This window comes from Vanellus vanellus, assembly GCF_965231255.1.
Source record: "Vanellus vanellus genome assembly, chromosome: 6".
NCBI lineage: Eukaryota > Metazoa > Chordata > Aves > Charadriiformes > Charadriidae > Vanellus > Vanellus vanellus.
This window is the reverse complement of record NC_138911.1, coordinates 39,419,489-39,491,577: the sequence shown is the minus strand read 5'-3', so window position 1 is coordinate 39,491,577 and position 72,089 is coordinate 39,419,489.

Genomic DNA, 72,089 nt, shown 5'->3' with positions numbered 1-72,089 from the left:
ACTGTTGATTCATATTCAACTTGTCAGAAACCCAAACCCCTAGATCACTTCCTGTGGGGCCTTTCATCCCCCAGTTTGCATGTATAACCAGGATTAGCCCATCCTAGGTACAGAATTTGGCACTTGCTCTTGTTAAATTTCATATGGTTGATGATATCCAAATCTCTCTGTAAGACCTCTGCTCTCAAGGAGTCCACAGCTCATCCTATTTTAGTATCATCGGCAAATTTCCATAATGTATATTCAAGTTGTTTCAACAGGAAAAAACACCCTTTTCATGATTAAGTAACAAAAACATAGTAGCGGTCAATAAATGGAAATTAACTCTGCTTAAATACATATGATACCTGTTATTATTAATTATGTTGATTATTGTTATGACTAGGGAGTAAATAAGAGCAAACTCTAGCTTTGCCAGGCCAAATGTGATGTAGTGGTGCCCCGAAGAATCCGCAGTCTAAACAGATGAGGTGGATGTAAGCAAGGAGACAAACAAGGCAACTGAACTGTCTGCTGGCAGGAAATGCCTTTTCAGGTATTTGGTGGAGGGTAGCAGTCCAGGTATGAGGCAAATAGAATAATTAACTAGAAATGAAGGAAAGTTCTCTGTCAGCAACAGAAAAGAGAAAGGGGGAGCAAGCAGTTAAAGTGAGAGAAAGAAGAAAGAAAGAAAGAATGAAAGAAAAAGAAAGAAACAAAGAAACAAAGAAACAAAGAATGAAAGAAAGAAAGTTAGAAAGAAAGAAAGAGAGAAGTGCTCGAAGACCTAGGCTGAAATACAACTGTGTCCGCTTTTCCATTTTTACTGATTGTCTGCCATTTTTCTTTAGCCAAGTGGCTAAGAGAGAGAAGGCACTCGAGGTAAGCTCTAGGGTTTTCCTTTCACTAGGTCAGAAGATTGTCTGTGATGGAGATTCCACAGATCATAATTAATTTATGACACAATTGAAACTGTCTTGCTGGCTTAAGTTTAGGATTTAGATCGGTGGAGCTACCCACCACTTAAAAACCACATGATAGAGTAAATACTACTTAATTGCTTCTGCAATGAATCCACTTACCCTTCAGCCAATGATGATAGTTTTCAATCCCCATCAAAAAAGAATAAAGAAGCCCTCAAACAATCAAAACCTGACTAGTTGTTACATACATGTGTTACTCACTTCCCAATTTGGACGGTATACTGCACCAGATTGCCAGAAACCAGTATTACTTAACACATGGTATATGTTGGCATTCTTGTCTGAAATAGTCCTAAAGCTCTCCAGTCACAAGCACCTCTTTTACCACATGAAGGTATTGGTAATTGAAAATGTTAATTAATGAATATTTTTACACTTAAAAATTATATTTGCTTCTCCCTAGCTCTCGTGGCACGATGTATTATTTTTGATATTCCTAATATATCCTCTATTTTCAGTGGTTCTACTCCAGTTGAGCTCTTGGGTTTGGTTTGTTTTTTTTTTGTATTTTTTTTTTTTGTCTCTTGTCCCAAATATCTATATAGTTCTCTGTAAAATTCAACTATGTACTATCTACGTTCAAATCAAATATGAAATACAAAGATTTTTTCTGCTGGTCTAAAGGCAAGCAGAATTGTAAGAGTATTCTCTCTGGTGTAAAGGCCAGACACAGACTGAAATAAGTCGTAAGAGAAACAACTGTTATTAATATATGCATCAATAATACCAGATGAGAAGTGATCAAAATGCAGTCACATAGAGGGAGCTACTTTAAGTGAATGTTAGACAAATTCCTAGTTCTTTTGCATGCCATAATGAAAACAGAACTGCAGGGGTCATATAAGGGACTTCGTTCTGAAAATAAACCACTTTAGTTGTGGAAGTTTCAGGAGTATTTTAAAATAAACTTCACCCATCTGAAATCAGATTTAACCTCTTTTTTAAAGGAAGTTGTCAGACTAAATATAAGACTAGTAACTATTGTATATATTTTACTTCTTTAGTAAATCCATTCATTTTATTTAGTTGGAGGGATAAATTTTACTACTAGGAGCTACATTACAGGTACCTAAAGAATGACATATACCTTTTTTTTTTTTTTTTTTTTTTGGTGGGTTTACTTTGAAAAGCAGCACATAAAGTAAGAGGCATCAGACTGGAAACTAGTGTTTTTGCTCGCTGCCTAATGCCATTCCCAGGGTACCATCCCTCTCACGCTCGTGGCAGTGGATATATTTCACTCCTTGTTGCTTTTCAGTGCTAACAGTAAATAAATGAAAATGCCTTTTCCCTGGTCATTCCCTTAAATGTGCTCACTGCCTTCGCTTATCTAGCATGTATAGGCAAGTTGGCACTCTTCCCAGCGTAGAGATCATACAAACGTTGGCAGCTGTAGGGCTGCGGCACAGACAGCCAAGCTCATTTTCACAAATGGACACACAAGTGCTTAGGTCTCCGTTAGAGATTCTAAATCCCAGAAAGGACGCCAAACAGCTGGTCTGCTATGGTCCCAACTTTGCCTTCACTGGGAGATAAAACGAGCATTATTTGCCTTTTGCACTCACGATGTTTATTTCTGCTTTGCAGTTGACACAAACACTGAAAATAGCTGGTCACAATAGGCTTCATGATCCAGCTGCCAAATGACCACATGGATGCATCTGAGGCACCTTGCAGATTAAGGAAGCAGGCACAATAAAGCCACATATGGTTCATAAGAACAGGACCTGGACTGTACGTGACAGCTCGTTGAATGAAGATGGCAAAGCTGGGCTTGGGATAACATCCAAAATGTACAGAAATAGCCAATTATCAAACTCAGTGAAATCCCCATAGCTGACGGTGACCGAATGTTTTCTAAGCACTGGCACTGAAAAAAAGGTTCAAAACTAGGAAAATTTATAAAAAATCATTATCCCTTCTATCTCTTCCTGCTGGCTCTGGGAAGCACACTGCAAAGTTATGCTGACTTTACATGTTTACCTTTTTCAGGTCTCTCTCTCTTGTTTATTAGGAGAGGTACTTGCTGAGCCTGGGTGAAGGGTAAGAAAGTTCTAACTAGGTTATTTACTGTAATGTTACTATAGCTGTTTTTTGGGGTTTTTTTTGGCAGTGTGGACTTGCACAAGTATATTATGGGCTTTGTAACCATATTTTCCCTGCTAAACATTTCCATGTTCAACTCTTAAACACTCTTCTGGTAATTTTTCAGATTTTGCTCTTTTGGGGTAATTCAAGTAATCTACTGTTTCAGAGATGTGTCTTGACAAGGTTTTACACAACATAATTGTGCTTTTTATTTTAACATCCCTTCTCTCTACTCTGGTTATTATTTTCCAGATCTGTGTGATTTGTGGTCTTTCACTTTCTCTTTGATCGCATACATATATTATTTCACAATGTCCTTTTTATTGTTCTCTCAGGCTATTGCCAAAATATTTCTTATCTAACAGTTAACAAAAATCTATATAATGCAAAGCAGGTAAAGAATCACAAGTAAAAGCATGTTAGATTCTAATTGAGATTTTGGAAAGATAGATTCCATTAACTCTTGGTTGTATACTTGTTGTATGACCTTATCTGGGCACCTCCATTACTAAGATGGTCCTGACATCTTCAAACACAGTCAAGTGATGCCTGAGTCTGCTGGCTGCGCAAGCTTGCCTGGGTATCAGTGTTCTGAGCTTCAGACTGGCTGTGAGACCTCCCACGTGCTGAAGTAAGATCCTCAGAAGTGGTGTTCTTGGAGCTGCTACACCAGAACAACCTGATCCTGATCCTGAAGGGAACGCTCTGAGATAGGGGCCAAATACACGGCAGAGGAGAAGCCAAGGTGTAAGCTTCACTACAGCCTGTCAATTTTACTCTCAGTGATGTCAGAAATTTGCTTTTAAATCCCTGGTCAGCCTGAGTTGGATCAACTGGAGCAATTTTCCTATATCTCTCCTATTTTTCTTATGTTCACTGTATCTAATGTCATATAAAACTTGACGTTTTCTGCCCTATTTCTCAGTTCTGCAAGAACTGCAAAAATTCCACCTTCCTAGAAACAGAGGCTTTAGGGGATTTTTCATAATTAAAGACATTTCATCTGTGAAGTTTTTCATCAGCCTTAAATAAAACAAGTATAATACAGGCAGTAGTGGACAGAGTTTTTTTCCCAAAGGAAATTAATTATTTCAACCCTTATTTTCATCCCAAATTAGAATGGAATGGCAAAATATCAACATTTCTCACTGCACTGGAGAGCTTACAAAATTTTCCTCTCAGCAACATGCTAATTTTAGTTTTTATAGTCATACCTGCTACCGTATTCCAATTAAATAACTTATGGGCGAACTGTCTGGGATATCCTGGACAGAAGAATGAGCATGCAATGCAAACTGAGGTACACAAAAGTAACAGATATTTCCCTGGGATTTCCAGCTGTCCAGCACCTCAGTCTTAGTTGCTGTCACAGTTCCATCAGGGATATGATTGGTGAAAAACAAAAATCCCAGAGAGAGAAAAACAATCACAGAATCATAGAATCATAGAATGGTTTAGGTTGGAAAGCACCCTGAAGATCATCAACCCCCCTGCCATGGGCAGGGACACCTCCCACTAGACCACGTTGCCCAAGGCCACGGCCAGCCTGGCCTTGAACACCTCCAGGGATGGGGCCTCAACAACCTCTCTGGGCAACCTGTTCCAGTGCCTTACCACCCTCAAAGTGAAAAACTTCTTCCTAATGTTTACTCTGAACCTGCCCTCTTCCAGTTTAAAGCCATTCCCCCTCATCGTATCTCTACATGCCCTAGTAAAAAGTCCTTCCCCAGCTCTCCTGTAGGCCCCCTTTAGGTACTGGATGGCTGCAATGAGATCTCCCCGGAGCCTTCTCTTCTCCAGGCTGAACAGCCCCAACTCTTTCAGCCTCTCCTCATAGGGGAGGTGCCCCAGCTCTCGGATCATCCTCGTGGCTCTCCTCTGGACATGCTCCAACAGGTCCATGTCCTTCTTATGTTGGGGACTCCAGAGCTGCATGCAGTACTCCAGGTGGGGTCTCCCGAGAGTGGAATAGAGGGGCAGAATTACCTCCTTTGACCTGCAATAACCCAGTCTCAAAGTAGGAGTAATCATGGATATGACTATTGCAATTACAATGTTTTCTTTTTATTCATCAAGCTACTTTGGGATGCCTGCTTCCTTCTCGGTTTGATGCAAACCTGAATACCACAGGGATTTATTATAATTCCATATGCATTATGAACTCCAAATGCTGGGTAAGCTAAGTCTCTCATAGTGTAGTCTGCTCTAGAAGCTTTAGTCATGCATTCAACCAGAGGGGAAAAGGAAGTACTTTACGAGATATATAATTCAATCAGTGATTCCTCCCTGGAGGAAAAGGCTATGAGCCATCCTAACTAAAACTATTACACACTTCTGTAGTGACTAACACAGGGGCAAACAAATATTGAGAACATCTGAAACAAGTTTTAATTTCATTTTTACAAATCAAAATGTCAAAAATCAGATCCACATGTTCCAAGATAAGATACTGTATTCAGAATTCCTAAAATAAATTAGAATTTTTGTGGTAAAACTGAAATTTTAACATGGAAAATTTTTCATTATAAAAAGTTTGAGCAGAAATTTTGCAAAAGTTCAACAAGGTCTTTTTTTGACAACCTTTCAAATCACTGTCAGCTATCAATGCCTTTAGTGAACTACTCTGATAGTAGCAATGTTAAAAAGAAAGTATTTACAGATTAACTACTCTTAGATCTCATTCTGTCCCTTCTAACATTCTTCATTCATCATGAAGTTAATGAAGTGTTATTAATTATTTTCTCCAGTCTTTACAATTAACACTGTACCTCAAATTGTCTCAGCTTAGAGAAAGTGAGACATTTCTCATCTTGTATCTCCCTGGTGATGTAAACTGGCAGAAGAGATAGCAGAATATCTGAAATGTGTTACTGCTAAATACCCAAATCTTTGGATACAAATTAGTCAGAGTTGACATGAGCGTCACTAAATCACTTATCTTTAGAATTCCACTGTATTATGTTGTGGTGAGCTATTAGCATGTGGATACTGTGAGTGAGAAACCATTCCTATTATTGCTCTGAAATTACATCCGTACTGTCTATTAAAATTGCTATACTGCAACTGCCATATTACAGTATTATAGTATAAAGATAGTAATTTTTGAAAAGTAAGGTGGATTGTTCTTAAAATTTAAGAAGAGGCACCAGTTTATGCTTATCAATGGAAAAGGACTATGGATGAAGGTGGTGGTATATAAAGGTTAATGGAGACGGTGAAAGTGGAATCTATGTTTATGCAACAACATACAAGTCTCTTCCAGCAAGTCTCCCAGCAGCTCCATACATTCAGAATCAGGATACACAGGAGGAAGAAGGGAATTGAGTTAGAAAGTAAGGAAGAGGGAAGTATGACAGTTGAATTAGGTGAGACCTATGGTAAAAGGAGGTAAGCAGTAGGCTAGGCATTGAGGAAGAATTAGTTAATGAAGAGGAGACAGCTGTAGAGGCCAGAATCATTGAACTCCTGACAGTTCCAGACTATTCAATGTTCCAATCTTGCCTTCCTGATTTTTCAAAACCTATCTCTGCTTTCAATTCCTTTCACATTGCTACTGATATTCTAAATAACAAGGCTTTTTTATCCTTTAAAAAAGCAGCAGACTCTACTTTTTGTTGCATAGTACATAAGTTATCATTATGTCAGGATTATGATAAGAGGCTGACTTGATTTATGTAAAAATAATATGGTTTTTTGTACCCCAAAGACAGCTAGAGAACACTAAAGGAAGCATATAGATGAGGACCCAGAGTCAGCAGGATAATGAAGTGCTTTCCATGCATCTTTGGCAATTTGAGGTACACACTACAGAAACAATTTATATGCATAATTCTTTCAAACTCTTGTACATTGCACCATCTGGCCTAGAGTTTTTTTCCAGATCACTTCTTGATCTGTACAAAACATCACGTAGTATCACTGTCTATTTGCAAATAATAGTTATATTTTAGGTCATCCTTTTGCAACAAAGAGAGGTGTTTACACGAATGTGTATACTTACATGCATAGCTATTTCCTGTTAGTGGCCTCAATACTATAGGTTAATTGATACTATAAAAAAAGGTATTTTTTCTCAACTTTAACAGTTGTAGCAGGCTTTTTCAGAAGTAGACTCAGTGGAAAACACATTCTGGAAGTTTTTAAAGCCCTCTTTCTAAAAAGACAGGAGGAACCTTCGGTAGGAGAGTGATCCCGAGTATTCAGTTCTCTCTTTTGTTTTTAAAGTCAGGAACTCAATAAATAAAGTCAGGAGTTCTTCAGTTTTGGAACTTGATTTTTCATTTTCGCTTGTAAGAAAGAGCTTGGCTGTATGACACACTTAAAACACACGCACAGAGATGTGCACGGATATCTCTCTCCTTAACTTTCCTTCCCAAGTAATCAAAACCAAAATCAACAAAGTTGAACTGTAGAACATGATAGTTCTTTAATTTCTAACTTGTAGACTGGATGACCCTCAAGATTTTTATAAGTTTCTCAACAAAATAAGCAAAGAAGAAGTATTTAGTTCTTCCCTGCATTACTCGGTGACAGAACAGCTCTTTGATCTTTAGCCAGATATTGGAGCTGCATAGGATTACTCAGTATTTCTCACTGAGCAAGAGCTAAGGGCATTGGGTAAAATGACCAGGAACCAGCCCAGGAAAAATAAAAGGTATGTTTCACATAATGCTTAGCTAAACTGTAGAAATCATTAATACAGAATGTTGTGAATGACAACAGTTCATAAGGATTCAAAAGTGATCAGATGTTCCAGTAGAAGTTGGTTTACACAAAGTCCTGGGTATACTACAGAAACAATCTTGCCCTTGATAATCCTCCTCTGCCAAATGTCTACTATTGGCCATTTTGGCATCAGGAGACAGGGCTAACAGCATTTTTCACATCAAAATGGTCGTCCCTATAATATGTTCCATGCTCACCAACTGGTGCGCAGAGTAAGTTCTTCCAGTTTCTGACACATGTGATCTCTTGATGATCATGCCAAATAGAATGTTGTTTGGTGCAGTTTATAAAACATTTGAGTAACCTTAGCATTCTTGGGGATTAAAAGCACTATCGGCTCCTTCACTCCTAATATTAAAATACTCATTCTACTAAAGTTTCAAGGATAGTTATTTTTCACATGGAGCACTTTGCCTTTTGTCTTTTCAAAAGACAGTTGTTCTCTCAGTTTCAGATGACCCCTTTGAGCATAACGAGAACATTATATGACTTTGAAAGCTTGAAAGCACTGCTTGTTGCTATGCTGTAATAAATGATCATATCAGTACATTGTCACAGCATTCTTTTACCGTGCATAATTTTGCACTTATCACTTACATCATTTAATCTTAACATTCATTCAAATACATAATTTAATACAAGTGTTTTTCACATGTAGTCTTTCTATTTGACTCGAAGAAGTTTAAGACTTCAGAAGCAAAGTGCACATAATTTAACTCTTTGGTGATTCAGACCCAGGGAAACCAGATGCAGTCCTTTCATTTCAATTAAATTGTACATTCTTGTGTCAGGTGTATCATTGATCTGTACATGCTCTTAAAAAAGAAAGAAAAAAAGGGTGCCATATTCCCTGTGTTCACAGAATCACAGAATGTTTCAGGTTGGAAGGGACCTCTGGAGGTCATCTTGTCCATCCCCCTAATCAAGCAGGGCCACCTAGACCCAGTTTCCCAGGACCATGTCCAGACAGCATTTGAATATTTATTTCCAAGGATGGAAGCTCCACAGACTCACTAGGCAGCATACACCCACGCTCGGTCACTCTCACTGTAAAATAGTGTTTCCTGATGTTCAGGCAGAACTTCCTGTGTTGCAGTTTGTGCCCATTACCTCTCATCCTGTCACTGGGCACCACTGAAAAGCACCTGGTTCTGTTTTCTTTACACCCTCCTTTCAGGTATTTATGACATTGATGAGACGCCCCCCCTCCAAGCCTCCTTTTCTCCAGGTTAAACAGCCGCAACTCCCTCAGTCTGTCTTCATATGAAATGTGCTCCTGTCCCTTAATCACCTTAGTAACGCTTCACTGGACTCTCTCCAATAGCTCCAGTGCTGAGTAGAGGGGAAGGATCACCTCCCTTGACCTCTTGGCAATGATCCTCTCAATGCAGCCCAGGCTACCACTGGCCTTTTTTTCTGTGAGTGCACATCGTTGGCTCATGTTCTACTTGTCCACCAGGATCCCCCAGGTCTTTTTCTGCAAAGCTGCTTTCCAGCCATGTGCCCCCACCATACACTGGTGCATGGGTTTTTTTCTGTCTATGTCCAGGACTTTGCTCTTGCCCCTCATTGAACTTCATGAGGCTCCTCTCAGCCCACTTCTCCAGACTGTGGAGGTCCTTCTGGATGGCAGCACAACCCTCTGGCAACTCAGCCACTCCTCCTAGTTTTGTGTCTTCACCAAACTTGCTCAGGGTACACATTGTCCCATTATTTAGAACAATAATAAAGATGTTAAACAGGATTGGACTCAGTATTGACCCCTGAGGTAAAACGTATGTGACTGGCCTCCAGTGACACTTCAAGTCGCCGATCATGACCTTCTGGGCCTGGCTGTTCAACCAGTTTTCAGCTAACCTCACAGTCTGCTCATCCAGCCTGAACTTCACTAGCTTCTCTATGATGATCTTAGGGGCGACAGTGTTAAAAGCCTTACCAAAGGCAAGGTAGAAAATATCTACTGCTCTCTCGTCACCTACCAAGCCAGTCATTCCGTCACAGGTTATCAAATTGGTCAAGCATGACTTTCCCTTGGTGAATCCATGCTGATGACTCCTGATTATTTTCTTGTCATTCATGTGCCTGGAAATGTTTTCCAGGATTAGCTGCTCTATCACCTTCGCAGGGATCGAGGTGAGGCTGACCAGCCTGTCCTTCGTGACTTTCTTGAACATAGGAGTGGCATTTCCTTTCCTCCAGTCTTCAGGCACTTCTCCCACTTGCCATGATCTATCAAAGATTTTCAAGAGTGTCCTTATAATGAAATCTGCCAGTGACCTCAGGCTGTATATCATTAGGGCCCATAGACTTACATACGCCCAGCTTGCTTAAGTATTTCCTGACCTGGGAGCAGTGCAGCCATCAACGGCTTCCGCCAATGTTATATCTTCCTTGCTTCTGCCTTTCCTTCTGGTCTCCAGGACCTGGGATTCTTGAAGGCTGGTCTTGCTAGTAAAGGCTGGTGCAAAGAAGGCACTCAGTATCTCAGCCGCCTTTTCCATGCCATGTGTAACTGGGTCCCCTGACTCGTTCAGCAGCAGTCATACCTTCCTCACCTTCTTCTTGTGACTTATGGACTTATAGAAGCCCTTGTTGTTCTTTGACATCCCTGACCAGATTAAATTCCAGTTGGGATTTGGCTTTCCTAACTTCATCCCTGGATACTCAGACAATGTCTCTGTATTGCTCCAAAGTTATCTGTCCTTGCTTCCACAATCTGTAGGCTTCCTTTCTGTGTTCGAGTTTGGAGTTTGTTCATCCGTGGAGGCTTCCTGGCATTTTTGCCTGACTTCTTATTCCTTGGGATGGAACTCTTTTGAGCTTGGAGGAAGTGATCCTTGAATATTAACCAACTTTCTTGGCCCCTTCTTCCTTCCAGGGCCTTATCCTATGGCATTCTACCAAGCAAATCTTTGAAAACACTGAAGTCTGCTCTCCTGAAGTCCAGGGTTGTGAGATTACTTTTCTCCCTCCTCTCTCCCCTCATTATCCTGAACCCCATTGTCTCATGGTCACTGCAACCAAGGCTGCATTTGACTTTCATATCCCCAATGACTGCTTCATTGTTGGTGAGTTTGAGATCCAGCAGAACACCTCTCGTTGTTGGATCCTTTATTACCTGGGTGAGGAAGTTGTTGACACACTCCAGGAACCTCCTGGATTGCTTACGCCCTTCTGTGTTGTCCCTCTAACAGATATCAGGTTGGTTGAAGTCCCCCATCAGGACAAGGACCTGAAAATGTGAGAATGCACCTATCTGCTGTGTACAGGGCCTCATCCACTTGTTCTTCCTGGTCAGGCAGCCTGTAGTAGACACCCACTACAATGTCACCCTTACATGTCTTCTCTTTAATCCTTACCCATAAGGTCTCAGCTGGCTCATCATCCTTTCCCAGGCTCTGTACATTCCAGCTGTTCTCTCACATGAAGAACTACCCCACCGCCTCGTCTTTCCTAAAAAGCCTGTATCTCTCCATTGCAACACTCCAGTCAAGGGAGACATGCCACCATGTCTTTGTGATTCCCAACAGGCTTGTAGCCTTGCAGCTGCATACAGATGTCTAATTCGTGTTCATTCCTAATCTTGCCAGAATTGCAGTGTACACGCACATCAGAGTGTTACAAGACAACAGCAACATTCAATGTACCATCTTCTCCAACTTAGAAAACTCCAGCTACCTTCACAGTAATCAGATAAGTCTCATACTTGATTTTTACTGGTGTTACTGAAGAATTATTTTTTGTCCCAGAATTGTTTTATATTTGTATTGTATTTTATCTTCACCCATAAACCTCTTTGGTTCTAAACCTTTGTTAACCTGTTTTCGCATTCCTTTCCCATGCAAAGGTGCTTAAGTTTAAGTAGAGTACAGCAAAGAAGAACCCATTCTAGTGCCAAGACTACTTGGAAAGGTAAGATATAACCAAGAACTTGGAGGTTTTAAAAAGGTTTGCTACCATGTTAAAAAATCCTTAAACTTTTCCTTTACAAAAATAAAATAAAGGGATTGTCTCCATCTTCTACCTCTGAAAACTGTCAGTCACATGTCAAATGGAAACAAGCAGAAAGTTCTTAGGCCTCTAATGTTATAACAATATAAAGCAGTGGATAATCATGTTCGTATCAAATGCTTTTTTTTAGTAATTTTGCTCCTTAATATGTTTCAGCTGGCTCCACGTTACTCATATATTAATCAGAATTTACTGGTATAAAGTGATACAAATAAGAACATAGTTTTATTTATTGTTATTTTCATTCCTGTGTGGTCCTTTAAAAAGACTGAACCTTCTGGGAAGGATGTTGAAGCATTTGCCTTCTTCGTAGCTGGACACTTTTCTTGAAAGTTTTGGCCCCCAAATCTCAGCATCAGGTTGCCTTGCAGTCCTTGTTGTTCTGGAGACCATGAGACATGGCCATACATGGGAATCTTGTCCACTATTTTTAGGTGAGAAGTCTGCACCCCTTTGGGTTTAGGTGTTGTGATAATGTGTTGCTCGTTAATTAGTTGTAAAGCAGCTTGCTATAGTTGTCTCTGTGTAGGCATGAAAGCGATGTTGGTAAAGCAATACAATTTGTTCCAAGCATAGCTTTCTGCCTTAGCAACCAAAGCCTGCCATCACATTTCTTCTCATTTTGAAGTCTCATTGCGAGATTTTTCAGGAATTAAAACTGCTCCTTCAGAGCTCTCCGTGGTCTGGCTTAAGCTGTCTTTGGGATTATCTCTTCTTGTGAAATCCTGACTGCTGACAACAGGTACATTCAAATGCAAAAGGAATATCATCTGCCTCAGGAGTAAATCCCATATGTATTCAAAAGACAGCTTTCTCTGAGCCTATCAATCAGCAAGTCATGTAGGAGACAATTCAGACATCGCTAAGTAAACATGATGACATGCTCTGTGCTGAAAATATTGATGTTGAATATTCAATATGTAATGAAATAACACAAAAATAGTTGTTTGGACTGATTTAAACACCTGTAACCAGAATCTTTCCCGGAAAGGAAAGTGAGCTACACGTTGTGTAGTTTTATAGCGGCAGATATAACATCTACCTATGTCTTTTGGAAGCATCTGGAAAAGCAGAGGAATTGTAGGAAAGTAAGAAACAAGCCATGCGTTGCTTTCTTCTCTTGTTAGACTCAATAGATACTAAAGCAAAGAGTTGCAGACTGTCAGTGCATCTTCATTTAAAGCAGTTTGTATAATTGTTTTTCCCTCCTTAGTTTTGCGAGGCTTCATGGGGGAGGAGACAGGTGGTTCTTCAAGGAGTTGAGAGGAAGAATGGGATCACCAAGAGTTCCTAGGAACTTTGGTTTCAGAAAAAATATCAGTCATTTAAAAAGCCTTTCTTGCATTATATGTTTTTTACTGATACTTCTATTTGCTTCATATTTTAGGAGAGCATTTTGTTTCTTACTGGCTTACAGACTGTTCTGGAAAAGAAGACAGAAGGCCAAAAGATCACCAGAATATTTCTGCTTTTAATGAAAAATTACATTTTGTTCTGGAGTATCAAACAAGTGCATAAGACAATGCAGATCACCAATTTTTTTTTTTTTTTCTCTGAAAGAGCCTGGCATTTCTATCTCAGAAACATAAAATGTGCATGTGTGCATGAGTGCAGTGATACTACATGTAATGGAATCATAGAGAGCAGAGTTGAAATGTTGGTGGATTAGACAGAATAGTTTCATTTTCCTTAGGTTTATCTATTAGAAAAGTAAAAACTTGACAAATTCTTATTTCTAAATAATAATTATTTTTAAATAATTTTAAATACTAAAATAAAACTTCTCATTCACAGCAACATTTTACCATTAAAATAGCTGGATTGCAGTTGTTGAACATACCCACGAACATATCCAGCAGAATGCAACCATGCTGACCCAGTATATCATACCATCCAAGAAGAAAAAGATACCTGAAGATAACACCTACTTGAATTAAATTTGAGTGAGGGCATCTGGGTTCCAACAATGGACAACTAGATTGACCATGGGTCTAAACTTTCCAAGGCATAATTTTAAGTCATAGCGGTCCACAGCTGGTGCCAAAAAGTAGTTCTGTACAATATATTTACTTGTTGTAGATAAAATCAACTCTTTCTTTGACTTGTTTCCTTTAACCACTGTGAGGAATAGAGGCATACTTATGCATCAATTAGCTCGTGTGGGAGATGTATGGGAAATATTAGGAAAAAATTTCTATCTAGATGTCAGTCCTTGAATTAGATTTGCTTAGAAAAAAAATGTGGCATTTCAATCACTGTTGTTGTTTGTTGTTTTTTTTTGTTTTTTTTTAAGAACATATTTGCTAGAATTAAAGTGATCCCCTGACTTTAGCTAAGCAGTATCGAATGCCATTCAAATGTCCCCTCACTCATTTAGAGCAGGGATGTGGTTAAGGAAGTTATTCCTTACTGCTTCTTAGTGGTAAACTGTGAGCATTTCGCTTAAACTCAGTGACTGTATGAGCATGATGAATTCCCAAGATTCAAACTTGTGAACAATCTCCTTTGTGTACAGGAAAATAGTTTATTTGCCCATAACATATTTCAGACAGAACATATAACAGAGTGACTGATGTGTGGATCATTAAGTCCCAATACTAAACTGACGAAACTGGTACACGCAAGAGATTCATAGACCTTGACTGCATAGTTGGCCAAGCAGTAAACTTCCAGTTGAGGCAACAAGAGAATTGAGCGAGAACCTGAGGTAAGACAGCAGCAGAGCATTGTGATATAATACACTACAAAGTACCTAAGTTCTCAAAATCAGCAGAGTTGAATCTTATATTAACCTGAATTCTAAGGTGCAATGCCAATTTTTTCTATTGAGAATACTTTCAAAATCATGTTACATATCTAGTATAAGGGCGTTCAGTTTCTTTGCTCCTTTTTTCTTACGGATAGGGTGCCAGGTTGTTACAGGTGTATGCAACTCTGGAAAGATACCAACAGTTCCAAGCATTTTTGGCTAGAATATTACTCACATTAGGAGAATAAATCCACAGATAAGTAACCCATGTTTCAACATCTATTCAGTCGTTTAGGAGTTTTGTTGTTGTTGTTGTTGTTGTTGTTGTTTTTTAAGTAATAATATGAAAACGGTAAGCCTTTTTGCTACTGAAACAACTTTGAGTGTACTGTGAACAAAATGTGTCTTTTTATACAAATACAACCTGGAATATTTATCAAATGTTTATGTTTTCCATACTAAAGCCTCAAAAAAGTACAGAATATATTTGTATTTGTTGATATATAAAAAAAAATTTCTTAATTGTCTAATATTTTCTCTGATATTTGATTAATATGTATCACATAATAATAATAATAATTCCTGTGTATATACCATATGTTTATGACTGTGCATCCTATATATGACTCTGAGAAAACATATATTCAGAAACATATTTGCTAGACTTTCCTTTCAGAGATCTTACAGAAATTGCAGATTTTGAACATACAGATGGGGTTGAATTTCCTGACTACTTTCTTAGAAGTTTGTTAAAAAAATGAAATCTCTCATTTCATGCCTAAAATAGTGTAATTTTTATTTTAATTTCATGTAGATACTATAGCAAAGAACTGTTACTGGATACATCAAAACTAAAACATAATATATAAATAATTCCACATTAATTTCTTACATTTTCATGAAGTCACAACTCTATTAGGTAGTTTAGCCATTAATGTCACATATTTGTAATGGGAAATTTGATCACAAAATTCAGACCAGAAGAATGTGGGCTGCATCATCTATTGCTATTACACAAGGCGTATTCTTAAATTAAAATAAATACTGTCAATTAAATCAATGTTTTCAAGATATCAATTTTATCAAAACAAAATCTCCTTATTGTAACCCAAAGATGTACTGCAATGTAACCCTTGTCATGTGTTTTTGTGTCTTACTGACAAGAAAATAAAAAAACCTTCTTTCCATATGTTCTTCATAGAATCTTCAGATAATGTTTACTATGAAAGGGCTTTTTTCTAAGAGGACATAATGCAGGAAGTCTGTGTGCCATTGGTGAAGTGGATTTAACCCCATAAAAGCTGGTATAAAGAGAGAGACATCAGTGAGGGAATAATCTCATAGGAGCTACTACATCCCTACTTTGAACATTTTTCAGCCCTAAAGCAGTCATGTCATATACTTAGAGGGAAAACTTCATTTCTGCAGTTTGCTTTGCTTTGATTATTTCCACAAGCACACTCAACCCATAGAAAGATCCCAATTTCAAAGGGAAAAGAGGAAATTGGTGGAAAGGGAAATTCCCTCATTTTCAAATATATATACTAACTTTTCGCAAAATGTTTCTGCACTTCTGAATGTTTTTTATTATATATGGATATATAGATAGCAGGGAGTTTGATAGGAGGAAAAGTGGATTTTTCAGGAGCTGCATTAGGAGAGTGCATACAGGTTGACTGTAATTTCAACTCTCATTGGTGGACTAAGATTTAAGTATCTGTGTAGAGAGATGGTCTGTCAGAAAATGTAGTGTAAATGGGGTGATTGCATTTGGACACAGCAATTTTATTCCTGAATAAGCCTTGATAAATGGTTTACACTGCAAGGTTAGAAGAGATGAAACCTATCCTTGGACACTTCTGACAAACTGGATTCACACAGAGTGGGTGATGCTTTAGGTTGCTTAAGAATTATAGAACAGAAATGTTTTGTGCTGGCTTATTACTCAGGATGGGGATAGGTTCCTCTAGAGCTGTACATCTTGTTTTCTTCTGCTTTTTTTTATGCTTATCATTTATGTTTCTTCCAAAAATAGTGCTTTGACCAGCACTCATATGATTAACGTGTAGGTCACTTCCTCACGACACACTGTATTTAGTTCAAAGGGTAAGCTTATTTTTGTAGAAAAGACTATATGTATATACAATGCTTTATATTGTTATTAAATTCAGAATAATGTAAACATAATGCTTAATGGAATTTCACATTAATTATCTATAAATAGAATGCTTAAAATGGCCATATTTTTATTCTTGATGTTAAACTGCAGGCAAATAATGTTCAAAACTATTTTAAATCCCACTGAATTGAATGATTGACACCAAAAAGATGGTGCTCACCAGTGAGATGGTAGTATTTAGATGTCAGACGCTATATGAAAACAAAAATTTAAAAAAAGAGCAAACCTTGGATTATTTTTTTCTTGTAAAATTTTACAATTTTCAATTTAAAATAAAATAGATATAGGTCATGGAGATTTCACTCCTCGACACTTCAAACTATTTTGTTTCTGTCTTTTCCCAGCTACACAAAATCTGATTGACTCTATACCCTGCTTTGAGATGCTGCCAATAATATTGCATTTGATAGCCTTCTCCATTAGATGAAAATAACGGTAATGTTAATGTATGAAAATAAATCACAGTCAGTGTAAGCTCTTTGTGGCAGTAGGAAAAAATCTTTAAATAATAATAGTGGAATTTTTTACCTTTATGACTGAAACAAATTAAGCTTGAGTGGAAGATCCTTTAAGAGCAGTCATCATGTTATTGCAAAGAATTGCAGTAAAAAGAACATGCATCAGCTTGTAGTGTCTCAAGGCGTCTGCACTGCTTAACCATTCGACTTACGTTTTCCTGGCACCCTTACTGTGGCATCCTCTGGCTTTTATTCATCAGACCTTTGTTAACATTTTCAGGAGTTTTCGTATTTAATTTGACTGTGAGTGGACGTGTTATTGAATTATTAACATGTTGCTCTTCTGAACAGCAAGTTCCTGTTCGCTCTAGGTTAACATTACCACAAGAGTAATAGTGCAAAAGTAATTATTAGGTTATTAATTTAACAAAGTCTTCATTTTACATGTAATCTGGTTCCATGTCAAGAATAAAGCTATAGACTTGACACTTAATTTTAACATGGAAAAAAATACTGTCATAAATCACAGGAAGTGTAAATGCCAGGGGCTTTATAAGAGCTAACATTTTATTGTTATTAACATTTTTAGATAAAAGAAGTTTTCAGCTCAGTATGGCTTTATAATGAAGTTTATACAGTTTGATTTTTGATACATAGCCATACCTACAGGTATGACAGACTGCAGTTTAGGCACACTGGATATTTGCAGTAAGGATGGGGAGAAGGATCTGGGGATGAATTTGTTCAGGGCTCCATGCTGTGACTTATACATTAATCATGAAGCATCATGCTTATGCAAACGTGTAGCAGCCCAATTAGGCATACAGCATAGAACATTGGGAATATCATTATGAGCTACTGGGCCTCTGAAATATGATCCTCAGCCAAATATTCAAAAGCAAAGTAGATCTGAGACGCCTTTTTACTTTTGAAAACAGGTGTACAATTGTCTTCTAAGTGCTTATTTCATGCCTTCAACTTTAAAATAAAGCTTTATCCCCGTTGGCATGTGTTTTTTTTCCTAGTCACTGAAGAGTAGCTGTGGATATTCTGAATCACTGACAAGAAAATAAAATGTTCATTCAGAGCACAGACGTGCTGAGAATGTTGAGAATCCTTTAATATTTGGAGAATTTTCGCTGTGTGTTTTGAACATTCTGCCTTCTCAAAATATTGAGGCTGGATTTGGCACTTTGTTTCTTCTTGCTGCGGCATGTGATTAATCAAAATATTCTGATTTGAATTCTGAAAATTCAATGGCTTAAATGCAAATATCCAGAATATTAAGCATTCCACAAGGTTTTGTTACACAGACTAATTCATACTCTTGTCCAAAAATTTCTCTTTAGCAAAATTACCAGCATATGTTTCCTTCTTCCATGGAAGTTTGTCAGGTTTTCTTCAAATTTATTAGTAGGATTGGGCAAAAATTAAACAGTAATTTACTTAACTTTTTGAAGCTGTTATATAGAAAAAGAAATTAGTACTTACAATCAAAATCACTAGTGGCATGGTAAACACAGCATAAGCTCTTTCATGGATAAACAGTCCTGAAACACCGGTACCTTTCATTAAATAGACTCATCTTGTTTGCTGGAGTTTTGCCATTTGGTCCATGCATTCTTCACTTGCTCATAGATTAGTATGTAGATCAAATTGCTTCTGTACATAGTAGTGAAACACGTGGTGCTGTTTACGTATACAAGAATAATAATCCCTGACAACAAAACCAAATGTCTGGACACTGTCATAGAAAAAGAGAATGATGACCTTTTAACAAAGGTGCCTATATGCTCAGAAGTATCCGAAGATGCCCCCTGCTGTGGTGACTCATGATGCACTGAGATTCTAGTGGAAATTGGTGTTCCAGCTGCAGCAGAGCATCAAATGGGAGCCAAACTGTGCACATTTTATGTGGTAGGCAAAGGAGTTGTCCCTCTTAAAAGATATGAGAGAAAGTATGGGAGCGAGACATTTTGTGACTTTTAAGTTGCAGAGGACACATCACAAGCACAAATATAGGCCGGGTGGAGAATGGATTGAGAGCAGCCCTGAGGAGAAAGACTTGTGGGTGTTGGTTGATGAGAAGCTCAACGTAAGCTAGCGATATGCACTTGCAGCACAGAAAGCCAACCACATCCTTCAAAAGAAGCATGGCCAGCAGGTCGAAGGAAGTGCTTCTGCCCCTCTACTCTACTCTCTTGAGACGTCACCTGGAGTACTGAGTCCAGCTCTGGAGCTCCCAACATAAGAAGGACATGGACCTGTTGGAGTGAGTCCAGAGGAAGGCCATGGAGATGATCAGAGGGTTGGAGTTCCCCTCCTGTATGGACAGTCTGAGAGAGTTGGGGGTGTTCAGCTTGGAGAAGAGAAGGCTCTAGGGAGACCTTATAGTGGCCTTCTGATATCTAAAGGGGGTCTACAGGAAAGCTGGAGATGAACTCTTTATCAGGCAGTGTAATGATAGGACGAGGGTAATGGTTTTAAACTGGAAGACAGTAGATTTAGATTAGCTATTAGGGAGAAACTCTTTGTTGTGAGGGGTGGTGAGGCATTGGAACAGGCTGCCCGGAGAGGTTGTGGATGTCCCATCCCTGGATGTGTTCAAGGCCAGGCTGGATGGGGCTTTGAGTAACTTGGTCTAGTGGAAGTTGTCCCTGTCTATGGCAGTGGGGTTTGAACTAAATGATTTTTAAGGTAATGTCCTGGTTTGAGGTAAAACAGAACCAATTTTGTTCAGTAACTTTGCTTCTTAGCTGGGCCTCTTCTAACAACTGAAATTAACTGCATATTGTGCAGACAGTGTTCACTCTCTCAGAGTGATAAGCCCAATTGTTTATAGCCGATGCCCAGGCATGGCATGCAGAGAGGCTCTTGCTTATGCTTACTGCTATAACCCCCAAGGCCAACCAACTTTGTTATTTTCCCCGTTAGAGGGCCGGAAGCAGAAAAGCATAGTGGGGTCCCACCTGCGGGGAGGAACGGACAGGACAGGTGACCCAAAACTGACCAACAGGGTATTCCATCCCATCTGCCTCATGCTCAGTATAAAAGCTGAGGGATCAAAGGGTCAGCCCTCTTTCTTCAATGGCTGACGTCTGAGGAGGACTCTCTCTGTTCATCTGCCTGTGATCCCGATCCTGAATCCAGATCTAGAATCCAGTTCCCATCCGTCACTGAGTCCAGCCTGGGACTGCCCCAGTGCCCGCCGGTAACGTGATTGTCATCTCAGGAGCTTGATACGGTTTTGTATATATTTCATTATTTTTTTTTTATTTTATTATTAATATTTCATTAAAGTAGTTTAGTTCCTTCTAAACTCATAAGTCTCTTTTTCCTCCTCTGCCTCTCTCTTTGAAGAGGGGTAGAGGGAAGCATCTGTCGGTCCCATCTGGGGTCCCTCAGGTCCCCAGTAGTGGTTTTTGGCCTAAACCACGACAGGTCCCTTCCATCTCTACCTATTTTATGATTCTATGATCTGAATATCATACTACAGGACGATGAGGAGGCTGACAGTCTTTTTCTTGTCCAGCGTGGGATTGTTGGAGCCCCTTACAAGGAAAAGTATTTTTGCTGTATTTTATGATCATATGAGTACTTTTCCTGAATAATCCTTTGTTCTGGGAACATATCAAGAAAATGATAGGAAAATATATTTAACATTATTAATGATTAGTATAGGGACTTTATAGAAGGCCATAGGTCCATAGCCCAAGTAACTTTGGGATAGCAAGTTGAGAGAATGCAGACCTCTGCCAGTTAAGTAGTCTTCCCATATGCCACCAAAATAAATAGAACAGCAACAGTGAATAATAATTCAGAATAATTTCTATCAACTCCACACTTTACCTCATATGCTTAACGATCTAAAATTATTAAAGTTGATTTTTTTTTGGCTAAGGTCAGTATTTGATGTGTAAAAATACTTGCTATAATTAGGAAAGGTAATTAAAAGTGAATTCTGAGGTGAAGTGACCACCTTTGCTCATACATGAACACCGAGTTTTTCGAACATGATTGTTGTAGGCAGGTCTAAACAGATAAAAGCTAAAACAGCAAAAATCCAACTCCTATACTAATCTTTTAATTGTAAAATATTTGTAAGGATTTCCCAAGTTTTGATAGTTACCTAAACAAACATGTCAAACATCCAAATTTCTGTTTGTTTCTTCTGTATACCAAACACTCCTCCTGTCTGGAAAATTGAAATTAAGAAATTTAGGAAATTGAAATTTAAGAAATGTTGAAATCAGAGCATCTGCAAGTGCACAAGCTCTTTATACACACACACACACACACACACACACACATATATATATATATTCACTTACGTATTGCATGTTTGATTTTGGAAAAAAATAATAAAGGAAAAATGTGAAAAAAAAAAAAATGTTGCTGAACCTCAATGCACTGTACTAGACACGTCAAATATTTGAGGAGACAGATGTATTTTTCCAGAACATTCTTTAAATAAGAGAAAAAATAGTGCCGGTAGGGTTGCTCACTCGAGAGAAATTGCAGTTGAAGAGGGAATGTACACAGTGCCAGCAGAGAGTAAAACAGAGATGTAACTTTTAAAAGGCCTTGTACAAGCATCTATGAGTCCCTTCAGGAAATGTTAAAAAAGCTATTCATGAAAAGAATTCTTATCTTCGCCTTTTCGCAGTTTTTAGTCACAGTTTTATAAAAATAGTATCTTTGTCAGTCAGGTGGTTGCTGCCTATGACAAACAGTACTACTTCTTTTGGAAGAAAATCCTACTCATTCATTATTGAAAACATGTGACATCATTAAGCATCAATGACTATACACACAGTGGTCAATAGCATCAAGACTGGAACCCCTTTAATGCTTATAGTGTTTTATAAACATTCTGAAATCTTTTGTTTACTTATTTACATTTAGTTCAATCATTATCTTCTGCTCTAACAATTACTGCAGTGCCCAAAATCTGTTTCTTCACTTCCCATCTTCCCATTTAAGCTTTTGGTGAAGAAAATCACTCCCTGTTTTCCTCTAGGATCTGAAGGCAGTCAGTGAGTGCTTATAGCAGGCAGGAACTCTGGCTTTTGGTGCAGGTCTGGATGTGATGAAGGAAGAACCTCCTATACAGCCTGAGGGAACAATTTATGAAGACCTCTCTTAAGTTTCAGCTCTGGCCTGCCTGGAGCAGGGTGAGCTTTTCATGTGGAGAGTAAAGAGGTAAACAGGTAAGTTCCACAAAATGACTATCTGTAAATTAGCAGAGTGAAATCTTGAATTTCCACTGTGCCAAGAAAATCATACTTTCCTCTTGATTTTGCAGGAGGAGCAAGGAATATTGTGTATTGAAATTCACTTGAATTAGTCTTAGCAGCTCTAGAGAAAGAAATCAGTTTTAATTGACAAGGGTAATATTAAAATAGCGCAGTAATAAGGAACAATTACCATGTTAAAAAAAAAACCTTGATATTATTACAAATCTTATACTTTCAGAACATAGAATAAGGAAACTTTTTGACTTCACAGGCCCGACAGTTACCTAATAAAGTTAAAATTGAGATTGAAATCCTCTAACCTAAATAATAAAATAAAAATACTTATGGAATATCTTGGCTTTCTTGGGCAACATTTTGATCTTCACTATTGGAATCAATAAATACTCAAAATCTAGGATAAATATGGCTGGTAGAATATTTAATGATGAAAACATTTTTTTCAGCCTTTGATTATGAAAGGACCTTCAGCCTTTGATTCTAAATGGAGAACCAAAGGAACATTAAAAATAATTCTTAAATAATTTCAATGAAAAAATGTTTTATCTTTTTCTAATAAAAATGAAGAGAAAATATGATAAAAACATCTTTTTGCTGCCCTAGAAACTCTCTCTGAGAAATACAGCAGTCTTTCTGCACAGACTTAATGATTACAGAATTTTAAAAATTTGGGTTTATGAACAAGGTAAGAATATTTGAAAAAAAACAACCCTCTTTTGAATCAATCTAAAGTACTTTACTGTTAAATGTAGAAAGCCTCCTTTCTTCCTTCTTATCTTAGAAAAACAAATTTCAAAGCATAAACCCTATTCCAACTGAAGAATACCAGCAGTAAGACTTTTGCTAGAAGCTTTAGCGTTACTATTTGGGCTGAGGCTATATTTTTTTTTTACCTTAAAAAGAGTTTTGCATGTTCCCTGATGTTTAGAACAGTTTCCCTGAGCTCATTTTCCCTGCCAGCCCTTGCATCTATGTTAGGATGATCTCCTTGGCTCCTCTGACTTGAAAGTGGACTACAAGACCTTCTAGCAAGCCGACTTGAATCTTGTCTGACACATGGGCTTCAATCTTCACAAGAAATATATGCATCCAGCAGTAATGGTATCTAAACTAAGCCTCTTGACAGCAAAGCAACACTTAGCTGACTGGAGACAGGATCCAAGTTCTTGAAACAGAACGATATTTTGAAAATGTTTTGTGAGTGTCAAAACAAGTTCTTTCCTGAAATGCACGGCTGACTCCTCTAGTTCTCCACGTCCTTTAAAAATGTGTGTTTGCTCAATTTTATTTATTTTCTTGAAGCCCACTTCAAAAAAGAGTACAAGGTTTAATGTTCATTATAATCCTATTATCTCTTTCAAAGTGCTGTTTTCTCAAGTGTATTAGCACCTTTGACTTTTGAAGCTCTACTACATTTTAAAAAATGAGGTTCAAATGCCTGCATAGCAAGGAGGGCTTTTCAGAAAGTTCAGGCATTATTTGACAGGTATCTCAGGTTTCTCTCTGTTTATCTCTGGAAAGGAGACATGTGAAATATATGGACAACAAAATCTTAGGATTTATAAGCTCACAAAATTTAGCTTTGCCCTGGGGATGGGTAGACTTCCTAAGTTTCTGAATGTAAATAAAGAGAGATAATTTTCTTTATATACCATCTAATTTCATTTGCATCTTCATCCCTTGCCATCTGCATCAGATAATACTTGAATCCAGTCCACAAAACTGCTATTGAGTTCTCCCATCGGTCAAAGTGTCCAGAGACCTCTGGCTTGCGTTTTACAAAGCCCTCTCTCACCTTCCTGTCCTCCTTATAACTTTATCTATCCTCAGGATCCTTTTCTTGTAAAATTCATTTTCTCATAACTGACAAGAAGCCCGGAACTTAATGTTTGTATAAATCCTCGTAGTCTTTCCTTCTGTACTTGTGCCATCAGTTGGATGATAAAACAAACACATCTGTTTACTGTTGTAGCTCCTAGGTATATCCCTTATCTTCTCAAAGACTGTGAAGAAATCAGCCCTCCTCGGGCCAGTGAAATTTAGAAAACTTGTAAAAGAAAGTACAAACACTATGAGCTGATCAAGTGACTTCACAGAGATCTGTTCATTGGCTTCAGAGAAGCAAGGTAGCTTTGTAAGCCAAAAATTTCATTAATAACGAACTGCAGGAAAAGATCATTCTTCATTTAATCAGTACAAATGTGCTCCCCAATCTTCTAAAAGCATCAGAAATGGTATCTCTTTTTTGGACTAAGCCCTCTGAAACAGTGAGAAAATTAATTTGCTCATGTCTACAAATTGTTTGCTAAGAATATATTCCCATGCAGTCCATTTTGTAAATATGTTCAAACTGTTTGTGTACTGGTGAACAGAACTGACATTTTAATTTGTTTAGAAAGTCATGTACAATGTTTGCTCATTTGTGACTAGTTTCTAAAGCCTTGGCATGAGTTTAAAACATATTAGTTCAACTATTACAGAGGTCTGCCTGAGTCACTTTTGCAGAATTATGTTACTCAAACTGCTTTTACTGCTCTCGTAGATTACTGTCCTTATGGATTAAGTTTCTCTGGGTTTGAATGTATGATTGCCAATTGTCATAAATGCTGGGAATTAAACTTGTGTATTGAGTGGAAAATAGCTTCCTTAATAGGTTAAAAGGTGAAGTAAGAGTAGGATAACAAGTGGACACACTAATTCTTCTTTTACTGACATGATATTACTGCCCATAATTTAGTGATTTATGTGTTTTACCTCATTACATGCTTCTAAAAAAAGGGATTTTAATCTACAGGTTCTTTTGACACAAGGTGTCTCCTGGAAGGTGTACACTGAACTGAACAGATGCAATGGCTTAGGTGTGAACTTGGAAGCCAAGTGGATTTCTTGAGGTGATATATGCCCTCAAATTTTTTGTTTCACATGGATAATTAATATAAACCTGTGCTGTGTAATTTATGTATTTTATTAAAAGGATAAGAAGGAAACATAAACCTATCTATATTCATGTAAATTTACTAAGATTTCACAAAACTAATTGATGATGGAAAAATGCAAATATCAAGTTAGAGCCATTGCATCTGCAAAGCAATCGGTGAAAAGATCAAAGCTCAAAATCATTACAATTGGTCAGCAATCAAATTATAAGATTAGAATTAAAAGGAATTGCTTTGTTTCAGTTTTTGGGAGAATTTAGAGAAGAAACTACATACTTCCATTTGGTTTGGGGGAGACCTAGCTAGGTCAGAAAAGTTGTATGTGATCTTACATATCTTATGCTTTTACCTTTTCCTGAAGGCTCGTGCATCTTCTTGAACTCTTCTCATGTCACATGGTAAAGCATGTTGGCTTCTCTGAAAATGTATATCAGCTATGTATTTTCTCCTTAAATATTACTATTTAATTTTATTGACATTATTTTTTATTATTCTTTCCATAAAAATAAAATAAATAAAAAAAAAAAGTCTTGCAGCCTTAATATTGAGCTACTGGCTTAATCACTCATAGTTGCAGTATTTGAATGTTACCATTTCATAAACAAAGAGAATTTACTGATCAGTATGTTCTGAGGTCAGTGGTTTCTTCCAATAAACCACTTACTATGGTTTCACAGAATCACAGAATCACGGAACAGTCAGGGTTGGAAGGGACCTCTGGAGATCATTTAGTCCAACCCCCATGAGAGAACGACAGGTGTCTTCTAAAGGCAACTCCTCTCATAAAAAAAAAAAAAATAGATTCCACGGACTGGCTCAGTTACTAACAGAAGACAGATACTAGTTTCCTTCTATTTGTTATAGAACGAAGCGAGACGACTTGCACTGAAGAGACAACTAACTTTTCAACAGCTAAAGGTCAGTGATATAAGTCTCATTCCTATTGTCAGATACAGCCAAGGACTAAGAAACTTCAGGGCTTAACTACATAGTTTAGCCAAAACCTGGGTACCAATAGGGTGCCACAGAACAGTTAGTCACTAAAGAATGAATAGATGAATAAACAGCTAACAAAATCTCTAATGCTGATAATGCTCCATATACAGTTTCCTAGAGTCAGTTAGTGATCATATAAAACCATCCTGATCCTGACAACCAGGCACTGTCTGTGTGAAGCTGAGAAGACATTGGCAATCTGATTAATCTATCCTGAACATTTTCTTTTAATTAATCCTTAGAATTTTGGTTTCCAAGAGATCAGCTCATTGTTTTGTTTTCCTGAAAACAAGTTTAAAGGTACAGATTATCACCCGTATCATATGTATAAAATGCTTACAGTTCTCTGGCTACAACAACCAGTCAGCAAAAAGAAGAGTGAGAGTTACCTCCTTTCTGTACCTTCTGCCACATGGTTATCCTCTTCTCATTTCAGAGAATACAACTCTTTTTTGCTGTTTCTTTTCCCTCCATAACTGGTGAACATTGATTTGTTTGATATGATTTTGCAAAATACCAAGATTTATCTATATTAGTAGAGAATATTGTAACCCAGGATACTGTTAACCATAACTGTTATCACCATAACTTCAGTAACTGATTATCTCATTGAAGATAAATTTGTTGTTGGTGCAGAGTCCAAGAGGAAAAGGACTAGGATGAGGACGCTGGCCAGGGTGCTAATTACCAGGATGCTAATCAGACAATCTCTGGAATGCTAGTGACAAGGTTTATAGATGCAAATAGTTTATTTCCCAAGAGGACTTCGAAAATAACTCTGCTCATCAGTAAAAGAGTGAGAGTTGTTGTTTCAGAACAGTCTGCCTTTCTTTCAAGGAATCCTGGCTCATTCCCTCTTCCATGCAGCTTCTCCTTACCAAATCCATGAGTACCCTTATTCCTGTGGGTATTTCTTAGCAGTAAAGAAAGTTACTGCAGAGGGACAGCCAGCTGTTTAGGATTACAAATTACAGCAGCATCCTTATTCTAAACAGAGGTCTCCTGCACTAGACAGCTACTCAACATAGGCCCTGACAGTGCTGTTTCTCGGAGGTCTTTCAGTTTCAGTGTAGTGTCAAATGCTTGTAACACACTATAGAAGAGTGGATGCATCCTTCTAAGTATGCCTCACTGCATTGACATTTCCATTTTGCATGTATTTTATTCTGTTATTTATGGTGTTCATTGTAAGACATGTCAGTCTCTTCTTCCTATCTGATAATACTAGTATCCAAAATTTACTTAAATAGGATCATTCACGCAACTATATTCATTTATTTTACTTTCTTAGACCCCAATCCTGAAGGTAAAATTTCCTAGTTTGAAGTCAAATCATTCTTATCTGGGGCCAGATTTTGCTATTTCTATTTAGGTTACCTTGCGTCTTATCATCTCACCATCGTCTATTGATGGAGGGAGAAAAACAAATCTATGAAGTCTTAACAAAGAGGTCTGTCATCAAAAGAATACGCTTCCTCATGAAGCCGACCATAATTAACAATTAAAATAGTGCAAGGATTGTTCTGTGTTTAAAACATGCTTGTCAGTAGTAAACATCAACTGACTCCATTTGTAAAAAGTATGTAAAATACAATTTGGTGTTTACCCTCTCTCTGCATGCATAATTCCAATCCTCTGGTTTTATGACAGTAATGATACCCAGAATGGTGTGAGGAAAGACCAACACATTCTTGTAATCAAGATATATTTAGAAGGTTTAGCAACATTCTTTTCTAAACATTTTTTTTTTTTTTTTGATAACTGGAACACTGTAAGATATTCCTGTGACCTTTCAGATGTGCAGCTTGCAAAGTCCCTGAAGTCATGCAGCAATAGCCATTGCACTGCTACAAGTAGACTTTGCAATTATAGTGCTATCTGTGTACACAATGCATTTGAACTGTTGTCAAATCTACCTCACAGTTTTCTAGAATGCCTGTAAAATCAGAAATGTTCCACAGTCCTGCAGTTGGTACTTAGATGTGGTTTTATTCTCACGGTGCTAAATTAGTTGATTCTTAAAACACTGATTTAGGCCCTTAGGGCTGGACATTGATCTAACCCACGCTTGTTGAAAACTGAATTATAGATAAGCTCTCCCCCATACTAGAAGAGAAGAGCTTAGATGTTCAAAGAAAAGTTGGTGATCTATCCATTTTGAAACTGAAAATTTTACTTCTTAGTACTCCTAGACTTGCATAATACTTAAGGCACTTTAAGTTGAACAAAGTTAGCAACAAAATTATTTGAGCAGGCTGTATTTTAAAGAATTCAGAATTACTATTTATTCGGTTTGTCATATTATTAGTAATAGTAGTCTTGGTTCAATTCAGAAAATCATACCTTGTATTCTATAAAACAAAGCTGCCAGTCATGATAAAGGAGTTTATTTGTCATTCTAAATTTTCAATAACTGCAGGTACTTTGAAAATCAGAAATAGGAAGATCTAAGAGAATACTGTAATGGAATATTACTAAACATTCTTTTAAAATGAAGTGCCTTGGCATATTTGCTCATTTACAATGTATTTAAATGTAGTTAATGTATTTATTAATATTTTACTAGCAATATTCAAAATCAAAAGATATAAAGTATGTTTAAGGTAGGTGGGAAAGTCAATTTCATTGCAAATTAATGTATAGGTAATTGGATAATATGAGCATAAAACATAAGTCATTATCACAATGAGATGTAACTGCCTTGTGTAAGAAAAAGAACTTACATACCGCACTTTTTGTGTATGTGTTTAAATAATGCAGTATTAAGAACACAGAACTAATCAAAACAATGCCAAGTGGAGAATTCTATCCTTTGATGACACAATAATGTTAAAGATAAGGAATATGGGAAAAGAAAGGCAAATTGTGTCTCAAGAGAGAAAGATCCTATATTTCCAAAAATAAATGGCCAGATACGTAAGTGAATGATGTCATATTGGTGTTTAATCTATGAATTACAAGTGGGTACAAGTCTGCGAATTTGGCAATTACCAGAATTTCAGTTTGTCTGGAATTGCCACAAACTTGTAAGAGCGGTTCCTCAGCTCACGTGATCTCCATGGCAGACTCTTAACATCATAATAATATATCTCACTTTCTGTAAAAGTTCTCAAATGTGTGATTCTTCGGAGACCTTTCAGTTCAAGGAAAAAACTGTGAGCATTAGATTGTACTGAGATAATCACCGCACAGGAGGAAATAGATAATTGGGATGAGTTTCTTTTTCATGTTCCCTTTTGGGCCAGATTTGCAGCATATCCTTCATGTCATTGTGCCATAGTTCTTCCAACAGTAGAAGAATTAGGATGGGTTTTTTTGCAAGAAAACAAGTATTGGAGAGGGTAGCTGGATTCTTGCCTTTTTTCTTCAATCTACAGTTTATGCTATGAATAGATCTACTGTAATATGGACAATCTCTGAAGGAGAAAGGAGACAGGGAAGGGGGCTGTTCTGTCACTGTTAGCTACTTCATGGCCGCAGGTTGATATTACCAATATGCTAATTTCTGCACAATTAATTGGTTATGTTGGGACTTTTAAGCAGAGTTGATGTGAAACAAAGACAATATCTTGGGTGACTGGGACTGGGCAGGCAAGTATAGTGTGCAAATGGAAAATAACATTGAATTTTTTTGGAAATAAATGCATGGAGCAATGATGCATGTCAGTTTTTCTCCCCACAAATAAAAAAATCATATTCAAAGTCATGAACTTATAGGTAGCTGGACAATAATGTGTTTATCCTATGGCTGTCATGATCAAGGACAACACTCCGAATTTGTGCATTCTTCCACTGATCTTTGATCACAGATTCATACTTCTACCCAAGGTTTTAGGTAGAGCAATGTCTAATAATAATTAGAAATTAACAACTAATTTGCTGTATCATGTTGTTGGGCCTCTAGTCTAGAAATTACTGAGTACTTCTCAAAGTGAAATGCTCACAGACAGATCTGCTAAGCTAATTTTTGAAACTATTTTAATAAATCAGAGAAAGGATCCGTAACTGTATATGTTTTATCTATACAAAAAAGCTCATAAACTTTTCCCACATATATTGGATTTATTATATTTCTCCAAAGCAATTTGAAAGGCACTGAATTATACTTCCTTTCAGGTTCTGAAAGAACTTTAGTAATAAAAGCAAAAAAGTTGCTGCTGAAATTCATTTTCTTATAGATTTATAGGAAAGCTGAAAACTGCTTTGATGTCTTTCGCATTCCCTTGCCAATAAAAAGAAAGAAAAAAAAGAAACGGAAAGGAAAAAGAAAAAAGAACTTCTATTAAATTTAACAACATTCTCCTCCTCTCCCCCCACTTCAAAACTCATTTATCTTTTATGAGGCCTAGGCATCTTGCCATAATAAAACTGTGCATAATACTAGAATCCTATAATCATTTAGCGGTTTCTTCTTTTTTTTTTTTTTTTTTTCCCTATCAAATCACTGTGCCATTGACTCTGCCATTTAAGAAGCTAGTTTGAAGGGATCAACACTTTAAACACTACAGCATGTAGTTCAACATTCAAAGCACTAAACTTGGACAATTAAGGTACCTAATTTTTAGACGGATTGCTAGCTCCACTTGCTACTAATACCATTTCTTGCAGCTTAGTTTTGCCTAAAAATAGCAACTGGGATTTACATCTTTTCAGGAGTTGTGGGAAGAAGAGGAAATATTAACATATATTAGAAAACATTTCAACATGTTATACATCCTTGAATTCAGTAGATTTTTTTTTTTTAATTGATTCCCATGGGATGGTTTTCCAGGATGAATTTCTAGTGAATGAAAGAACTTTTTATTATATCTCTAATATTTGGTAGGTGTTTCTCATAAGTGTGAATAATAACTCTACCAATGTCTTAATTTTTTTCAGATTTCTGAGAAGTCAGATCATGACTTTTTTACCATCTAATCCTACTTTCTCTTCATTTAAAGGCATTGCATTGCCCTGAGAATCTGATCCAATGAAGCCAAGGACAAAATTTGTTGATTTTATTTGGGTTGAACCAAAGGGAGTTTTTTGTTCCGGTTTTGTTTGGATTTTTTTTTTTTTTAATATAGGCATCTGTAATGAAAAGGCCTACATCAGAGTATTGTCCAGACTTCTTTTAAAAAGTCTGGAGAAAAAAAAGGCATTTGGGGTGAATTTAAATACATTTGGATCCTAATGTAAAGAAGCAAAATATTTCCAGTGAACATTTCCCTGCAATTGCATTTTTTTCCAGGGACTATACCATGACTTAGATACTTATGCCTGCACCATGGCGTTTAATGTTAGACAACACGAATTCCTCCCATATTGTCAGTTTCACTTTAACACAAACATGAGATTTTTGCCATTCATTTTAACTGAAGTACAGTATAATTAATTGAAAAGTTTGTAAGTAACATAAAAATCTGTATTCTAGACTGAAGTCTAAATGTAAATGCTGCCTGCATTCATACTGCTGAAATGCTATTCAAAGGAAGCAAGAGCTATATCTGAAGGACATACTGGATACTGCCTTGGGAATTTTAAGCTGTAAATGTTACCATTTACGGTGATGAACTCCTGTGCTCATCAACTGAAGCTATACAACAGAGTTAAAAAATATGAAGAAGAAAATAATTAATATAATACAGAAAGAAACTTCAGATATGCTTCTCTTGAAAATGCTGAGTGTATAGTTTTGAAGCCACAATCAAGGCAGTGGCTGACAGAGTTAATCTCCATTACCTGCTTCCTATTGCACAGGTGAATAGAGGGAAAATGATAAATTAGAGATTGCAAACAGAGTAATCTTTGCTACTTAACCTCACAGAGCAGGAGAGGAGGTAAGGGAACAAGACTTTGGCGGGGATTTGGGTCTTCTGTGCAGATTTCTTCTTAAAGACATCAGTCTCTGAAGAAAACACCTTCTATGCTCTAATCTTTGAGCCTCGGTTTCTGAGTCAGCCCAGCAGCATGCACAATGAATATGCTGACATTAATAGATGTTATGTAACTCAGTCCCAATACTGACAGAAAATATATGCAGAAATTCTAAGGCACTTTCTTTAATACAGGGTATTTTTTAAATTTCTGCAGTATCTTATTTACAAAGTTCATAAAGTCTCTGTTTTAAAACCGTGAAAGTGAAGACAATTAGTGACAGGCTGCACTGCAGCATGTATTGAAAGAGAAATTAGATCTTATACCAAACTTTTTTCTTTGTCAGAGATTTGAGCAGTGATGGTAAATTTTCTCACAGAAAGAAGTTAACAAAAGTTTAAAGAGGAAGTCTGGTCTGCAAATTAAGGTGCTAATCTGAGAAATATGATATCTAGGTTAAATTCCCTGATGTGCTGTAAACTTTTTCTGTGACCTTGAACAAATTACCTAGTGAAATTTTTCTTGCCTACCTATAGTGGTGTAAGTAACCAGGCAGGTAGACCAACCAAGATACCTGGAATAATCTAGATATATCTAATCACTGGAGGACGATGGAAGCAGGCAACATCTTCCATCTATTTTAGGATAAGATGAATCACCTTCAGAGTTAATCTCTCTCTCCTACAAGTAGTTTGGACTAGATAATTAAAGCGAGGTGAGACCTACCCCACTTTTAATCTTCCTATGCTTCAATTCTCCCCACACCTGTAAAATGAGCATCATGACATTTCCTTTCTCTTTTAGGCTATTACAGAGTGATGTGTGCAGCGTTAAAATGATGTAAAGAGGGGGTGATAAAAGAACCACAGACAGATATAAGACTGGCATGCCTGTCAGAATAAGAAAACCCAAATTCTTTATAACTTGAGTATTTTGCTAAACACAATTTTAATACTCTTAAAATCAACTTTAATCAGAATAGTATCCTGATTGTCATTTAGTTGGGTTCCTATTAGTCATTCAGAGACCAACACTTGGCACTAAATTTTTGAGGAGAAAATGAAAGACATGCTTTAAATAAATGCTAGTCAGCATTCAGGTGTTGGGAAGTCTGATTTGGTACAGCCATTCATGGTATTTATCTTTAGATATCATGCATGGTATCTAAACCTAGTTTTAGGTGCAACAGGTGCTTATCGCTGAAAATACGACTTCTTTATTATAAATTATAAAAGAGACATGTCAGTCATGAGTCTCTGCCCTTTGCTTGGAAGGAAATTAAATAATTCATTTTTCAGCAATAGACAACAAGGTTTCAGTTAACTGAAACCAAAAGGAATTTCAGGCCAAGTCCTCAGCCAAGTCTGTCAAAATGAAATGATGTGTTGGTGATTTCTAGCAAGAAGAAAACTTCAGTGCAGTATCCTATGAATTGAAACTTAAAAATACCTAGGGTTTTTTTACTTGAACAGGTGTCCCGTGAAATTTATTGATGGTCTTTTGAGTTTAGGGTGGCTTATATTCGCAGTGCAAAGCTGTCAAGTGAATTTTACTGCTTTTTCTTGCTGAGGGAATTCTCCTTTCTGTCAGAGGGACGCGTTTAAGACTGCTATGTCTCTTGTGTGGATAGAAAACCTCTTCTGGACAGCAAGTTCGTCAAGGTAGAATAGCTGTATTAGAGAAAGCTTCAAGGGTAAATGAAGGCTAGCACCCGTCTTTATCACTGAGAAGCATGTAAGTCTGATAGGTAGTGGTTAGCTTTACTGCAGGACAGGATGACTTAGGAAAATATCATTTTTTGGATGGTTAAAATATTTTTTATCCAAGACTTTCCACTGTAGTCTTTTCAGTGAAGATATGTCATCCAACGCTGAGGTGTTTATTCAGTGATGGCGTAAGTCTGTGACTTCAAGAGATCCCAGAGAGGGGGTAGGCTTTTCCAATGGAAACTGAAAAAAAATCAAGCCTGGGTTCTGAGTGGAAGCAAATTTACATGTTTTGTTTATTTATCTACTTTGTATGGGTAAAAAAAAGAATTATCTTTTTCCTTTCCGTTCGGATACATCTCCTCATATCCAGGACATATTTTAAAATAAACATCAGTTTCAGGTCTCTCCAGAGCACATTGAAAAGTGTTTTGATAAGTCATTATTTCAGTTGCTCTTGAGTTGTTCTAGTTTTCAGATAATATTCTTCATTTTATTCTCACTGTGATATGGATTCTTTCATCTTCAGGATTGATTCCAAAATACTCCTCTTTTCTATGGAAATTATATAATGGTCGTGAGGCTTCCTAATATGCATCTTCCAAATTATTTCCCTTATAACAATTAAAACATCCTAAATATTATAAATCTTGCGAATCATTTATAATTTGAAAGTTGCCATGACTTTTCTGTGACTAGGCAGTTGATTTCTCCAGCAAGTAGAAGACAATATGGGTTTGATTTTAATTCTTTGCAGTGGCGTTCAGATAGTTCAAAAGACTGGAACTGTATTCATGGTTAGCACATTTTGGTTTACAACAAGGAAGATTTTTCTTTAGAAAAGGAAAACCAGTGTTAGACGAGATGTATAAAATGACACCTTTACACTGAAGTATCTGTACACTGTAAATTGTACTTCCTGCTCTGCTCTGTAAGCCACTTATAACAGCTTGGATCCATTTAGGAATGTGCTCCTATACACCTTGTATCTGAAATTGTGCTTTAAATTATGGGAAGAACAACAGCCCTCAAAACACTGGTGTTGACTCATTAGGTGGATTATCCTTTTTCTATAAACAGGAATAAAGAGGATGTGAATAAGCTTTAAATAACCTGAGGCAGAAGCTGATATTTCCACATGCGTATATTCCCTCATAACAACTTTCTGCTTCATACTAACCTAGCAGCTGGAATAAAACTTATTATAATGAACTGTGGTCTCTCAGGAACCTTCAGCTTCTCAAATCAATGGATTAATGTTATATAAATAACTCAATATTATTATTTAGTCAATTTGTCCATATCAGTTTTCAGTACAGCATCATTTCTCGTCTAGTCTCCCTCCAGGCTGAGCCCACTAATATGTGCTGTATCTGGTTGTTGCTTGGATTCATTTTTGTGCTTTGTATCTTTGTGCCATATCAATGCAAAACAAATTAGGCAAGATACAGCATGTATATTCCCAAAAGGAATACAAGCAAAATGAACTAACATACGTTGCCAGCCTTACTGTAGTACTGCCAACATCAGCCATTCTGCTGGAGTAAGAATTTCCTGCTATATTAAGGTAATGTCATCCTGACGAATATGTTGGTACAGTAATCTTTATTGTTTATCATCTCCTTCATTCTTGGGCTGTGAATAGGTTTTGCAGCCAATACACTTTGCTGCTGCAAACAAGAAACACTTTCCAGTTCCTCACTCCATTACTAATCCTATTTTTCCTAACTTCTCTAAATTTATATTGGTTTCTAAAATGCCTTTAGTCCATTTAGTATCGATTACATTTGTTAGTTAGGAAGGATTACGGCGCAAGGTGGCACTTGCTATCACTTTCTGGCCCTCTTTTTGTATTATCTAGGCTGAGCCAGCCCACAGTCAATGACAGCCGTCAGGAGCTAAGATCTTTGACCATTATTTACATGGAAATAGCATAAATTAGAGCAGCAAAATCCAGCTCTGCTTCTCAGTTAAAACTCAGCCTGCTTTTACCAGCAGAGTGTTGACTTTCCGATGGCTCTAGCATATTGCTTTCCCCTTCCTTGATACAACATTTCCTGCCCCACCATATAGCACAAATGTGGGAGAACCAGAAAACACCACTTGTGTTCAAGGCCCCCCAAAGCTTGTTTGGTAAATATTTTGTAACCCTTTCTAGAAAACATGATAGATTTACTATGTATAGATTTATATAAGGAAGGTTATTTTAAGCAGGGTATCTTCTTTTGCATTACAAGACCTTCTGCCTGTGTTGTTACTCCCTCTGCCAGTCATATTAATGAGTAACATCACTGTATTTGTTAGCATATTAGTTAGAAATAATTAGTATTACTATGTGTGCTGTGTTTTTAACAGAATTCATACATAAGATGAAAAAATTGCAGCTAAGCAGAACAGTTAGCCTCCAAGCAGCCACTCTGCTAGTCTGCAAATCACAAGTGCTATGGAAGCCACCTACTGCCCATCAGCGAGCACTAAGGATCCAATCTTTTCTAAGGTTAGTTACATAGAATACAACCATTCAAGCTGCAATTCTCCCAAAATACCAACCTTGCTTTAACTATTTAATATGAATATTTTAGTGAAAATGCTACTGGGCTTGGTACTGTGTGCTCAGGAGCTCGTCTGCATGTCTCATACCAAATATGGAAAGACAGACAAACTTGTGCTTGTGATTGTTCTTTGCTGAATGTACTTGATCTCCAGAATCCCACCCAAAATGTCTTTGTTCTTGTCTCACTGCTTTTGCTGCAATTAACAGTACTTTAGTTTTATGCTAATGCAAGGATGCAGAGGTTTTTTAACTCAGGCATACATGGTCAAATTCCGCACGTGAAAGGACTTCTCTCCTACCAGTAACTTTTGAATCCATACACTAGCTTGACAAGGAGATTAAGGTCTCAAACACTGTAAAATTTCCTAAGACTTTTATGAAATTAGGCAGTCAGATATGGGAGACAGACTTTATTAATGCCTTTACTAAGGGAGAGTTCTCGCACTCCAGAAATGTTGAAAATCAAGATTCATTGGCTCATGGAACGATTCCTTTGAAAATCTGGCTCTGAATGTCCTCAGTATCTCCTTACTCTTTGACAGGTGTCCAATGTTCTGCATGAAGATGTATCCTAGTGAAAGGAAACAATAACAGTGTTTTCATCTCAGTTGTTTCAATTTTGATGCTTGTTTTTATTCTCATAAGCAAATGTTTTCCTCTTGTTCTTTCCTAAACTGCCATGGGATAAAATAAAATAAATCTCTAAGAACAAAAAGAAAACAATAAAGCTCTTAAGAGGCTGTTTGGTGTCTGTTCAGACTTCTAACAGCTGCTTCATTCTTCTTCACTGGTTCCAGATTTAATAACGCCATGTAAGTGTTTAAGAAAACAGCAATTAAAAAGTTCATACTTTTTTTTCCTTTTTTAATAAATTTGGTTTCGTATTTTAACATCAAATCATCTTCTCCATTTTTTCTTTGAGTATAATTCCTGAATTTCTTATTTATAATTCCTAAAATTATTTTTTAAAAAGAGAGAAAGTAACATGAGGCTATATTGTCCATGAATAACAACACACAGCTCTTGTCCGGCATACTGACTTGACCCAAAATAAATCAATAGAATAAATAAATCTTGATTCTAGTGAAAAAATCAGATTTTTGCAAAGCAACACTGATGAGACTCAGATCAAAATCTGGTTTATTCTGATCAAGTGCGTCTCTTTGTAAGTAGTAATGAAACATTTGAAGAAATTCACTATAAACCACAACAGTTGTCTATTTTCTGAGTAGAATTATATGATTCACTGATTTCTTACCTGAGAACTTTGCATTCATTGGTGGGCTTTCCTTGCCTTTTACCTTATTGTTTTAGTACTGTTACTGAGTATATCACCCTACTTGACTTCTTTCAACTTTGTATGCCCTCATCTACCTTAAGGATCACGTTGGTCTTAACAAAGTTGACTTTGGCATCTTGAGAGATCTGTCTGGTAATGTTCCATAGGATAAAGCACTGGAGGGGAGCGGGGCCCAGGGAAGCCAGTTAATATTCAAGTATCACCTCCTCCAAGCTCAGGAACAATGCATCCCATCAATGAAGGAATCAGGCAGAAAAAAGCCAGGAGACCTGCAGAGATGAACAGGAAAATCCTGGACACATTCAAAAGCAAAAAGGAGGCCTACAAAGGGTGGAAGCTAGGACAGGTAGCCTGGGAGGAATACTGAGAAACTGTCCAAGCAGTCAGGGATCGGGTTAGGAAAGCTAAAAGCTCAGATAGGATTAAACCTGGCCAGGGACATCAGGGGCAACAAGAAAAACTTCTATAAGTATGTCAATGATAAAAGGAAGACTAAGAAAGATGTGGGCCCTCTCCAGAAGGAAACAGGAGTCCTGGTCACCCAGGACATGGACAAGGCTGAGGTACTCAATGACTTTTTTGCCTCGGTCTTCACCAGCGGAGGCTCTAACCACACTGCCTAAGTCACATAAGGCATAGGCAGGGGCCGTGAGAATAAAGAACCATCCACTGTAGGTGAAGATCAAGTACAAACCCATCTAAGGAACCTGAAGGTACACAAGGTCAGGGGACCTGATGAAATCCATCTGGAGGTCCTGAGGGAAGTGGCAGATGAAGTTGCTAATCCATTTTGCACCATATTTGAAAAGTTGTGGCAGTCTGGTGAAGTTCTCACTGACTGGAAAAGAGGAAACATAAACCCCATTTTCATAAATGGTAAAAAAAGAGGACCTTGGGAACTACAGGCCGGTCAGTCTCACCTCTGTGCCCAGAAAGATCATGGAGTAGATCCTCCAGGAAACCCTGCTAAGGCACATGGAAAATAAGGAGGTGATTGGTAGCAGCCAGCATAGCTTCACCAGGGGCAGGTCATGCCTGACAAATTTGATGACCTTCTATGACAAGGTTAAAGCATTGGTGGATAAGGAGAGAGCAAGAGATGTCATCTACCTGGACTTATGCAAATAATTTGACACTGTCCCCCATGACATGCAGGTCTCTAAACTGGAGAGACATGGACTTGATGCAAGGACCACTCAGTGAATAAGGCACTGGCTAGATGGCTGCACTCAAAGGGTTGCGGTAAACAGCTTGATGTTCAAGTGGAAACTAGTGATGAGCAACGCTCTTCAGGGGTCAGTACTGAGACCAGTGCTGTTTAATATCTTTGTTGGTGACATGGCTGTTGGCACTGAGTGCACCCTCAGCAAGTTTACTTACACCACCACACTGTGTGACCTGGTCAACACAGTGGAGGGACTGTGACACGCGAGAACATAGCCTCCTACCTCAAGAGAAACAGGACACCTGAGGTGCATTCAAGTGGCTGGGAATGGAAGCCAGCAGTACTGTGGAAGCTTGCATAATGCAGTTCAAAATGTAATTACTGTCTTAATTTCCTGTGAAATATACACTGGTGTCGAAAAAGTAGTAAATCTGAAAGAAAGACTGGTAAGGTCTAAGTTTTTGAAATGTTAATGGACAGGCTTGAGCGGTGGGCTTGTGCAAACCTCATGAAGTTCAATCATGCCAAATGCAAGGTCCTGCACCTGGGTCACAACAATCTTATGTGCAAATACAGGCTGGGTGGAGGATGGATTGAGATTAGCCCTGAGGAGAAGGACTTGGGGGTGGTGGTGGATGAGAAGGTCAACATGACCTGGCAATGTACACTCACAGCCAAGAAAGCCAACTGTATCCCAGGCTGTATCAAAAGAAGTGTGGCCATCAGGTCGAGGGACATGATTCTGCCCCTCTACTCTGCTCTCGTGAAACCCTACATGGAGTACTGCGTCCAGCTCTGGAGTCCCCTGCACAAGAAGGACATGGACCTGTTGAAGCAGGTCCAGAGGAGGGCCACGAAGATGATCAGAGGGCTGGGACACCTCTTATGTGGACAGTCTGAGAGAGTTGGTGTTGTTCAGCCTGAAAAGAACGCTCGGGAGAGACCTTATAGAGCCTTTCTGAATGGGACCTACAAGAAAGCTGGGAGGGACTTTTTACAAGGGCATGTAGTGATAGGACGAGGGGGAATGGCTTCAAACTAGATGAGGGTAGATTCAGATTAGATAACAGGAAGAAATTTTTCACTCTGAGGGTGGTGAGGCACTGGAACAGGTTGCCCAGGGAAGTTGTGGATGCCCCATCCCTGGAGGTGTTCAAGGCCAGGCTAGATGAGGCTTTGGGGAGTTGGAACTCGATGATCTTCAAGGTCCCTTCCAACCTAAACCATTCTATGATTCTCTGACTCTGTGATTCTGGAATCACGCTTAATGAAGAGTACTCTTTTGTTATAGTTGAGTTCACATGATAAAGAGAAAGTACTCACAAATAAATAGAAAATAAATTGTCCAGGCTTACCCAAATAACTACTTGGAATTTTTGGTAGGAATGCTGAATTCTTCACAGAAAGGAAGAGTAGGATTGGCAGAGACTTTTAAAATTTATATTGTTGTTTACATTAACATTTCAAAAACTTAGACCTTACCAGTCTTTCTTTCAGATTTACTACTTTTTCGACACCAGTGTATATTTCACAGGAAATTAAGACAGTAATTACATTTTGAACTGCATTATGCAAGCTTTCACAGTGCTGCTGGCTTCCATTCCCAGCCACTTAAATGCACCTCAGGTGTCCTGTTTCTCTTGAGGTAGGCTATGTTCTCGCGTGTCACTGTTTCTTGTATAGTTGGATATTTCAGGCATGCACTTTAACAGGGAAATTAGGTGTATTTTATCTATGGACCTGGAAAGCTTTAAAGACTTGTTTGCTTCTCTAGCAGCCAATTCATTTCTGTCTTAATTACAACAATAGCAATGCCGCAGTATTTTATCTGGCAGCTAAAAAAGCTGTTGACAGTATTCCATCATCACCCTCCTACTACTGAATCTTTAATAACATTTATAATATCATCTGTCATCAGACAGAGTTCCAACAGTAATTTAACATTACTCCTCCCCTTTGCACTTTGCTAAAAACTAGTAGAAATGTGAGGTACACAGCTACTGAAGGAAACCTGTACTGCCCCAAAGATACCTTCTCAATAGGATAAATTATCCCCCAATTAATACACAACATTAAAATAAAATTAAACTTAAAATTGAATTTTGGACAGTTGTGATAAAATTGTAAAGAGGAAATTGATAATCAAAAATCCCTCTTTATATTTTGATGAAGTTTCACAGACTAGTCATTTTTCCAACCTCTGCAATGCTGATTTGAGATCTCCAGTAACTGTTTTGGTGTTATACTTTCTTTACAAAAAGAAAATGAGTCATTCTCCACTTACATGCCTTACAGCTAAAACAAAAGCAAGTGAGAAAGACATTTGTATTCTGTAAGAGACTACAGTACATAATCTTCTCAAAATGTTAGTCTGTTTAGAGAAGTGTTCACCCTGCACAGTCACAAAATGGAAGTGTATGCATGGATATGAAATAACTAGTGATGCCAAATTTTGTTAAGGCATCATTTGATTAATATAAAGTGTGTAAAATATTTTGAGTAAGAATGTGATTAATTTTGTAAACAAAAGCTGCAGAAAACCACTTTCTGTCTTCAAACTTTCAGTCAATTCTCATGGACTTTTAGGACTGGGTTGCTGGACTGTTGGGAGTAACATGAAAGAGTGAGATTTCAGGTTTGTCTTCACTCTTTCCTCTTCCCAGTTTTAAAGACAATAGGAAACTCAGGGAAAATGAATATATTCAGTCTGTTCAGCAAAATCAGTAAAATTAGGAAAGACAAAGGCCCAGAAGATCTTTTACCCTAAAACCATTTTTGCTTCTCCTCTCAGCTCCTAAATGTGGCAGTGTAGGCAACACTCTACACTTAGGCCTCTGTTGCGTTGAATTAATGACATGCTTAAAACACAAAAAGCTGTCTTGGACATTACTTTGGATGGCAAAATCTGAAAAATCAAGTCTATTTCTGAAAAATGATCTCTCTGCCCTTTTTAATAAAAATGAATGTCTTCATACCCTTTCATTGTTGGCAGAAACTAGTAAGATGTCATTGACCTTACATAGTCTTTACAGTAACATAGACTTTTCCAAAAGTCAAGCCTACAAGGGAGGTAAACAGCTATTTCGTATTCAAAGCCACCTGTGTCCTTTATCATTTTCATCAAAACCTAGAAATTCCTCATCTAGGAATTACTTCATCAATAAAAAATTTATATTACAGAATGACAGCTTGGCATTTCTGGCTGGCAGGTGCCCGGTGTAGGTGTCATGTTTCAATATATATATATCTTTAGGACAGTACTCTCCGACTCAGTGCAATACATAACCTGTTCATAGTGGCTAAATCCTGGCTTTTGGTTCCCCTTGTTTAAAAGGTGACTGTCATCTCTCAGGCATCTAAGTTTAAACTTAATTTCAATTTCACATTGTAATGGGAAATATTTCTCAAGGGGAAATTAGCCGTGAACATTTCTAGATATGACAATTTGACTCAGATAAGCATCCAAAATTTAGATACTTATCTGGGTTTCTCTGTGGTATTTAAATCTTGTTAGAGTTTCTTAAAATATTTCCATATTTTGTGGGACTATCGGGGTGGACATATCAGAATATTATTTTTTTGTGGTATTTTGGTATTAACTCCACATTTCAGTGACTGGGAGATTACAAGATTAAAAAAAAGGTTAGATAAGGGCAGTCATTCAATAAAGTTTTGTTCTGGAAGCCATATTTGTTTTAAGACTGGGACTGAATTCTATAAACTATTAAAGAAAGCCTTCTATTGAGAAAGAAATAATATTTGAGAATTCTACTGTATATCTAGTTTATGATGTTAGTCCTAGGGCAGACAGTAGAATCATAGAATCATAGAATGGTTTAGGTTGGAAAGGACCTTGAAGATCATCTAGTTCCAACCCCCTGCCATAGGCAGTGACACCTCCCACTAGACCAGGTTGCCCAAGGCCACATCCAGCCTGGCCTTGAACACCTCCAGGGATGGGGCCTCAACAACCTCTCTGGGCAACCTGTTCCAGTGCCTCACTGTCAGAGTGGGATTGTGTCCCAGAGTAACGACGTAGCCTCAATGTGAGTATGGTCGTTCTCGTTTATTAGGTGTTTTAGCAGAGTATATATATAGGCTTGCTAGTAGCAGAGTATATAAAGGCTTACAAAAGTAGCACACACAAACAACATGGTAATCATGGTAATTGGTTTAACCCTCTTGCTTACACGTAACACCCCCAACCTGATCAGCGATGTGCTAGGCCCATGGACATAGCACACGCTGATTGTTTTCCCTTCTGCAGTTTTGCTCCCAGACCGTTTGTTCCCACATTGTTCAGAATAGACTTCAAGGACAGCACGCGTAGGCCTCTCTGCCTGGCTAAAATCCTGGGTTGCTCATAGGAATCAGATCAGGACCTCTCTCCCTCAGGAATTCCTCCACACCTCACCACCCTTAAAGTGAAAAACTTCTTCTTAATGTTTACTCTGAACCTGCCGTCTTCCAGTTTAAAGCCATTCCCCCTTGTCCTATCACTGCGTGCCCTAGTAAAAAGTCCTTCCCCAGCTCTCCTGTAGGCCCCCTTTAGGTACTGGAAGGCCACAACAATTTCTCCTCGGAGCCTTCTCTTCTCCAGGCCAAACAGCCCCAACTCTTTCAGCCTGTCAAAAAAAATCGTTCTTGTCTTCCTGAAATGGTAGATATAAAAGAGAAAATTGATTTAGAAATTCTTCCAGCAAACATACTCAGTTGGTACGTTCAATGTTTCTAGCCCTGTTCAACTTATGAATATTTCAAAAATGCTTTTGAAATTTTCTACTTTCTGTCCCAGTCAAAACAGGAAGTGAAAAACATGCAGAGGAGAAAGGCAATGTTTACCCTCTTTGTCTTCCTTTATATTAAATACAGACCAGTTAGTCTCACCTCTGTCCCTGGGAAGGTAATGGAGCGACTCATTCTGGATGTCATCTCCAAACACGTTGAGGAACAGGAACTTATTGGAAGTGGTCAACATGGATTTACCAAGGGTAAATCATGCTTGACCAATCTGATAGCTTTCTATGATGTTATAACTGGTTGGCTGGATGAGGGGAGAGTCGTGGATGTCATCTACCTTGACTTTAGCAAGGCTTTTGACACTGTCTCCCATGACATCCTCATTAGGAAGCTGAGGAAGTATGGGCTAGATGAGGTGACAGTGAGGTGGATTGAGAGTTGGCTGCGGGACAGAACTCAGAGGGTTGTGATCAGCGGCACAGAGTCTAGTTGGAGGCCTGTAACCAGTCGTGTCCCCCAGGGGTCAATACTCGGTCCAATTTTGTTTAATATATTCATTAATGACCTGGATGAGGGGACAGAGTGTATCCTCAGCAAGTTAGCTGATGATACCAAACTGGGTGGAGTGGCTGACACCCCAGAGGGCCGTTGTGCCATCCAGCGTGACCTGGACAGGCTGGAGAGCTGGGCAGAGAAGAACCTAATGAGGTTCAACAAAAGCAAGTGCAAGGTCCTGCACCTGGGGAGGAAGAATGCTAGGCACCAGTACAGGTTAGGGGCGGACCTGCTGGGAAGCAGCTTGGAGGAGAAGGATCTGGGGGTTGTGGTAGACAGTAAATTATCCATGGCCCAGCAATGTGCCCTTGTTGTCAAAAAGGCCAATGGAATCCTGGGCTGCATAGGGAAGAGTGTGGCCAGTAGGTTGAGGGAGGTCATTCTCCCTCTCTACTCTGCACTGGTGAGGCCACAACTGGAATACTGTGTCCAGTTCTGGGCTCCCCAGTTCAAGAGGGACAGGGAACTGCTGGAGCGAGTCCAGCGAAGGGCAACTAAGATGATGAAGGGCTTGGAGCATCTCCCTTTTGAGGAAAGGCTGAGAGAGCTGGGACTCTTTAGCCTGGAGAAGAGAAGGCTGAGGGGAGACCTTATTATGGCGTACAAGTATCTAAAGGATGGGTTGAAGGAGGATGGAGCCAGGCTCTTCTCAATGGTTCGAGGGGCAATGGGCACAAGTTAGAACATAGGAAGTTCTGTTCAAATACACAGAAAAACTTCTTTACGGTGAGGGTGACAGAGCACTGGCACAGGCTGCCCAGGGAGGTTGTGGAGTCCCCTTCCCTGGAGATTTTCAAGACCCACCTGGATGCAGTCCTGAGTAATGTGCTCTGGGCAATCCTGCTTTAGCAGGGGAGTTGGACTAGATGATCTCTAGAGGTCCCTTCCAACTCTGAAAATTCTGTGATTCTGTGAAATGTCAGCAACAAATGGATTTTCCATGAAGAAAATGCAAAATATTGAATCAGTTATTACGTATTTGCCCAATGCTGTACAGAACTTCTCTTTTCCAGGGGCTGACAGTTCTCCATTGCTACTCTATGACATTTTGCTTTGAAAGGTGTATTGCTCTGTAAATGCTGAGTCTGTACTAGACTGCTTTATCATCTGAGGTGAGATGAGCAAAAAAGGTATCAACTCGTCCTCCTTATGTATTCAGAGAGAGACCTGAGAATGGTCCTGGGGTTAGGGCCCACCTCCTCATTTCATGATGGAGTGAGAATTACCCACTCGGCATTTTCCATTGAACCCTACATTTTCGTACCATTTATTATTTTGTCTGCTTAGCAGGTCCAAAAGGCTGGTGCAAATAAATTATTGTTTCCATTACCTGCCTATGATAGATATAAAAGTAGCTCTTGGGTGAATTTAGGTTTTCTCATCTGAAGGCCTATGCCTAATCTAGGGAACTTTTGGTAGCAGCTTTCTATTTAGTGCAGTCCAAACAAAGTTCACTGTGTCACATTCCTGTTTTACCCACAAGCAGATGTTTGGGTTTCATGTGCTATTTCTTCCTTGTGATAAAGCAGAATGTGGCATGATATAGTTGCCTGAAGATAGGTGTCTAGTGCCATTTGGAACTCTCTAGGATACCAGAGGTAACTACAGGGGACTGGCAGGTAGGACACGGAGATTGTTGGAGGCGCTTGCCCTTTTGCAGAGGCAGCTGGAGTCCAGGTAAGACATCCCCTGGACCCTGTGTGGACTAATGATTTGATCTATTTGTCACAGAATAATTTTCTCTCACACTTGGATTTGTAAAGACACAAGAATTTCATTGGAGCTCTTCAGTGACATTCCAGGAAGTTTACTTGTTGCTGAATGGCAGAAACAGGGACAGTCAGGTTATACCATTTAATGGCTATGGACCACTTCTGTTTACGCAAACCCACTCTGTCACCTTTTACCATTTGATAATTAATAGATTTTAGAACTTCCACTTAAACTTATAGTTATGCATGTGAAGTACCTATAAAATCAATAGCTGCTTGTCTATGCATCCAGATGCTTTATTAATTTAGCCTTCATTATGCTGCTCTGTGGCAGGTAACAAACCTTAATGTTCCCAGAAAGAATATGGGGAATCTGAAATAAAGATAGGTTTATTCAGTTACCCAAGGCAGGTATAGGGTCTGAGATTAGCATTACTTGCTTTAGTATTTTCTTATTCTGTATAATTCTAAGGATTTCCATTCCCAAACCTTCCAAGACTGTCTTCAAATATGGTCTAAATGTGATTAATCAATACACACAGCATTATAAAAAAATTCCTGGGGAGTTTGGGATGAAAGTTTTGTTTCTTCTGGTGCAAACCCAAGGACAGTCTTCTTAAAAAACCTTTCAGAGTTAAGGCACTGTAGGGGCCTTTACAGGAGATGTGGCACGGTGTGTATATATCTGTATGTTCTCTTTTGCCTTTGGTGGACTGGTCTAAGCGGCTTAATCCAGTTTTTACATTCTTAACAACAATAATCCATTCCAGGGGACAGCAAGTGGTACATGTGGGCGCCATGGTATCTGCTCATTAGAATTCAAGCATACACTAACATTGTAACAGTGAGTTAGATTCCTTTTTATCAGAACACGGGATAAAATCAGTCTAGTACCACTCATTCCTTATCAAGTGGTAAGGAATTTCTTGTAATTGATGATCCAAAACATACACAACAGATTTTTAGATTAGATCAGTGTGTTACTGTGAGCCCAGAACAGACTATGCTGGCTGAAATCTCGAAGGCTTGTATATTGAAAAAGAAATCATTTGGCACTTCTGCTGCAGTTTCCAGTAGGTTTGGTGTTTGGCATATATAATTTAACAATTTTGCAAAATAAGAAAAATAATTCATTGTCATCAAGGCTCTCAAAAATGGGATATTTAAGTGTTTCATTGAACATCTGGTTTTAGAGAATTTCCTTTCTATAACATCAAAAAATAACATCTGTCATCTCACAAGAAATAAAATGCTGCAAACCTTAGATGCAAGTAATAGGTGAAAGTAGATTTCACTTGGTATGAAAAGTGAAATACTGAGGAATAAAAATAAATGATGTGTTATTCAAATTTTAATAAATGATTTTTTCCATTCCAAGAATGATACTCCTTATATTTGTATCCTGTAATCAGCCTCAGGAGTTTGAATTGGCAGAGAAATTTCTTTTCTAGCCTGTAGTCATGTGCTTTCTTGTTTTCTTTCATCCAACTGTTTTATTTATACCCTTTCGCTCCCATCTTTTATTCTCTTATGCATACTCACACTTTCTGATCCCCTGCCTTGTATTTCATTTTCTCAGTTCTTATCCCAGCAGATTTCTTTTCAAAATACAGGCATAGCTCTGAGAAAATGGCTTGGGAAGTGGGATCCCTGGGGAGAAGGCCTCAGGAAATGAAATAGCTCAGCTTAAACATAACAATGAGTTGGTCACAGGGTTGAGATAAACGCAGTTAAGTGTGCTGATTTTGTTTTGTTTGTTTCTTGAACAGCAGTTCTAATTTCTCCATACTAAATAATCATATTTTAAGCATATCTAAAAGTATAAAAAGAAGTTTTAAAATGGAGTAACAGCAGAAAGGTATTTGAAGTTTAGGTTAATTAATTTTTTTTTATTCACTTGATAATACAGATCTATTTAATGATCATTTTGGCTAAATTTCAACAAACTTTGCACACACAAAAAAAATCCGATCCTAGGGTATTAAAGCAGCATACATTATCAGAAAGATTATGGATGACAGCTGGGCTGGTTGATGATAGCTGAGGAAAAACAAGTTTTGCTAGCTGGAAAGATTATTACTGAAGGGTTCACAGTGATGAGATGGCAAAATCAAATACAGATTGGGCCTTTAGCTGTTGGCAATTGAAATTTGCATGACTGTGAAATCTACATATGCAACTTGATGGTCCTTTTTCATTGCACCTTATTCTGCGCTCTGTATATAAAAGGCAAATGGTATCTTGCTTTCCCTGCACCACACCAAATAATTGTCAGGTGTTGTTTTTGTCCATTTAGTCATTGCTTGATGTAAGATACGATCCATATGGAGAAATGGCATGATTTTATACAAATTGTGCTGGCTCATCTGCACTAGTCATTAATAATTGCTAAGATTAAAAAAAAATACTATTTACCTTATTTACTGTTTACTGTTTTCATGTAATAAATAATTGCAAAGCATAATTTGTTTTCCAAAATCTAACATATAAAACTGAGTTTTATACATTATATACTGTTTTATGCTAATGTAGAAAACTGAGTCTTAAACTATTACAGAGCCACTAATAGCCAAATTCTGTGGTATAACTTCAGAGACTTGGATAGGACTGCACAGGCTGTAATTTCGGAAGGAATCCAACTTTTAGTGGCTTCATATTATAGTCTATCAGGACAGCGAGGAAACAAGACCCATTTCTGTTAGCATAGTAATGAAGGATTTCTTTCCAAAGACAGTGAATGAAATCAACACGCTAACTACATTTTATGCATAATAATTGATGGTCAACATTAGTCAAAAGAGATAGGGAAAACTTCCATTTAATGCATGCCAATATTCTTATTTATATTGGACAAAAAGAAAGAACAAGAAGATCACACAAGCGACTGTGAGAGGAGCACTTCTCAGAATAAAATCATGTGGATCTCACATTATGACGATGTGGAAAGGAAAAACCTGCTATAGTGGAGAAAAATAATTGTCAGCATAGCATGGTCTTCATCCCATGATTCAGATAAGGTCTTGCACATAATTACAGAGATAGAACATACATGTACATCAGATGTGATATACATACATTTAGATAAGAATCATAATATTTTGTATGTAATCTTACACACATACATGTTTGTTCACGGCCCTTCTTCAAAAGAAAAAACTGAAGCCCAGTGACTTGTGTCCAATGCTCTAACAGTGTATTTTATGTCCTCTGGCATATTTGCCGAAACTCAGTTGCCCTGAGATATGGCCATGAGGCTGGTGTGACTGGTGGCACTGATTTAACTGAATTTGATTTCTAGCCGCTTCAGCTCAGATTATCAGACCAAGAGTCCAATAGTAAGAACATGTCGCTAGAAAAGATTAGAATTCTTGCACCTTTGTATGAATCAATATAAAAGATTTTCTTTGTTTTACGTGAAGTGTTCATGTTTACAAAGAAATATTTCACATTTTTTTATACTAAACTGTTTCATAAGAACTACTTCACAGGATTTCTCTATTCGTGGAAGCAAGTTGGATGAATTCTGGTCTGTAAAATCTCAAATGCATCTCTAGAATTACAAAACAGCATATTTTATTTCTTTCTATAAGATATATATGAATTCTTTCACTATCGTTTCTTCTTTCCTACTTTTATATGCCTTTTCTTACCTGTATCCTTCTTCTGCTTTATATACTAGTACCACTATTATTTCTTCTCTATTTCTCATGTATTTATCATGACTCAATTACAGATGTAGATTTTCCTTCCTGCTTGAGAAATTATTGCATAATTTTGTATTCAATTAAAGGATTTTCAGATAAATCTACGGTATTGTTTTTAACATAATAAAATTCATAAAAATATTTTATAGGAGTTCACTTTATTTAATGCAAAATGAAAAAAACATTTGTTTCATTCATATGAGGTAGCCAGGAGAGGTTGAAAAGGAAGCATTCTTATAATCGCAAAATTTCCCCTGATTATGCAGCTGTAGAAAGAAAAGGTAATTGACATTTACTCGCTCTCATATAGAGACAAAATGACTACTTTCATCATATCTCTTTTGCACAGTATTTAAAGTATAAGTGGAAATAGCTTTTGACAAATTGCAAGTAACTCAGCAAATATATTAATAGTAATTTATGTGAATCATGTATAATGTAATTTATGCCAAGATTGCTGAAATTTTATCAGATCATCACTCTCTGAAAGTACAGAATAATATATTGACCTCCCCAAGTAAAAAAACTTTAAATACAGCTTATCTGGCACTTTACTTTCTCATTATGAAATAAGCAGCTGCATTAACCGCTTACCAAAGATTCATAATATATTGCTGTTCTACTTTATTCAGCTCTTGAGTAGAAATGATTCCAAAACACAACCTTAGATGTAAACAGTCTCACACTGTTCATAATTCTGTTGTGTAAACAGACTTTCACCTATATAAATAGATAAAAACAACACCAAATATTCTCACATTATGGGGTTTGAACACTGTGGGTTTCCATCCAAGTGTCGTACCTTCAGTTTGCTCCTTAATGAAGGTGAATTGACTGAATTACATACCTTTTATTTTCTTTATGTCTGTTCTTTGTGGTTGTCTAAGACTTCCATAACAGAGTCAACATTTCCACAGAGAAAAGCACTGCAGCTACAGAAGAACAGCTTTATGTATGCAATATTCTATTTAATCTAATATTTAAAAGCTGGTGGAACATTTTGAAAGGTTGTATTCCAAAATTAGAAACAATCCAAATACTTCCTGGAAAAAAATTGTTCACGATTTTCTGCCTTTTTCATGTATATGTCAAATGAATGCTGTCCCCATTGAATTCCCCTTTCAACACCATAGCGCTGTTTCAATGATCGTTTATTAAATCTGGCATTTAATAGTTTCTATGCTATGGGAAATAGCAAGTAACCATTCCTATTCATTTTATCCATGGCTTTTATAATTCCAGAGACCTCTGTTGTATTCATTCTTTTATTTATTCCTCTGCAAAACTGAAGAGCACCAAATAGTCTCTTCTTGCTCGGAAGCCATTCCACATTTCTGATAACCTTCATTGCCCCACACAGAGTGTAACTGGTGACTTCTCCTCAGACCTCAGGTGAGTACTGCCGCCTTTGTACCCAGTGGGCAAGCTAACATACTGTCTTCACTGCAATCACAAACTTTCTATGTATCTGCGTACTTAACAGAATCTCCTGTTACTATGGCTTGTTTATTGGATGGGTCCCTATCTGCAATAGGTTATTTTTGGCACTGGAATGCATAAGATCATGATTAGGGTGACAGAAAGGAAAGAGTATTAGAAAAACTCTCTCAGCAATGGCATCACTTCCACCTTTGTTGTTTTTGGTTTTGGTTTTTTTTTTCCCTTTTCTTTTTTCCTTACATGATCTGTATACCTGGAGGTAAGACTGCCCGGTGACTTGCTACTGCAGCTTGTGTAGCGTCTTGATTTTGTACGGGTTACCCTGTCTGGACTTAAGAGACAAATATTATGTAAATAAGTAACAGTTTTTTTCTCTGTAGATTGTTTTTTAAAATACGGTTATTGCGAATGCTTAGAAAAATAGTATTTGCATCAGTATTTGTTGTCCCCTCTCTCAGAGGTACTGTGTGAGATGTGTTCCTTAAATTCAGGTCAATGCAGATTTAGGTTAGATTGTGAAAAGAGATTGCTAATTAAAATATGTAGATTCCACTGGGGACCAGTGTATTCTGTGGACACAAAACATAATGTTCAAATGGAAGTGACTGCAATCTCAAAAGACTTTTCATTGACTTTTCTCTTGCAGTCTTCTATCCTTTCCCCTTCCTTCACCCCACAGTAACAGCTGAACTAATAAATTAAAAACCTAAGGTCTGGGGTAAGAGACTGTCTATTTCACTTCAAAATGTAGTCACTTTACAAAACAAAACCAAAAGAAAACAGTAAGTTATAGCGAGATTGCGATTCCTTAAAACAAATATGAAAATGTTTTACAACTCCAGTGAAGTTCAAAAGAGCAATTTTCACTTCTGTTGCTCGAAAGTGAGCCTTTCTACAACATCCATAATGCCTAAGCCAGACCTATGCTTTGTAGGAATAAAATCACATACACATGAGTCAGGATTATCTCATTGTGGAGCAAAGCCATTTTTTAATCTGGCAGAGAGCACTGAAATAGTTCTCACTTATAGCATGCACTTCCAGTACCTCTATAACAATTTCTATCAAATTCACCACTTCAGAAAAGAGATGACATTCCGTTTGGTCGAATAAATGGAGATATTTCTGAACGGACTTCGGTACTCTCTGTAATTTGACAGTTAGCTTGAAGCAGATGAAGCTAAGTAATCAGTCAATTTTGGCTGAAATTTGAACTATAGACCAAAACATGTCATGAACATACATTTCTATTATGTTTGGTGGTGTTATGAATGTTTCTCAATATTTTCAATCAAGTTTCAGCCTTTCTTTTAGGATCTTGATTGAATATTTGGCACTGTAAAATCAATCATTTTGAAATAGATCTATATAATGGATTCCTTTACTGAACTTAAATGGCTTGAATTGGTGTTATCACCTGTCCCTGCAATATTAACATCTTTTTCTTTCTTTTTTTTTTTTTTCAAGCCCTAATATTTTATCTACCTTCAACTTTTAGCCTCTTAGGTGGATTTTTTCATAAAGTAGGTGCAAGCTTTCATCTGATTGATAGATTGAATGAAGCAGCATTTTCATAAAAGATTGGACTTCTGTCGATGGAACTTGCCCTTGAAAAGGACTTCTGTCGATGAAACTTGCCCTTGAAAAATTGCTATATAAATCATTCAAAAAGTTAAACTGTTCCGTTTGAACTGCCATGCCATCAATTAAAGGGACCGTTTCAGTCTTTTGCTGTTGCAATAACTGTTTATTGTCTTCTTTGCAAGATAATTCTCAGAAACTGAAACAAGCCTTCTTGAATAAAAAATTCAACTTGTTGGGGACAAGATACTGGTGCTTGTTGACTTACTACTTACATTCTTTTGTCTTAGAATATAATAGGATTTTTCCTGTTAATTTTTGGTTTTATGAGTAATTAAGAGTCCTTTAGAAAAGTATTACCTCTAAAATAGGAACATAATAATGTGTATCTTAAACTTTTATATGTGTTATTGCATTCAGCTTTCTATAACTGTACACTACTAGTGGCATTTTCATTCTTTGTTTATGAGTGCTGTTGATTCACAGCTCTAAACCTGTTACTACACTTTTAATTGTTGGTTCTAATACCTCTGGTTTATTGTACTCTCCTTATGAGCTCTGCACCAAGTTCTGCATCATCCACTTACCACTGACATAAAATGTGGTTGCTGTTGGTTTTGAAGTTTTTTGTCCAGTTGTCCAAAACTTCTGGAAAGTAGTCTAATTTTTTTTCAGAATTACATCTGCAATTTTAAGATCCAATTTTTCTATGATATCTCTTTAGAAAACCTCTCTCTTGAATTTGACATTTTTCCAGCCACTTTGAAATATCAGGATCAAGTTCTGTCAGCAAGCCAAGCTATTGAATAAAGCGACTGTCATCCTCTATGCGTAACAATCTGTCTTCAGCCCATTTGGCTTAGTGGTATCACAGAGTAGTCCTTGTCTGGCAAGAGAATATATGTTACTGTTTTCATTCGGACTCTTCTGTTTGTTCTTTCTTCTAAGAATATTGAAAACATTTTTGTCTCCAACATTTCCTGTGCTATTTTGAAGAACAGAAACAGCTCATGGTGACATCAGCAAGCTCTCCATCATTCAAATCTGTTTCAAGACCGTTTTTAAAAAGTAAGACAGGACGTTCTAAGTAATTTCTAGACAGCCTGACACAGCTGTGATCACTGAGCTGCCATGAGTGATGGGCGGTCTGATAGGCAAATCATTGCTAAGAAGCGTAGTGTTCCTCTTACCTGACTCTGTGCTTAAAACACTCCATCCCTTGAAAGTCACAGCTTTTTTCTTTCTCTTCCCACATGTGTCAATGTGGCTGTGGACACTTCTGGAAATGTGTGGGCTTTCCACTCTGATGATTTAGTCTTAGAATCTGAAATTCAAGATTGCAACAGCCCATGGTCAGTAAAGGCTCCCTGGAAGAAGACCCAAAGTAAAAAGAAAAGTCAAGTAAGGTTACTAAAATAAGCTGCAGAGGCTGAAACAGTCAGAAAACAGTATAGTTATGTCAGGAGACCTCTTTCCTATTCATCTGGCACTGAGCGTCTGTGGATGGCATTGTGAGGTGTGTACCTGAGGAGAAAACAAGTTAATCTTGAATCCTCCCCTGCAACACGGTTGGGTGCTGTGTTGTTCTTAATGCTTTCTTTCTTCATGGCTCGTACATCATCAAAAGGATTGTCTGGCACCAGATAGGTTTTATGAACAAAGAATTCACTCAGCATTTGCCTCCCGGCTGCCCATCATGTTCCAGGATGTTTCAGAGGAGTTCAGCCAAATGCTACAGGTTTTCAACCTGTTCCCTCTCTCCCTAATCTTGAAGCAAAAATCAATGTTGGGCTTAAAAGTATCAATGTTTTGCCTTGCTGATGGGGTTCCACATTCTGTGTATTGATGGCAAACAGAAAAGTTGCTGGACTGGGGACTCAGTTTCAAATATTTCTGTGGAGGGGAAAAAACTAAATCAACAGTGTATAATTTCTTCCTTGTACCTACACTCTTCAAAATGTCAGCCATCTAAAATGCTGGTCTCATCCATGGATTTTTGTCAGGCTGGTACCTGTTGGGGGGAAATATACTGCGCCAGCTCCGACAGGCTGAGTGAGGCATGACTGCTGCAGCTCCACGGCCCAGGTCCCACCAGCAGTGAGGCTGAGCATGTATTCCCAGTAGGCACATGCACACAGAGCACACACACACACAAATATACGTGGCCATCCGTACAGATCAACAGAGACAGACAGACACACAGAATACTCACATGTACACAGCACCAATGGCTTAATCCTGCTCCTCTATCCGGTTGAACAAGGTGGAGGTGCACAGTAAGGCTGTAAATGCACACAGGTACAACTTGGATCCCTCCAGCAGCTGGGCTCAGACACTCAGTCTGCCCAGCAGCTGCCCCTGGTTCCCAGTCTCCTCAGTTGCTGTCAAATGGGCATACAAGCCTCAAGGCCATAGCCCCACTCCAGTTGCTGGTACAGACGCTTCACTCACAGTCACATTCACACCCACCCCGCCATGGACTCCCCTGGTCCCCAGTAGTCAATTCCCCCCTGGTCTCACCCTTAGAGACACACCTCCCTGCCCTCCCTGGCTCCTTAGCCGCTTCACTTACTCCCTGACAAGTCTGGCTTGATCTTCACTAGTGCTCACATGCTTACTTGTGCCTGAGCCCTGGTCCCAGTCCTGTGGCTGGAACTGGGTTTCACTCACTCAGGTCTCTCCAGTCACTGCCACCCAGGAACACAGGCGCCCTGACCCATGGTCTGACTCTGGTTGCTGGCACCCAGATCCCCGTACAGACACACAATAGAGAGAGTGAAAGTCCCTCATCCAGGAAAGAGTTAGAGAGGAGTTTAATATGAAGATAGGATAGATATCATGCCAGACAATTGTACCAATCAGCCAACTATTACGCGACATCCACTTTCATCTCCTTAACCTTATTTTCCCACACTTGGTCCTCTCAAATCACCTGAATCCATCCCTTTCCCTAACGTTGGTCCCTCCCCTAAACAACCCATCAGAAGTCTTGTGCAATCCCCAAATGCTCTTCCCCTGGTTTCCAGCTGGTCAGTTCCCAACATATATTGCTGCCTGGGGTTGTTCCTGCCCAGGTGCAGGACTTTGAGCTTCCCTTTGTGGAACTGCATGAGGTTCCCATCAGTTCATTTCTTCAGCCTGATCCTAGTTTCCTGCTCCACCTATACATTCCAAAAAGTTACTCTTTTTATGAGATGAACTGCTTTATAGCCCACTATGTGAACATTTTTTGTGATGAGAAGTCAAGGGCCAGTCAACCTGAAATGTCTTGGCACAGAGCAGAGCTTGAAAATGAAAGCAGAAAAGAAAAGGTGCAAGGCCAGTGAGAATAAGGGGTAGCAATTTTTCAGTCAAGTCTGTTCAGTCACATCCATCAGATTCTATGGGGTCTGAAGTAGAGATTGAGTTAAATCCTCCCTCCTTGTCCTCCTCTGCTTCCTGACTTGTCCAAAAAATTACAGATAGAGAACACATGCATGAGTTTAGAAGGGGGAGAGGTACATAGATGGTAATACCAATGTAGCATTAGACTCCTAAATACATTGGTATATGTGGATTTTAGGTCATTAGCAAACAATAGGACTTGAATTCATAGAGAAGGACTGTCAGGAATTTAGGTGCCTAGAGATACAAGCAATCCCCCCCCTCAACAAAACAAAACAAAACAAAACAAAAAAACAAACCTTAAAAAAAAACATGTCATGAGGCTAAAAAGAAATAATACTACCCAAACGGTTTGTTTATCTAGTAATCACCAAAATCCATGACAGCTGAGTATGATTTCCAGAAAGGTACTATGGGGGTGACTGAAAAAAGCTTTAAAAATGAATTTAGGTACCAAGATCCTTCAAAGTGATATACAAGAAGCTTGCTGCAGGAGAACTCATCAGAAATGTAAGCTTATTTTATTCAGTGCCAAGTGTGGATCCTAAAAGGTCTCTTAGGGACACTAATTCTCCCTAGTGACTCTATACGCAATGTATATACTTCACTATGTTTAGATTGCTTTCATGGGTCCAGATGTATATTTCCATTTTTATAAATTTGCAGGTATTTAAAGAGTTCTACGTTATGTTCTTTCTTTTGTAAGTCATACTACACTGGTCAAAATCTTTATACTTGAAGATAACCTTAGAAATCTTTCTCTCGTTGCATAAATCACTTCTGATAACATAATTCTGTCTGGATCACCAAAGTACCTTAAAACATTTTGGCAGAGGTCTAAATAGTCTCAAAAAGTCAGTCAGAGTCGAGTGTCTGATAAAATCCTAACAGCTTTTACATGTTAAAACTGAGGTTTGTATTTCATTTATCCACTTCTGTGGTGGCTCCTTATCTGACCCTATTGCTGTCACATCGTTTATAAATTCTGATGCCATTCTACAAGCACATTTTTATCCATGAACAACTTGCGGAAACAACTTGGAAACATAAATGTGTTTTGGTTTATTTTTCTTCAAAAGTGAGTGTCCCCTCTGGGAGTTGCAGACAAGCATTGAAGTGCTACTGTATTTGCAGAGCAAGGTACTTTGGAAGCATATTGCTCTGAAGTAAACATTGCTCTCTAGAAAAGAACAGGAAAGAAAAAAAAAGGTGAGATTCTGCTATAGTAACCTGAAGGAAAAATAGCTTTTTTTTGTATAAACATCCATGATAACACCAAAAATGTGAAAGTTTGAGTGGCATACTACAGATTCTATTTTTTGATAAGTAAGACTTTTGGCAGCGAGGTTTCGGTGACAGAACACTCAGGCTTTGATTTGGACCCCTGCTTTTCTCTACAACTTTAATCTGCGTACACTGTAAGAGTTTCTTTCACGTTTGTAGCAGCAGCCCCGAGATTGATGTCACCGCCCATTATTATAGAGGAGAACATTTGATACTGAAGGTTCCCGGAGCTCCTATCAGCTTTCTATGGTATGTCTGCTCTCTTGTCATTTAATGTCCCTTAAGCCTGATACAATCTGATAACTTTAACACGTCATGTGCTTTTGGGGGGAATAAAGAGTTTTGTTATCTCTGCTTCTCCGTTAAGATTGTCACTATCTACACTCACAGTGCTTGATTTAGCCACTCCCTTTGTAATTAAATATAGCTGTATAAAAAGTAGAAATGAAGGATCGGTATAATATCATACACAGGTAAATACACCCTGCTGGAAAATGCTGAATGCAGATAGGTTAAAAAACAGTGGATGGAAACATGCTTCTCCGAATATTGCATCCGCTAGCGTGGCTCTGACCCCTTTCGTGTTGAAGGCTCAGGGCGCATCGCTTCAGGAGCAGACATAGATCAGACCCTGTATTCCATCTGATCTGTAATTCCTTCTGCCTTGGTGGCAAGCACCAGATGTTTCTGAGGAGACGTTAAAGCAGGCCACCCGCAGAGGCTGTTTCTTTCTAATCCCAGACTCTGAGCGCTTGTTTTTTTGCTCTGAAACAGAAGGAACTGTCACTTGGGCATCCCAGTATCTGGCTTTTCCACAGCTTTCAGAAGCCTTGAGGGCTTTGGACAGCTGACTGATCTGTCCCAAAAAATGCCAGACAGCAGCTTGGGTCTTGGCTAGTAATGAGACATTCGTGTATAAAGGCTGTTTAAAGTACAGTCCCTACTGCAACAAATGTGACAGTATGCTGAGTTTGGCCAAACCAAAAGGCAAATGAAAGGACCATAAATTTGCTACTGTCAGATATTATAACTAGAATAGCTAAGAGCATTGGAGGTAAGTTCAAAATGATGAGCCTCTGTAACACTGTTCCTTCTGTAAGACAGAAATGGGGTAGGTAACATCTGTCCCGTTCTTTGCAGACAAGGAAAAAAACTGAAGAGAAATTATGCAGTGTACCTAAACCCGCTAACCTCCAAAAAGCAAAAGGAAATAAATACACAGTTCCTTGTTGCTTTGTTTGATCTGCTACTGTAAAGAAGCATATTTGCAGAAAAACATGTTATAAGAGGTGATGCCTATTTGGCTTTTGAAAAATTTCATGTTCATTCTGCTAACATATTCTGGAGCAAAGGCCCAAAATAATTACTACTACTACTACTATTAATAATAATAATAATAATGGTAAAGAAGGAATGTCTTGCCAAGTAGTTATTTTCACAACAGCTAGAGGAAGAAAAAGGTGTATTTTGCTGATACAACACGATGTTCCAGATCCAATGTAGTTAAAGCCGATCAAGATGAAGACAAAGAATCTTGTATCAGTTGAAAGTTTCTTGATTGTTATATGTAAATTTTCTGTGACTTTTTATATTGTTTTATAACTCAAGCGCAGACTCATGCTTAGTAGAGTTTTCTGTGTTTATAGTAATATACCATGACAGGTATTATGCTGTATAGGATGATCTAATCTAATTGTTTGCTTCTGTTCTTGAACCAACAATTAGAGGCGCTTCGAGCACAATTTTAGTGTTCTTACCACATTGTGCAGTGCACTGACAGCAAAGTAACGTGTCAGTGTTGCACTACGTAATACTGAGGTGCTGAATGCTATGAAATGCCTATAAATAAATAAAGTATAAATAAAGTAAATAAGAATAACTGTGTTGCAGCCCCAAGCAAAAGGCTTAAACAATAGCAATTCTTCAGTCCATATCCTGCCCATCTTGTATTCCTAACCCCACCTACAGTATAGTAATTTAAACTAATATATATGAAAATCTCTCTCTGACTGAATTCCTTTAGATGTTGGCAATTAAATGCACGTCTAGACAAACACACAAATATTTTTTTCAATACTAATTGACAAGGAAGTTTCAAAACTGAACTTCAAAAAAACCTTACTATAGCAGTAGACATAATTTTATCATATTAATTTTCTGCAGAAAAGGCTGCAGGTTACAAAGTTGCAGTATTTCTTGTTCTAACATTCCAGCATAGAATGTGGAGTGCAATAATCATTGTGGTTGGGCTTTGAGAGTTCAGCATGACCTTATGGGTCACTGAATTCATTTCACTAACTCATCACAAACTACAATGACAGCAAAGTCACCTACTGTGCCAGCTTCATCCAAAGTAAATAGCATGGAGAATTTAAACAGGTGTTTTTGCTCCCTCCAATGCTCCAGAAAATCAAGTTATTATTGGCCCTTTTGTGAGTTTTGAGAGCATCTTTAGAATTTATCATTCACATACACTTAAACCATTATTGTTTAATGATCACTACTTTGTATGTACCTAAGAAGAGGATATATTGTCTAGAAGTAGATACTCCATAAAACAATGTTTCTTTATGTATCACCAATTTAAGGATTCCAGCAAAAAGCTCACTGAGAAATAAATGTGAATACAGCAAAACTGAATAGCAGAAAAATAGATGTTTCTGGTTTCCTTCAGAAAGACTACTCTTTTTCTCACATGCTTTAAAAAAAAAAAAATCTTCTTTATATTGCATTTTCTTTTGGACTCTGTGACATTTTGCACTTCTAGAAAATAAAAATAAAAGTAATGCAACTGACTTTAATAAATCATGTCATGTCAAGAAACGCAGCTACGTGTTTGCAAATCATTCTCACTACTGCTCTCTAATCCTTTCTGTCTAAAGGTAGAGGTTCAGTTTGAAAGGGTAGACCATAGAGCTTTTGTCAGTAAACACAAATTACAGTTTCAAATCTAGAGCTGGCCCAGTCTGGCTTTGTCTTTATCTTTGCTTTGTGAATATCAAATGGAGGCACTAAGAATTTTCAGAATGCACTGCTGATGTAGGTCACTTCATCTTTTGGATGCCTTGGATATGATTTTCCAAAGGTTTGTGGCTTTAGGCTTTTACTGATCCTACCTCCAATTCTTTCAAAGAATATAGCCCAAAACTGAGACTTTCAATTCTTCCTTCTCCAGTGTGTTCATTTGCACTTTACAGAGACAGAATGCTGGGAGGGATGCTGTCTTATCAGACAGACACAGTTTTTCTTCTTATTCATCAATGCCGCATTTTCTTTAGGTAAGAAAAGATAACAGCAATGAGCACTAATTTTTTGTGTGCCTCTGGGGCTGCATTGGACCGCTGAAAACATGAGATAAGATCACTGGCTTCACTGCGAGACTACATTTACTTTAGATATATGTATAAGAGGCTCAGGAGAGAGGAAACTATTTACATTCTGGCATCTTAATGAGTTTCCATCTTTTTTCACCTTCTCTTTCTCCTTGCTCTGGTAATGTTGTTGTTTTTTGTTTTTCGTTTTTTTTTTTTTTTTTTTTTTTTCCTGTTAAAAGGTGCAGGATATATAACAGCTTCAGTGGCATTACTATAGCAATGTCTTTGAGGTGAGTGGACTTTTTGTCTGTACATTGAAACACCACAGGAGAGGGGAGTTTACCTCATATATTTTGCCTGGCAACAGTCTCTAATTAATGCCCCCTTCACGCCCCACCCCCAACCTACAACTCTCTCAAAAATACATCTTCTCCATGCCTGAATGCTTTCACAGGGCTTTTGGTTTCACTCAACTCTTTTGAGAAGTTGGCTATCACAAAATCATTTAATAGCCCTTTGTGTGCCATTCTTTCCACCTGCTAATTTATGGTTCTTTCTCATGCGTGTCTGCATTCTTGGAACTATCCTTTGGAGACAGCTTCCTGCTTTGAATGAAGAGGAGGTTTTGGTTTGCCTTTTTTTTTCTCTGTGTGCGTGTGTGGTTGTGTGTGTGAAGTAAGCCCTTCACTTGAGAGGTTTCATGTGCCTTTGTCGGGGACATCTGACACATACTGAAAATGTAACTTAGCGGTTATGTTTTGGTTTTTTTGCCATACTTACCAATCATCTTAGTCAGCATTAGTTGTTAAGTACTCAGTGTTCTTAATGTACTATTTTCTGTGCTAGAATAAGTTTAGAACAAACACCTAATTTATAATTCTATTGTATTACAACTTTTCCCTGGCTCTGCACCGTTACATGAGAATGTTTAACCCTTTTATTCCAATTGCATTATTTCTAAACTTTGGCAGACTTGGTTTGTTTGTTAATTCTATACATATACTATACTATAAGAATGCTTATTTTTTCTCTCTTCCTTTTCCAAATCCTGTAGCTCCACAGAGCATACTGGTTGTCTACATGAATTTAGGTTTTTGAGGGAGATGGTTCTTCTACATTCTTCTGACAGTGTTGGGCTACCGGCTGACTGGATCACAATTTATGTGTTCACATTAAGAGAAGGTACTTGCAGGTGAAAGGTTTTAAATAATTATTTGTAGCACAAGTCTATATTGCATTCATGTAATGAAAACACAAATAAAAAATAATATTCCTTTTGAGAATAACAAGTAGTGAAAGAATAATTCTGTACCATTGGCTGTTTGAATGATTGGATATGGAATGGATTAGTGAATAATACTGAGGTTCACCAGCTGATTAATGTTTGTCTTGAAACCACTTATTCTTGCTGGGGTAAAAAAAAAAAGAAAGATGAATTTATTTATTACTAGAGGCTGCTAGCAAGTAAAATTCATCTGAGGAAGAATTAATCAGTTTCTGTAGGGAAGCAATCTGCATTATCTCTAACTATAGGGAGGTCTCAAGGAGTTAGAAAAGTATTATAACACTACTATAATTTAATTTAACATATTTTTCACAGATTTATATCAAAATTATTTTGAAAATCTGTGAACACAAGAGGCATTTAGAGTTGGAAACACACTCTTTATTTCTTCTCAAATAACATAAGTGGTCAGACCTGCGTTTTTGTCCATAGGTCAAAACCCACTTCTGAATAGAGGGATCCTTATATGTATTTTCCAAACTGTCAGGATGTTATGCCATTAGTGTATTTTATAACCTCAGTTTTCAAATTTTCTTTGTCTTAACATTTTCTTTACTTGCTGTTGCCACAAAATGCAACAGATGTGAGAAAATCAACAGCAGCATCAGCTTCCCTTGAACTCTGAGTTAAGAATAGGTAGATCCCCAGCTTCCGCTTCATGAGGAAACCAAACCTGACACTCTGCCAGACTTGGTATTTAACTGCCCAAACTAGGGCAACTGGCACGTGTAGAAGTTTAACTCCAGTTCCAATGATATTGGGCAGTCACAAAGTGAGACCAGGATGTTGCCTAGGCACTGTTAAAGGTCCTGTGACAGCTGAGTGGGAATTTCGAGATTGCAGTTTTCAATGTATGTCCCGAGTCCTTTGCTGGATCTTGCCATTCATAGTTTTTAAATAAATTGATTCTACTGATAAAAATAATCTTTTATAAATTGCTCACATGTTCTGAACTTATTTCAATTTTGTTCTCTTTAGGGATGCTTGGGCATTTTATATTTGGAAGGATGGGCATGTGTAGTACTCTTCCTTCTGCTGAATCTTGGTGATATTACGAAGTATCCCATGTTCATACAGAAACATTGAGATTGTTTTTGTTTCTGTTTTTTCCAAAATCAGTATCATTCTATGAGATACATACAAAATGATTGAACCTCTTAGACGTGCCCTGGACAACTCTCACACCTGCTCTCTTTCCAGATCTCTTGTACCCTGCATGCATTTATAAATTAAGAATAGGTTGTAGAATAAGTTCATTACCTTCTTGCATGTCATTGTATAAGACATTGATAATTTCAGTATATTGGATGGAATATTCAAAAGAGCATGGATCCTGTCCCATCCAACAAAAACATGCTGAAGCAAATCAGCAGTTCTGTTACCTCTATCGACTTTCAACTTGTTTTCCTTCCATTTCAGTGAATTTGTTCTGAAGTTAAAAAACACTGTTTCACATTGTTAACAGCCTCTATTCCCCAGGAAATTTTTGACACAGCGACAAGAACAAATCTTTTTCCTATATAATGTGCCACAGGTCTATTGTGGCCTCCCTTCATACATTTGACATTCCACTTTAAAAAAAAAGAATACTTTTTTTCCTACAAATTGTAAGGCATTACCTTTTACAAATGAAAACCGGAAACCTTGTAGTAGCTAATGTAAGGCTTAGTACAAAGATATGTGAGGAAATTCTTGTTTTATTAGTTCCTCCCTTTTTATGTTTTTTTCGTTCAACTTCATTTTTCTGTTTTGCTGATCTTTCTACCTTTTCAATTTTTCTTCCTATCACCTGATCTAATTTAGCAGTGTCTTAGAGTCTACTCCATGTGGTAAATAAAAGGTAGCTACATTACATGTCTGCGGAGTTTTCACTGTCAGTACTTGAGATTTAAGGCTGGATATTGATAGTGTACAGTGCTTTCTTTCAGACCTATTCCTAGACAAAGGGTTATATCCCTCTGCCTCTGCAATAGACCATGAAAAATATATCTGTCTTAATTCAAGCAGCTATAAACCATTCTGCCATCTACTCCTTCAATGGTTTTGGGACCTCTCCCGTGTTTCGCGTACTATTACTTTTTATTTTATAATCTTCTTTCTGAGGGTCCTAAGTTTTTCATTTCTACTGATAAATTTGGGAAGTACTTACTATAATTTATTATATTATAATCACAGTACCTATATATATAAAGTTTCATTAAGGCTATAAAATCTCTCAGAACTGAACCTCTAGTGGCTTCTGCATGTTCCAGGAAGATTTACTGCTGTAAAAATGGCATTTTAATGTAGGGATTAGGAGAAAATAACAGTGACCATATAAAAAATATTTTTTAATCTTCAAAGATTCTTCCTCTTCTAATTATGATGTAGCGGAGGTGGAGAAGATAAGGAATACTGGAGATGATAAATAGAAGAATTCTTTGTTATTCTTTTCTGTTACAGGACAACATCATAAAATGTTTAAAATCTTTATACTGTCTTTCACATCATCAGCTTTGCCTCTGAAATCTATATTGTTCCTTCTTTTACTGGCTAACCATTCTGCCCTGAAACCATAGCCTTCCAAATTACTCGACTGAGCTCTGAACCTATTCTTGTTAGATGCTTACAACATAATATTCATAGTGTGCTCAGCCTTACTTGCCCTTTCCTCTAGTACGTGCTACATAACTTTTCCAGAACTATCCAGTCATGCATATCTGTTTAGAAAATAGTAACAAGATGTCTGGTATTATGCATAACAGTGAAGAAGAATTCTTTATGAAATAACTTCCTTCAAAGCCTTTTTTTCCTTTGGTTTATTTTTGGTTTTGTTAAGGAAATGTATTTGATATTGACTACCTTCAGAATGGATGCATACACTGGCACCTAAATGTAAGTCAGCCGTTAACTGAGCAACGATAGGAAAGAAACCACTTTGGCTTTTCACTGTAGAACCCGCTGCCTGCATGCCTCCACCTTCTGTGCTACCAGGTGAAGAGATGGACCCACGATCTGTTACACTTTGGTGATTTCTGTGTTCTTTCTTGGGCCAAAAGATGACTTAGTTACATATATCATCACACCTGAATAAGCCTGACACCTCCATTTCAAGTGACAACCCATTTCGATCAGAAAGCACAGTATGTCACAGATGAGAACAGATAAATAGAATAGAATAGAACAGAACAGAACAGTTTTGGTTGGAAGAGACCTTTAAGATCATCAATTCCAACCATTAACCTAACACTGCCAAGTTACCACTAAACCACGTCCCTAAGCACATCTGCACGTGTTTTTATACCTCCAGGGATGGTGACTCAACCACTTCCCTGGGCAGCCTGTTCCAATGCTTCACAACCCTTTCAGTGAAGAAATTTTTCCTAATATCCAATCTAAACCTTCCCTGGTGCAACACGAAGCTATTTTTTTGGTTTACTCAGGCTGCATTTGCAAATGAAAGTAATACTGCAGTACTACAGAGAAACTTGAAATATCTTTTTAACTTGGCTTTGCAATACACTGAGTTATTACATAAATCTGTCCCTGCGTCTTGGACACAGTGGAGAAATGGGGATCCATGAGTGTCTCCACCTTGAGATAAACATCTGGTATCAATGGCAAACATGTTGTTTGGTGTTCCGAGCACAGCATCCCAAGTTTAAAATGCAAAGTAATGGACCGTATACTATGGCTCCTGTCGAACCTAAAACAATTCTTCTAAAGCTCCTTTCATGCCATCTGCAGCCCAACAATGTAGAAATGAGCAGAATCTATTCTAGAGCAAAAATAGTGCAAATGGGAGAAATTACTGCAAATATACTGGTTCTAGTGTCAGAAAAGAGATAAAGGAAGTCTGGTTTCCTGTAGTCAGGGCCTTACACTTGTGGTGCTATGTAGATTCTTCGAAAGGAGTTCATTTTGCAGCCCCTCTGTCATTAGAGGTATTAGCACGATCTTACTTGTACAGAAACTGTAGGATCCTCTGGGGGCGTAGGATGTACCAAATTTGGTGAAATTACTCTGCTGTGGTGGGTTGACCCCAGCCAGCAGCTAAGTGCTCACACAGCTGCTTGCTCACTCCCCTGCCCGCAGTGAGACGGGGAAGAGAAGCAGAGGAAAAGTGAGAAAACTCACGGGTCGAGATAAAGATAGTTTAATAAGCGAAGGAAAGAGAAAAAAATAAGTGATGTAAAGGCAACTGCCTCCCACAAGCAGACTAATGCCCAGCCAGTCTCTGAGCAGTGGCCACCTTGGAAGACAACCCCCCTAAACCCTTTCTTCTCCTACCCCCATTTTTTATTGCTGAGCCTCTACCCTCTTTTTTTATTTATTTTTTTTTTTTTAATTGTTGAGCATGATTTTATATGGTATGGAGTATCCCTTTGGCCAATTTGAGTCAGTTGTTCCGGCTGTGTCCCCTTGTAATTTCTTGCCCACTCCCAGTTTACTTGCTGGGGGGTGCACGGAAGGGAAAGCAGAACAGATGAAAAAAAAAAAAAAAAGAAGAGAGAAAGCCCTGAGGCTCTTCAGGCACTGTTTGGCAAACCCCCAAACTTTGGTGTGTCATCAACACTGTTTTAGCCATGAATCCAAAACACAGCAATACATGAGTTCCTATGAAGAAAGTTAACTCCATCCTGGCCAGACTCAGAACAAAGGGGTACAGAAGTTGTTATAAATGTGCACGTGATTATGTGAGCTTTATTGTTTTCCGGGACAGCCAAGCTAAGGAAGATGTTATCTACGTGAGCCTTGATACTGTTCCTGCAGAAACCTGTGCTTGCCCTCAGTGGGATCTTAAGATTCTATTACTTCAATATCATCAGCTTAAATATGTAATTAAAAAACTGTCAAAAGAGTAAAAAAAAAAAAAGGTCACTCATTCCATCTTATGTTTTTTCCTATTTTGTTTTTGTGGGTTTTACTTGCTTGGGTGTTTTCCACTCAAATTTTGTCTTCTCATAGCAGTAATATCAACATTTGGAAAAGTTTGGTCCACAGTACTTTAGCATAGATTGTTCACAGATGCATTTGCTGGTCATTTTTGTCTTTTCATGAGATAGCTTACAAGTGAAAAATTGTCACGACATTGTATATGGTGACAGTCCTGATAGCATATTGAAAACAAGACGAACTTCAAATTAAGTCTGTGGCAAACCTGTCTGGACTTTTTCTCCTTCAAAATAGAATAAGAATACTTGTTAACTACTAAAAAAAGCAGCATTGCACTAACATTATGTTTACTACAGCAAACATATCCCAGACGTTGGGGAAAACTGCCAGTTTTCAACAGGAACTTTCATAAAGAACAGCATTTATGGCATTCCTCAAGACTTGTGAAATCCAGCAAACTTTATGAGAGAAACAGGATATTCCAGATCAGAATCCTAAAATGAACATGCTGATTTCCCCAGTTTCATTAAAAAAGAACCCCAAATAAATAAAAACCCCAACAAGTGAATAAGAAAACAGATACTTCAAAGTGTTAATAAACAATGGAAAATAAGAAATCGCCCCAGTTAAGAGCTCTGTGGTTCCTCATGTAGTTAGCTTACTTGTCCAGTTACATTTTTGGCTTTGAACTAGTGAGAACTAAATCAACACTACTGGGTTATTGAGATTCATCATCTCGGAGGTGAAGAGCTTTTTATAGATTTATGTATTTTATACAGAAGAGGTGGTATTGTGGAAAATTACATCTTCATCTGCTAATTGTTCTATGACTTTTTCTTTAAGATCTTACTATTTATTTTGTCTTTGCAAACAAAAAAAAATGGAAATTTTCCAAAAGGTTAGGAACGTGTCCACAACAAAAGCAAAGCTTCAGTAATCATAACCGTTTGTAGCTTTTTGGAGGTCTTTAGGACCTGGAAGAAAAGCAGAAAGCTGATATTAAACACTGAATAAACTTTTAAGCTTTTGGAGAGGTATCAAAAATATATGGTCAAATGTATTTGACTTTATCATTCCATCTGCTAGTGAATCTTTTAAGTGAAACATTCACAGCTGTCAGAATTCCTAGTAAAATTAATTTCTAATTTTAAATGAATGCCTATAAGAATGGAATGGAAAACTGCATTTTTGCTTATGTTGGGTGATTAGAATTTGTAGTAATTTTCTTGTATCTATATATCTGCAGGTATATCTATTTGAATTAACATTCCTTGGCAGAGGCTTTGCTTTATCATTATTTTTCATTTTATAAATAGACACAAGCTGTCGTGCCAGAGTCCTAGCACTGTCCAACCTGATCTTCATCCATTCCAAAAACATTTTGATTATAGCAAGGTGCAAGTCAAAGGACATAATCCGTGTATTAAAGGTGTGTGCTAGCACAATACTACAAGGTAAATTATTATTGATTCATCTTCTTTAGGGAAACAGTTTTTGACAGTGCTGAAGATAGATATAAAGAGATGCAGCTCTAATACAAAGGGTAAAGTTGAAAAGATTTACATTTAAACTAAAAAATGGCTGCTGGAAATCAATAATAATAATCAAGGGATTTAGCTTTGGAAACGTCATGACATTAAAAAAAAAATAATTCAGATTTACAATTGTTGCCCTTTAGGTATATGGAGAAATCAAGGACAAAATTGATTTTTTTTATATCCCTGTTTCTATTAAATAAGCTCAGATAATACTCGAATGTTAAGTATAGCTATTTTAAAGTATTCCATATCTGCAATATATGCCAAAGCGTATGATTACATGTCTTTGTCTGTCTCTGAACTTCCTTTGTGTTGAACAGTCTCACCTGTGTTGTCAATAATGTAACCTATATCCCACGTTTTGTTGGTAGAATGACAATGTTATGTTGTGTCCAATTCTTATGTTAAAAAACGTTCCAGTGAACAGTCAGTAGTTAAGCAGGCAACGAAGTTGAAAATGTAGCTATGTAGAATTCTATTCAGAATCTATCTCAGACTAGCATTTTCCCACCTGATTTCTGTTCTATATGTGAATTATAATGTGCATGAGTATAATGTGGCTCATATCCTGTGGATATAGTACAAAGCATGGTAGTAAGATGCTCACCAGGAGGCTACACAGCTGTGGGAAAGCAATGAAGGCTAGCAGAATATATATGGGCACTTTCCACAAACAGACCGAGGAGCCTTTAGTTGTAAGTTAAAAAGATGTTTGTGAACATTTATAAAATATAAAGATGTAAACCACTTCTAGTAGAAACTCAATAAACTGTCAAGGCGACAAAAGTTCAGATTAGAGATTCATATTTTCATCTGGCTCCTGGATGGTAAGCTGAGCTGCCAATGTGATTCTTGCAGTCTTCTCAGAAACTGGGGAAGTAAAAACATTTCTAGACGTAAAGAATCTCGCCCTCTCTCTCTGCCTCTATTCCCCTCTTCCACCCTCTTCCACTCACAAGTCTCTGAAGATGGTTAATTTTGCTTTAGACTCCCTCTTCCGTCTCCAATATATTTTGGAGAAAGGGTAATCACATAACCCAACATTCAATGTGTAAAAAGAGAAAGGTTTTTTTTAGGTCCCGTTTCCAGTGTCTGTTTGGTGATCCAATGGAATACCTTTGTGACTAAGATCCCACACTGTGACTAAGGAAGCTTAAGGTATCTTTTCTTCTTCCACAATCCTCTTGTACTGTTATAGAAAATAAATGTATTTCAATTCTATAAAAATATTTTGTTAGTTCTTGGTTATCTTAGTTTGCAACCTACACTGGAAATACTATTTACTTTTCCCAGATGAACATTGTGCAAACTTGTTCATTAATGTTTACAAGGACTTCAGCTATGGGCTTTTTGGAGGCTTTAGAATAACGTATTTAACAGATAGGGAGACATACCATAGTAGTTTGGCACCTGTAAGTTTCTGAGCCTGTTAAGATATGAAGTTCAATTTTGAAGACGCTTGGAAAAGTTACCAGGTCTTCCCAGAATGTCATTTTTGCATAAATTAATTCATGTTTTGGAAAAGTTAAGTGACCCATCTGGGAAAGATTTCCTCTGGGAAATAGGAGAATGGTACACTTTAGTGGGTTGAGTTGCTGGGGGGAGAGAATGGAGAATAGGAATGAGAAAAGTTACAAGTGCCAGAATTAAACTCAGCAATGTTTACATAATTATCTGAATAGTTTGACCTGAACCTGAGAGTAGAGGCTTTGGTAGAAGTGGGATTTTTTATCTCTGTAGTTTCTCTTATTAACAAAGTGTATTTTCTGTATGAGGAAGTCTTTGTTTTTTTCTGTGTATGTTTACAGTTGAGCCACAGTTTCAATGTGTATAGGCATCAGGTGTTATAAAAGAGTGCTCACACTAGGTCTAATCAAACTCTGGTGTCAGTACCAGTAGCAAAGCAGAAGAAATTTGTAGTTAATGCAGGATTTCTTCCCTACTCTATAATGTGTAGTATAGCTGTAGCATAAATCTTTCAACTGAAGAAAATACATGTCTATGCTGGGATCTAGTGTCCCTGTTAATTTTTGTGTAAATCTGATAACAAGGATGTAATCTCTTTCCTACTATCTGATTTAGTAACTACCATTAACTGCCAAAAAGTTATGGCTAAATGAAATAATATTATCTTGTTCTTTTACAGTAATTTTCACAATTAATTCTTAAAGTTCTTTATTAAAAAAAAAAAAAAAAAGAAAAAAAGACTTCATTAACCTCATTTTAAACTGGGACATGGAGAGGGAAGAAGTGTCTTGTTTGAGTGCATTGACAGTTCAAGTCTGATGACTTTTGCTGCAGTATATGAAAAAAATTACTACCATCTCCCCAGTAGTTATCAAAAGGGAAAGTGTACCCATATTTCAGTTACACTTTACTAAGCACAAGGACTTTACCTTAAGCTATTAATTAATGAAGATGCTAGACCTCTTTTACTAATGTGTGGGTATACCACCTACTTTGCTGAAGAGAAATAACTTCTAGTGAAAGGAAAAGAAGACAATAGAAGGAAGCATCTGCTTTGTCTGCGGGGTGATACCTAGAATTTTTCCAGAACTACCTGTCAATGTCCTACATTGCCCCTTTACTGTGTCAGGAAAAGGATGTGAGTCCCCAGGGCATTATCCAGCATAACATATTTCCTCAGCTACTGAGATTTGAACACAGTGTAATAAAGCATTACAGTGGTTTCCCGTATTAGAAAAATACTTTAGGTAGTCTGGGGCAGAATTTGACCTTCTATTTTTGAAGTTCCTCTTTCTCGCAAACCTTCCCCTGTGGGGAAGACATTTCTGTGTCTGAGGTTTGTTCTCATCTTTACCCTGAAAGGAACTCTTTCATTTAAGTTCTGAATATAGCAACTTCCTTAGCACCAGGAAGTGGATAAAATTCCAGTTCAGTTCTAACTTTTTATACACACCTGCATTACAGTTTTCCTTTATGTATCCCCTTTGTGTCTTAGTGGCTTGACTATTTTTTAGAATTATCTTTTTTGAGGGATAAAGCCTTTGGATATACTTTTATAACATGTCTTTTGCATTAATTCTAATTTTAGCTACATAGTATCAACAAACAGTATACCAAAATCACAATGAAGTATTCAGAGCTGGAGCTTGTGAAACATGCTATAAGGTTTCATCAGAGGCTTGAATAGGATCTTAAATGGCACAGCTTTAATATCATTAAGAGTTTTGTATATGCTTCAGCTAGTGCTCATGCAAATGAGAACAAATATCAATATCCATCTGTCAAGTGAGTGCAGCACATATGGTATCATAGAACCTTAAAATAAGTCAGGTATGATTTATAAAATACGATTCAAACCACTGCAGTGGGCATAAGCAGGCTAAGGGATTTACTCACCTTGATTTGCCTTCTAATTAAAGACAGGACTGCGTGAAAACCTTGGAATTGGATACCTCCTTTTGCAAAAAAAGTGTGAATGCAAATTTGAGCTTCTCAGGTGTGCACTTATCTGTATTAATCCTAGAGCTAAATACTTTCAGAGGTTGTGAGAATTTGGCTGCGCTACGTCTATGCATATTTTGCTTTGCATTGTGTCTACAGACAATTAAATGAAAGTAGTGGCTTATAGACAGAGTCACAGCACATCTATATCAACCTAAGTATGTATAAATAAGACAAAAAATACACAAATTACTATATTTTCATAGCTGTGCTACTGACTTCTAAAACCTGGCTGTAAGAACTAACAAAATCTTCACTCCTTTGATGTG